Source organism: Myotis yumanensis, unplaced genomic scaffold, assembly GCF_028538775.1.
Source record: "Myotis yumanensis isolate MYYU_CA2020_CCGP unplaced genomic scaffold, mMyoYum1.0.hap1 SCAF_4, whole genome shotgun sequence".
Classification (NCBI taxonomy): Eukaryota; Metazoa; Chordata; class Mammalia; order Chiroptera; family Vespertilionidae; genus Myotis; species Myotis yumanensis.
The window spans coordinates 82261153-82326162 of NW_027223755.1; the positions used below are offsets into that span (position 1 = coordinate 82261153).

General features: G+C 48.3%; 1 protein-coding gene across 1 annotated transcript; it reads left to right on the forward strand.

The window, feature by feature from the left end:
- Positions 1–5309: 5309 nt before the first annotated feature.
- On the forward strand, positions 5310–32489 carry LIMK1 (LIM domain kinase 1). The gene is made up of 16 exons (XM_070412796.1): positions 5310–5561; positions 7357–7453; positions 14319–14457; positions 14802–14911; positions 16077–16283; positions 21544–21649; positions 21748–21914; positions 23035–23218; positions 24053–24139; positions 24488–24619; positions 25707–25766; positions 26014–26079; positions 28632–28788; positions 30630–30685; positions 30895–31052; positions 31150–32489. Exons 1-16 carry the CDS (start codon positions 5507–5509, stop codon positions 31310–31312), a joined length of 1944 nt encoding a protein of 647 aa, XP_070268897.1. The 5' UTR covers positions 5310–5506; the 3' UTR covers positions 31313–32489.
- The last annotated feature ends 32521 nt before the right edge of the window (positions 32490–65010 follow it).

The window sequence follows — 65010 nt, forward strand, 5'->3', positions numbered from 1 at the left end:
ATCAATAACAATACAAGAATAAAGTCTGTGTTTTGCATACTCACAACTGTAAATCTACTTTTGCCCACCTCTGTATTTGATAAAGGGTTAATATTCAGAATATACAAAGAACTATAACTCAATAACAATAAGTCAAACAGCCCGGTTAAAAAATGGGCAAATGCCTGGCCAGTGTGGCTCAGTGGTTGGCATCAACCTATGATCCAGGAGGTAACAGTTTGATTCCCAGTCAGGGTACATGCCTGGGTTGCACATGCCTGGGCTTGATCCCAGGAAGGGGGCATGCAGGAGGCAGCCGATCAATGTTTTCTCTCTCATCATTGATGTTTTTATCTCTCTCCCTCTCCCTTCTTCTCTGAAATCAATAAAAATATATATTTTTAAATGGGCAAAGGGCCTCGCTGTGGTGGCTCAGTGGTTGAGCGTCAACCTACGAACCAGGAAGTCACAGTTCGATTCCCCGTCAGGGGTATGCCAAGGTTGCAGGCTCGATGCCCGATCACGCAAGAGGCAGCCAATCAATGATTCTCTCTCATCATCGATGTCTCTCTCTCTCTCTCTCTCTCTCTCTCCCTCTCCCTTCCTCTCTGAAATCAATAAAGACTTTTTTTTTTAATGGGCAAAGGACCTGAATAAACATTTCTCCAAAGATGATATACAAATGACCAACAAACATGAAAAGATGCCTACTAACATCACTAGTCAGTAGAGAAATGCAAATTAAAACCACAAAGCACTAATTGACATCTCAAAAAAATAGCCTAAATATTGCAGAGGAAAATTAAAACTTATCAGATATATCTATGGAATCTCTACAGGTCAAGATAAAAAAAAATGAAAAGAAGTTTTCTGAAATGACAACCTCTCTCCATTAAACCTTCCCCTCTGTTAAACATCCTTATTTACTTTTCCTCTCATAAAAGACTTATGAATTAATTAATCTATTTACTATTTTTTCTGATGTGAATATTTAAATTACATCATATTCCCAAATGTACATTGTGATTATATGAGACTAAAAATTCTGAACCAGCCTCTCAAAAAAATACCCACAATGAAATATCACTTCACATCAATTAGAGTGGCTACTATCAAAAAAGCAAAAGATAATTGTTGACAGGGATGTAGAGAAATTGGAACTCTTGTGTACAGTTGGTAGGGATGTAAAATGGTGAAGCCACTATGCAAAATGGTGTAGTGATTCCTCAAAAAATTAAAAATAGAACTATCATATGATCCAGCACTCCTACCTCTGGGTATATAACCAAAAGAATTGAAAGCAAGCCCTAGCTGGTATGGCTATGTGGATAGAGCGTTGGCTTGCAGACTGAAGGGTCCCAGGTTCAATTCCGGTCAAGGGCACATGCCTGGGTTTCGGGCTCAATCCCCAGTAGGCTGCAGGAAGCAGCCGATCAATGATTCTCTCTCATCATTGATGTTTCTATCTCTCTTTCCCTCTCCCTTCCTCTCTGAAATCACTAAGAATATATTTTTTAAAAAAGAATTGAAAGCAAGATCTCTAAGAAATATTGCATGTCCATGTTCATAACAGCATTATTCACAATAGCCAAGAAGTGGAAGCAACCTAAATGTCTACAGATGAATGAATAAACAAAATGTGATACACTGGAATATTATTCAGCCTTAAAAGGGAAGGAATTGTTACATGCCAAAACCTGGATGAACCTAGAGGATATTATACTAAGTGAAATAAGCTAGTCACGAGACAAATATTGTGTGATTCCCTTAATATGTGGTATCTAAAATAGCCAAATTCATAGAAACAGACAGTAGAATGGTGGTTACCATGGGTGAGGGGAGGGAGTTTTTATTTAATGTGTATTGGGTTTTAGATTGGCAAGATAAAAAAGTTTTGGAGATCTCTTTCACAACAGTGTGAATATACTTAACACTATTGAAATGTACACTTAAAAATGGTTAAAATAGTACATTTATATTATGTGATCTTTATCACAATTAAAAAAAAAAAAAGCTGGAAGAGGAAAAGAACTGATTTTCTGCTGGAGCCCCTGGAAGGATTGTGGCCCTTGACTTTGGCCCAGGAAAACTGATTTGAGACTTCTGGCCTCCAAACATGTGAGAAAATTAATTTCTGTTGCTTTAAGTTTTCAAGTTTGTGGTCATTTCTTATGGTAGCCACAGGAAACTAATACATTGAATAAATTATCAACTCTAATGTCAAGTGAATCCATGCTATGAAGATTAAAAGACAGGGAAGGAGACAAAGGATGACAAAGAATGTTAAGCTACTTGGGATGGTTGAGGACACCTGACCTCAGGCCAAAAGCCCTGTGGTAAGTACATACCTAGGAAGTCACAACAGCGGAGAGGTGCACCTTGGTTAACAAAAATGAGGAAGAATCGAGAAAAATAAGGGCAAAGAAGGAGCCAGGTGCTATGTCCCATAAGGGTCCAAGTAAGGGCTTTGGATTTAAAAGCAAGGAAATGTCAGGTTTTCATCCATTTGTTCAGAGGCTCTGAAGGGTAGCAGGGGGGACAGACTTGGGGCTGTTACACTGAAAGTCCAGCTAGAGCAGAGACAAGGGGGAGAACTGGTAGGTTTCTGGATATATTTTGTACAGAGAGCCAATAAGATTTGCTGATGGATCAGACGCAAGGAGTAGGGAGAGGGAACGAGTAAAGTCAAGGGCACTGCAAGTTTTGGCCTGCGCCACTCTAGATGACGGTGGTGGCATTTACTGAGATAAGAAACACCTGGGGAGGAGCAGGCCCAGACACAAATTAAGAGCTCTGGCCTGGATGCATTAAGTTGATAGGCGCATTTGCCACGCAAGTAAAGATGCCAAGTAGACATTTGGGTCCTTGTGTCTGCAGTTCAAGGAGGGAGTGAGGGAGTCACTGAGCCATGTGTCTGGGTGAGGAGGAGGCAGACTGGGTCGGACAGCATGGGTCCCATGATGCCAGCTCTCTTTTCCTCCCTAGGCTAGGACAACTCAGGCTCTGGATTCTGGCCTGGGGAACAGTCTTGGGCTCATCCTGTGACAGTGTCCTCAGGGAGCCTCTCACTTATCACCAGTTTGTGTTCAGCCAGGCACCAGTTTGCACAAATCCTAATCACTGATCTGGAGTAATACAACCTTTCCCACAGGACTCTTAACCCCTTGTCTAGAGAATTTTTATTGTGAATCCCATCAATAAAATATTATTTAGCAAATATATGTATTTGCCACTTGGATTGCAAATGGGCACTTAAAACTAACACACTGAAGCCAGAGCTCTTAATTTGCACCCAAATTAAGATCTGTACCCTATCACACACATGTACACATATTCACTTATAAATTATATACACACTTGACTATACAAATAATAAAATATGTTCACATGTCAATGCAAAAAGAGTTTAAGAAGAGTGTTCTAAAGATGAGATGAACAATTTTTGAATTATTATCTTTGTTAAAAGTACAAAATTCCTTTTTGCTTTCAGTTTTTAAAAGGCAATACATTGTATGAGCAATGTGACCGAATGTGTCAGATCTGATGAGCCGGTTACTGGTTTCACCAGGTAATGTTGCTGACAAGGAGCTCCAACCAGGGATGGAAATGCCAGCTCTATTTTGTCAGTCTTCTTGCAGTATTAGCATTGTTGTCTATCTCTGCTTTCTTTTCAGCAATCTTTTTCAGACACAAGTCCATTCTGTGTGGGTTAGTTTTGTTAAAACTAGGCAGTATCATTCAGCTAACCGGGACAGGCCCATCGCCTCTCCAGGTCCGCTCTGAGCACTCCCTTCACCCTGCACGGTGGCCCTCTCCTAAGCCCCTCCACCTGGGGAAGTGACTGCTGCCACCCCCACCCCCTCCTACACCCCCTAGAGCAGCGGTTCTCAACCTGTGGGTCGAGACCCCTTTGAGGGTCGATCGACCCTTTCACAGGGGTCGCCTAAGACCATCGGAAAACACATATATAATTACATATTGTTTTTGTGATTAATCACTATGCTTTAATTGTGTTCAATTTGTAACAATGAAATTGGGGGTCACCACGACATGAGGAACTGTATTAAAGGGTCGCGGCATTAGGAAGGTTGAGAACCACTGCCCTAGAGGGTGCCTGTCTCATTGGTCTCCCTTAACTCTGCCTGATCCATTGTAAAACCTCCTTTATTAAACTCTGCTCAATAACCCCCACTGAGTGCTCCTGTTTCCTGCCGGGACCTCATCTGAGATATGCCCTATAGACAAGCAAAAACATTGCACAGCCTCTGAGGGCCTCCATGTCTCCTTGGGACACTTTCCTATAAGTGCTCTGGGACCATCTGACCAGAAGGCAGCGAGGGCACTAGTGTCTGTCTACATATTCAGTGTTTTTAAAGCCCAGCTTCTTTATTATTAGAAATCAAGATGTGAATATCCCCCAAGGTAATTGTTTTGCACTAAGGGTGAGTGCCTGGCCTTACAGGACACTGGCCAGGGCCCTGGCAAGAGAAGTCTAGCAAATGTGATGGCTGAAGCCAGTCTGGGCACCGCTGCCGTTACCCACTTGGCACGTGGCTCCACCTCTCTGCTCATAGCTTCCTGGGCAATAGGATAAAGGGGGAGGGTGGGCCTAGGGGGAGATGGGGTCGCTCCTCCCCAGGGGACATTCTAGGATTCTCCACTTCTAGGCAGGGTGCTACACCTTTCCAGTGCTGAACTGGGCACCTGTGCTTTGGGAACCAACCAATTCCTCTGGCCCCTTCACTCAGCCAAAACCCTATTCCTCTGTTCCCCCTCCTGAACCCTGGGCCTGGCGGCGCCAGCCTCAAGTCTCCAGCTCTGCAAAGAGCAAAGCCCTGAGCACATCTGTCACGGTCTGGCAGAAGGTCACCCCGCCCCCAGGTCCTGCTCCCTGAGCTCCCAGCCTAGCTGGTGAGGGCCTGAGCCTTGGGCCATCGCCTAACCTCCCCAAGGCGGCCACCGCGGTCCTCGAGGTCCACAAAGTCTCCTCCAGCTCACGTCCCAGTTCTTGGCCTCCATCCAGCTGCCTTGGGCCAGAAGGGGGTTCCTGCCGGGAAACTGAGGCCCCTTCTCGGGGCTAAACTCGCCTCGGCTGCCCAGTCTAAGCCCCGGTTCTCGGTTTACGCCTCTCCGCCCCAGGGCGCTGGGCGGGGAGAGGTCTCTCGGAAAAGATGAATGAAGGGGCGGAGGAGCTGGTGGGGGCGGGGCGCCGCGAGGGCGCGGGGCGGGGCGGGGCCGCGCAGGGCAATTCGGCCTCGCCCCGCCCGGCCCCGCCCCGCCTCCTGCCGCAGCTCGGAGGCCCCGCCCCGGCCCGCCCCTCCGCTCCATCCCCAGGCCGCCGTGGCGCGGAGCCGGTGCCGGAGCCGGTGTCCGAGAGGCGGCCGCGGCGCCGCAAGCCGGAGCCCACCCCGGCCGGGCGCGCTCTCTCCGCCTCCGCCTCCCGGGCCGGCGGCGGCTGCGGGCCAGCTCGCGGGGCCCGGGTCGCCCCCAGCCCCAGCGCCGCCGGGCCCCGCCTCCCGCCGAGTGCATGAGGTTGACGCTACTTTGTTGCACCTGGAGGGAAGAACGTATGGGAGAGGAAGGTGCGCGGGGTGCGGGCCGGGCCGGGCGCCCACCTGGGGCCGGGGGGGGTGGAGGCGCCTTCTGCAGGGAGCCGGGGGCTCGGGAGGGAGCCGGGGGCTCGGGAGGGGGCCGGGCCGGGCCGCTGCGGAGGCCGGGTCTGCCGCGAGGCCGCGCCCCTGCCTCCTTGGGGATGAGCTCGACCTTCCGAAGCGCGCAGGCCCCTCCCTGACACGCTCCCCCCGGGTCTACCCTCTTCCGCCCGGGGTGGGCTGCCCTCGCGTGGGGGGAGCCCCTCCTGCCTTTCTTCCCGCCTTCCCCTGCCCCCCGACCGACGACCACCCGGCAGGAGGCTCAGGCACTGCCCCCCACCCCCAGCCCGGCCGCCAGCCGCGTGCTCTGCCCACCCGGGGCCTGCCCCCGCACCCCCGCACCCGGTCTCTAACCCCGGCTGGGAAGAAAGCGGTTCTAGGGAAGCCGCAGCCCTGGGTCCGAGTTGCTGTCTGGCGCCTGCTTGGCTCCGTGACCTTGAGCCAGGCGCTCGCCGTTGGGCCTCAGTTTCCCCGTCTGTACAGGTGGGGGCCGCATAGTTGCGGGGGTTTGGGGCCGAATGGGCAGAGTCCCGATGAACCCCCAGGGAGCCCTTGGCAGTTTGTTGAGCGCCCACACTCCCTCGTATTGGCCGGGAGGATGACTAATCCCAGCCTCCACTTCAGCCCCTTCCCCTTACTGGGGCTCAAGACTTGGGACTCCACCGCAGTTAGGGTAGGAAGACCAGGCTCCCCCAAGACTCCCCCAGCCCAGAGCAGGGTCGGGTCTCCTTCCCAGGGTTTCCTCAGCTGCACCATCACATAGGCCCACCTGGTCCTGACTAGGCAGACCCTCCAGCCCTGCGGTCCACCTGGCTGCCCGCCAGGCCCCTGAAGGCCCACTTGGAGCAAGGGCCCACCTCACCATCGCCCTTCTGCCCCTGCCATGGGCCCCTGGGTCCTCGTGGAGGCGCAGGCTGTGGCCTGGGAGCCTGCTGTGTGACCCAGCAAGCCTTCACCTCTCCAGGCCTCAGTCTCCCCATCCGTACAATGAGGAAGGGCAGGCCTGGGGGACCTTCCAGGGCCCACCCCAGTTCTAACCATGCCAGGCTCCAAGGATGACTAAGCATGCGTAGTGGCTGGCTTGTGGAGGTGCCAGGCTCCCTGGAGCAGGTGTCTGGGAGTGCCCAGCCCTGCAGTCCCAGCCTCTGGTCAGGCCAGGACATAGCCAAAGCTCATTTGGGGCTGGCCCCTCTGGGCTTCCTGCCCTTCCCCTCCCAGAGGTTTCAATCCAGGATGCACCAGTCTAGTCCTAGCTAATCCCTACCTGGGCTTGAAGGGTCTTCTTAATTCCTTTTTCTGGGCAGGCAGGGGAGAAAAGGAGTTGTGACAAGAATGTCACCCGCTGCCTTATTTCTAAACCCTGCGGCTTTCTTACTCCCCATTTACCTTGAGTTGAAGAATGCTGTTGCTGGCGAGTGGACATCTGATCCTCTTCAGTTTACAGTCAGTTTATAGACAGGGACATTGAGATCTAGAGAGTCTTGGTGATTTCGCCAAGGTCTCAGCAGGACTCTCAAACCTGCCTCCTTTCTACTTCGGCACAGTGACTGCCCAGCCTGGGTGCCGTGTGTGTGTGTGTGTGTGTGTGTGTGTGTGTGTGTGTGTGTCTGTGTGTGCGCGCATGAAGATTTGTGCAGGTGCATGTGGGGTCGACGGGGCAGGCTTGTCCTGCACCAAACGGGGCCTCCACTAAGAATGGTTCCTGGCTCCCTTACCACCCCTGCAGGAAGCGAGTTGCCCGTGTGTGCAAGCTGCGGCCAGAGGATCTATGATGGCCAGTACCTCCAGGCCCTGAACACTGACTGGCACGCAGATTGCTTCAGGTAAGGTGGGCTGGCCAGGGGTGGGGTGCCCTAAGCAAGACCTGCCAAAGACAAGTGGCTAGGCAAGCATTCTGGGAGAGCTGTCTACTCCCCCTGGTGCTGTCTCTTGACTTCCAGCAAGTCTTTGGCCTCAGTTTCCCCATCTGTTAAATAGTCTAGAGATCCCTAAAGGCCTCTCTGTTTTGTCATTCTTGACCTCTCAGGAGAGGAGAGGAGAAACCTGTCTTTACACCAGTATTACCAAGCTCTGCAGCAACCTAGGCAGTGAGACGGGGAAAGCAGTGCACCCATGCCTTCTGGGTGCGCATGCTCCAGGGGAGGAAGGGAGACAAACCCAGCCGTGGGGAAAGTTGGGCCTCCTTCACCGGGCCAAAGGCTGGTTGTGAAGATGCATAGCCCAGACACTAACTCCCATGTGTTGGAGACAGGGGCCAGGACTGTGGCTGGGCACATGGGCAACCCAATAGTACCATAATTAGAAGCGGGATCGGGCATAGCCTTAGAGTTGGCTCTAGAGCCAGAGTTGGGGTCTCAAAGGATGTGAGGTTTCCCACATGGGGAGGAATTCCAGGCAGGAAGGAATTCCAGGCAGAGGACCCAACAGGTGCAAAGGGTGGAATGGTGACAGGGCCTGGCTCAGTGAGAGAACAGCCAATCAGGTGGAAATGCATTGCGAAGGAGGGAAAGGGAAGTTGGGAAGCCCTGCTAGGGTCAGAGTATCGACCACCAGCTGATGGAGTTTATTTTAGTCAGTGGGAACCTCTGACAAAGTTTTTTTTTTTTCCTTTTTAAGAATAATGTCTAACATTTTCTATAGGTTAGTAAGGGCCAGGCACTGGTGTAAGAACAGTTAGATAATGCATTGTCCTCCATTAATTGAGACACAGAGGGGTTCATTCTTTTGACCAAAGTCCACAGCCAGTGAGTGAAATGAATACCCACCACCCACACCGCTGGCTAGTGAGGCCAGAAGAGAGGCAGGCACCATGCCTGTTCCCAGGCAGGTGTTCAGAAGGAGGTCTCCAGGGCAGCAAGGGATTCTCAGCAGGGCAGAGGAAACCACAGGCACTGGGACAGGGAGGTGGGACGGCGTGGGCAGCTGAGGGATCGGGAACAGCTCGTTTGGTTGGCATAGACTGAGTGGAGGGATGCAGTGAGGAGGCAGACTTGTGATTGATTTGTGAAGGGCCCTGAGCACCAAGATACGCACCTTCTGAGGGTCATAGGGAGCCAGCAGGGGGATGCAGAACGCAGAAAGCAAGGGAGGGCCGTGGGCAGAATGCTATTGAAAAGTGCCATCCCAGTGCAGATGGCAACTTGGCAGAGAATGGACCGTCACAGTAGTTCAGGGGTCTTAAGGCCTGATTTAAGACAGTGACTAGGAGTGGAGAGAATTGGAGATAGAGAAGGGACAGTGTATGGCAAGTTTCAGTCATATTAGCCACCACTTACTGAGCACTCTTTTAATGTCATTTCATTAAACCTTCGACATAAGGTTTGAGTGAAGTACCATTATTTGCCCAGCCTGTATGTGAGAAATGGAGGCTCAGAAAAATCAAGTAACTCACTGAAAAGTTGCAACAGCTAGAGCTGGGACTTGAACCTATGTCTGTCTCATTCCAAGTCACTGCAGAGTTGAAGAGGTGAGGGGCCTTGGGTTGGGGCTGGGGGCTGGTGAATGGCAGGCGCTGAATTTAAAGTGGTCTGGTTTTTACCCTGGTGCTGGGGAGGGGAGTGGTCTCTTGGCTCTGGTGGAGTCAGGGGCTGGGTTAGTGACGAGTCGTGCCCTGTCCCTGTTGAATTAGAGGTGTGGTGGACTATCCAGGGTGGCAGTACCCTGCCCAGAGCTGGCTGAGGTGGTCTGAGGCCAGTCAAAGGTGAGAGAGCCAGAGAGAACAGCTACTTAGGTCTGGCACTGAGATGGCCGGGGACGGAGGGTGGGGGTGGTTAAGATGGGGCCAAGAGCCGAACCGGTTTGGCTCAGTGGATAGAGCGTCAGCCTGCGGACTCAAGGGTCCCGGGTTCGATTCCGGTCAAGGGCATGTACCCTGGTTGCGGGCACATCCCCAGTGGGGGGCGTGCAGGAGGCAGCTGATCGATCTCTCTCATCAATGTTTCTAACTCTCTATCCCTCTCCCTTCTTCTCTGTAAAAAATCAATAAAATATATTTAAAAAAAAAAAAAAAAGATGGGGCCAAGAGAAACCAGGGGAAGAACTTCAGGGGCCTCTATACCTCTGGTGGGGAGGGAGATGGAGCTTTGGGAGACATGGGGAAGGGCCATGAGTACAGCTGTGGAAGCCACAGGAGTAGAGGAGTGGCACGGAACCTAGCCTAGAGAATGCATGGAACCTAGCTTTAAAGGGCCCCGGCCCTGCATAAGCAGGAGAGGGGTGAGGCCCCTGGTGAGGGCAGTAGGAAGGAGGCATGTTTGGGCTGTCCCTGGCATGACAGGCACAGAGAAGGCTCCCACAGTGGGGAGAGCCCGTAGGTAGTGAGAGCCACAGGTTCCATAGTGTGGCTTGCATGAGTGTTCTGACCCTGTGGTGTGGTTCTCCCGACAGCCCCTAAAACTGGTGATGCCAACAGTGCCCACATCCCATGACAGTTGGAAAGCAGTTCAGACAGGAGTCACTGCTTGCCTGGCCCCCATGGCTAATAGGCAGCCAATCTGGCTCTCAGTGGGATTCCCAAGGCTCTGATTCTATTTGGTTTCTCTCTGGAAGCTTCTCAGTGCCATGAGCTCTGAGACCTTGCCGTGGGAGAGTTCCTGTGGGCACACAGGATGCCCTCTGGCATTAATACTGGGGGGTCATTGTCACCCCAGGTCCCCCCTTTCTCTGTTCCAGGCACCCCACCCCTTGTGAGCCCCACCTTCTGGAAGGTTATAGCCAAGCCTGGAGTGGTCCAGGCTTCCCTTTGGCCCAGCTGCTGCCTTTAGGAGGTCCCTTCCCAGCAGCCTGCGCTCATGAGCCGTGGGGCTGCTGTAGCTCTGGTAACGTCCCCCCGGAGGCTGGGTGAGGAGGGTGAGCATGCAGCTGGCACTGCGGTCGGAGCCGGAGCCAGAATGCAGCCTCCCCCTCTTTGGGGGACCTTTCAGGCAAGGAGCACAGATTGTCCGTGAAAGTCGACCTCTGTTCTCTTGGGGGCAGCACCGGAAGAAGCAGCTACTTTGAGCTTATCCCTGTCCCCAGAGAGCCCCAAGCCCTCACTGCCTTTAAGTGGAGGCCAAAGAGCATGGAGGATGCCTTTCTCGGTGTGTTGGGCTGTGGGCAGAGGGACCGCCACAGCCACCCTGCCTGCACTAGAGTGCCGGCAGAAGGCCCTTCCACTGCTTCCTGTTGCGGGCTCAGACCAAGTCCTCCGGCACCCACATTGCCGCATTCTCCTCCCATGCTGGTGGCCACGCTGGCCCCACCCTCTGCAGCCTCCAATCCTGAGTGCCTGGAGTAGGATGGGGAAGCGGCTGATCGGCCCACCCTGCCTGTGCACTCCCGTAGGCCTCCAGAGCCCCTGGAGCTGTGGGGAGCTGCAAAGGATGCTGACCTCAGCCCCGAGAAGAAGGCACTTCTTTAGAGGGGCCAAGTAAGTGGAAGCTCCTTCCCCGCCTGCCCCATACCTCAGGCAGGTCCCTGGTGTAAGGTCTGGGGCTGGAGGCAACTGTGGGACAACCCGACCTGGGTCCAGGCTGTGGGGCAGGAGAACTGAAACTCCTGGTCACTGTTGGCCGCCTTGAGGGGAAGCAGGCCGCTGCTGAAGTGTCTGGCCTTTCTGGTATAGTCTCTCCATGAGGCTGGTCCTCCAGCTGCCCTTCCTTCACCTCTGGTGTCTGGGGATGTGGCCCTGGGTAGAGTGTACTCAGGGGAGGGATGGACCTGTCATTGCAGAGGTTGCCACTGCCTCTCAGCCCAGCCTACTCATGCCCTCCCCAGTGGCTACCCTGTTCGGGGCAGACAGACAGCTGTCCTCTAGGGCTTCCTCTTTCTGGCCCCGGGCCATCTCTGTACACCCTTAGTACCTGGCACTCCTCTCTTGACATCCTTTGTGGGAGCAGAGGCATATGTAGGGCACCCCTAAGAGCCAGGCCTGCCTGCCCCACCTGCCTCCTCTGGCTCCTGGCTGGATGTGGACCTGAGGGTGAAGCGATGGACAGGGTTAGGGGCTCCTGAGTACCTTCCTTGAGCAAAGGTCCACTGAGGCCACAAGTGCCAGCCACCCAGCTGCTGCGTGAGCCTGGGCTAGATCCCCTTTCTGAGATGGAGGGCCCCTGTCCCCTGTCTGAGATAAGAGGCCAGCTGGGGTGCCCTGGAGCAGTTCTGAGGATGCTGGGGGTGGAAACTGCTCCAGATGGAGTGCACAGAGCAGGTCTCTCTCTGGTGGGAACCACTTACGTTCCCTTTGGGGCCCAGTGTTTGTGGATGCCTCGCCGGGGACCTCAGCGCCCCTGCCGGTTAATGGTGGGCCAACAAAGGCTGGCTGTGCAGCCTGGGGTAGGGGGGCACCTAACCAGGCCTCTGAGCAGGTTTCACGGAAGTGGTGACCAGGTTGCGAATACCCTTACAGAGCCCTTGGATGTCAGCGAGGCCGTAGTGTGGTCCGGTCTTCCAGGGCTGCTACGTAGGAGTTTGTGAAGGAGTAGGAGTTTGCAGGAGGGAGAAGAGCTCCTGACCAACCCACCCACCCGAAGTCAGGCAGCCCCCACTTCCTGAATCCTGGCAGCCTGGGCGTGAGGGGGAGACTCCTGTGGTGACACTCGTGTTACATCGTGATGTGCCTGCTCCGTGGCAGGGTGAAGTGAATCACCGATCAGCGCAGAGCGTGGGGGGCCTCCCCACGGTCATGGTGCAGTGTCTGCACCACCTCTTTGCAGAACCCGCTTCTCCAGCACCTCCCCCCCACCCCTTCCGCCTCCCCCTCCACCCCTTCCGCAGTGAGATGCCCGCCCCCTGCGGGGCCCACGGCAGGAAGGGGGGGGTGCGGATGACGTCATGGCTCTAGTCCAGATGCTGCTTCCGCTGCCTCCTCTCATGTCCCAGGGAGGTCTCCCGAGTCCCTCCCTCCCCACTCCTCTCTTAGGGAAATGGCTTCAGACCCCCATTCTGGGCGCATCTCACTCCCCACCCTGTTTCTGAATCCAGGCATTTTGTGCCTTCCCTGCCCTGACCTCTCCCCACCAATCACCCCTCCCTCGGGCTCCCGGACAATGGAGAACTGGCTGGATCCCTTAAAGGGACAGTGTCCCACCAGCACTCTCGGCTGCTGCCCTCTCCCTCTTCACCCCCAGTTCCCTAGTTAAGGAGCAGTTGATGAAAGCAGACTATGTAGAGAGGAGGGTTCCCTGGGGACGGGGCTGTCTCACTTAGGACCCAGTCTTTCCTGCCCCCTCTCTCCTGAATTGTTTCCCTGCTGAGCCATAAGCTCAGAGCCTGGTCCTTCAGTACCTGTGTGACCTTGGCCCATCACCCAGAGAGGCAAACAGCCGGACTGGATGGATTCTCTGCATGTGTGTCCCCTGGCCCCTGGGATCCGGGTCAGTCTTTTGAAAACATGCCCCTGAGGGCTCACTGGGATCCACATTTCTGCATTTGCTCCTCCTGATTTAGCTGGACTGTGGGTCCCTACTCCACTGGCACAGACACTTGGGTGGCAAGCAGTTTAGCTCCAGGCCTGTGGGATGACACCAAGAAGCTAGTCCATCATTCCTCCCCATCTGTTCTTCAGGAGCCCCACCAGCCTGGCTTCCCTAGTAGCCTCTGGTGATGGGGCAGGGGGTTGTGGCCCTGATGATCCTCCATACACCAGGACTGCTCTTCTGAAGGGAGGTGTGGGGCCTAGGGCTCTGGTTGAGGTGGAGGGAGGGACGATGCTGCGCTGCCCCTTAATTCCCCTTGTGACTGGCAGCACCTGTAGGCCTGACGGGTCTAGAAACCAGCAGATCCTCTGTCTAAACCAGGGGTCCTCAAACTACGGCCCGTGGGCCACATGCAAATACAAATATTGTATTTGTTCCCGTTTTGTTTTTTTACTTCAAAATAAGATATGTGCAGTGTGCATAGGAATTTGTTCATAGTTGTTTTTTTTTAAACTATAGTCCGGCCCTCCAATGGTCTGAGGGACAGTGAACTGGCCCCCTGTTTAAAAAGTTTGAGGACCCCTGGAAACTGATCCTGCCTGGTCTCTGCTGAGCTGAACTCCTGCCTCATACCTTAGTGGAACCCGGAGTAGCTTTGTGTGACTAGCAGTTCCGATGCTCTGAAGCTCATCTGCCTTCTTTAAAATGAGAATGCTCATGCCTGCCTCATGGTGGCCTGTGAGGATTAAGTAAATTTAACCAAGACAGTGGGAAGGTGCTAGCTTAGTAGGTCTTCACAGCTCCACCAGGTCACTCTTATGTACGACAGTTGGCTCAAGCTGCCTCGGCATTGCTTGGGTGGGGGCAGAGGAGAGGGAGAGGAAGCGTCTAGAGGAGTGGGCCCATGGTTTGTTAGGATCCCCAACTCAGTCCTGGGCTCCCTGCTTCCATTACGCCCTCCATGACCAAGAGCTAGTCGCTTGCCCTCTCTGGGCCATCGTTCTTACATGACAAGGGAAGGTGCTCCGATGAGCAGCACTGTAGCCAGGTACTTGGGGTGCAGAACTGCTCTGGGTGGCTGTGCAGGCTGTGCACTGCACAGAGACTTCTGGCCATGGGGGCTGAATCCATCCCTGACTCCACTTGGTAAGCCCTGTGCTCCAGTGCAGGCTGTCGCTGCCCAGAGGGCACACCTTTTTGCAATTCTCACAAAGGTGCCTATAGACTATGACCAGACCCAGCTGTGGGAGAGGGTGGGTGTGGTCAGGCTAAGCCCGGCTCCTCCTCCGTCCAGGTGTTGTGAATGCAGCGCGCCCCTCTCACACCAGTACTATGAGAAGGATGGGCAGCTCTTCTGCAAGAAAGACTATTGGGCCCGCTATGGCGAATCTTGCCACGGATGCTCGGAACACATCACCAAGGGGCTGGTCATGGTGAGCACCCCCTGCCCCACTCGCATATCTCACCTGCTCTGTATGTGTGTGTCCGTCTGTGTCCTCACAGGTTTCCCTGCTCGAGATCTCTCTCCCATCATCTCTCTCGCTCTTCTTTTCACTGGTTCTCTAATTCCCCCCATGCCTTCTTAGCCTGTTTGTCTGTGTGTATCCCTCAGCCCCCACCTTTACTAGTAGAGCCCACTCTGTCCAGGAGCTCAGCAGCTGGCCAACCAGACCCTCAAGGTTTGTTTGGGGTTGCCCTTCTAAGAGAAGGTCGAGGGGAGGAGATATGAGAGCTGAAGGGGTTACTAAGTTGGGTTGTCCCCCCATCCCCCTTCCAGGTGGCGGGGGAGCTGAAGTACCACCCCGAGTGCTTCATCTGCCTCACGTGTGGGACCTTCATTGGTGACGGGGACACCTACACGCTGGTGGAACACTCCAAGCTGTACTGGTGAGTGCCCTGGCCCCTGTCCAAGTCTGCTGTGCCCACCTGTAACACAGGTCTCCCATACCAGGGCCCTTTCCCTACCCATGTGGGGCAGTGTTAATAAATGTGCTTTGTAGGAGTGACTGGGAAATATGACATGAGAGTCACACTGAGAAAGCCTCAGATTTCTTATTGTTGTATTACTGACACCGACCACTGACCCTCCAAGTTTAGGGCCCAGTCCTCACATAACAAGACCACCTTCACTTCAGACAAGTTGAGGGGTCCCTAGGCCACTCCCACTTCAGACCAGCTGGTTACAGATCAGGAATTCCCACAACCCCCTCAGGTTTGATAATTCACTAAATGACTCACAGAACTCAGGAAAGTTGTATAATTAGGATTCACTTTTTTATAAAGGATACAAATCAGAACCAGCCAGATGAAGTAACGCAAAGGGGAAGGCCCAAGTGGGTCCAGAAAGCAAAGGTTCTATGCATTCCCCGCAATGGGAGCAGGATGTGTGACCCCCACTCCCCACCGCAGCATCACCAGAGTTTTTACTGAGGTTTCATTATGTAGGCAGAATGGATAGAATCATTGGACACGTGCTTGAACTCAGTCTCCAGACCCCCTCCCCTTCTCGGAGGTTGAACTGGGTCAAAGCACCAACCTTCTAATCACAAGGCTGGTCTTTTTGGCGACTAGCCCCCATCCTGAATCATCTTGTTAACATAAACTCGGGTGTGGTCTGAGGGGCTCAGGAAAAACAAAGACTCTTATTCCAAGGCTTTAGAGTCTCTCCCAGAAACCAGGGACAAAGACCAGAGAAATTTTTTATTACGTAACACTGATAAAACTGGATTCAAGGGCAGCATGGCTTGATCCCAAATGGACATTTAATGACTTACTCCTGAACTGGACTTAACCCCAGGCCTCTTTCTGGTCAGCTTATACCGCGACAAGCGAGTAGGCAAAGCCAGAATGACTGAGCAGCAAAGAGGGGCACAGGCAGGGCTGCGCATGCTCAGTTTCTGCTCCCAGTCCCATCAGGCAGCTAAGATCCTCCTCCTCCCATGGGAAGCAGTCAGGGTGGTGGAACTGGGACTTGGGGGTGGGGAGATGCTGATGGTCACTGATGCTCTTTTCTTCCCACTCTTTGGGTCCCCACTGCCTGTGACTCTTGCAGCGGGCACTGCTACTACCAGACTGTGGTGACCCCCGTCATCGAGCAGATCCTGCCCGACTCCCCCGGCTCTCACCTGCCCCACACCGTCACCCTCGTCTCCATCCCAGCCACAGCTCATGGCAAACGTGGCCTCTCAGTCTCCATCGACCCACCTCATGGCCCGCCAGGTTGTGGCACGGAGCACTCCCACACCGTCCGCGTCCAAGGGTGAGTGGCTGGCCTGCTGAGGCTGCAGGTGGTGTGGCTATAGCCATGGATGCCTTAGATGGGGAGCCAACTCTGGGACTGGGGGCTCTGAGAACAGCAGCACGTAGGCCCATATAGAGCCCAGCTCTGACAGCCTGGTATACCAGATGCCTCGTTCCTCTAAAAACCACTACACAGCCCTAGCTGGTTTGGCTCAGTGGCTAGAGCAGGGGTAGGCAAACTTTTTGACTCGAGGGCCACAATGGGTTCCTAAACTGGACCGGAGGGCCAGAACAAAAGCATGGATGGAGTGTTTGTGTGAACTAATATAAATTCAAAGTAAACATCATTACATAAAAGGGTACGGTCTTTTTTTTTTTAGTTTTTCATTTCAAACGGGCCGGATCCGGCCCTCGGGCTGTAGTTTGCCCACGGCTGGGCTAGAGTGTCGGCCTGTGGACTGAAGGGTCCCAGGCTCAGTTCTGGTCAAGGGCACATGCCCGGGTTGTGGGCTCGATCCCCAGTGAGGGGCGTGCAGGATGCAGCCGATCAATGATACACTGTCATCATTGATGTTTCTATCTCTCCCTCTCCCTTTCTCTCTGCAATCAATAAAAATATATTTTAAAAAATAAGTAAGTAATAATTTCTTATTGGATCTACATCTGATCCAATAAGAAAGAAAAGTAACCAGGTCAAGAATAAGTGAAGGAGGGAGCCCAGGGATATCAGCAGAATACTAAAGGTAGCCATGCCTTGAGGGAAAAATCTAAATTGGGTGAACTTAAGCTTCAATTTTCTTTATTCTTTTTTAAAAAAAATATGTTGTTATTGATTTTAGAGAGAGAGGAGGGGAGAGAGATAGAGAGATAGAAACATCTATGAGAGAGATACATTGATCGGCTGCCTCCTGCACACCCCAAACTAGGGATCGAGCCTGCAACCTGATCAGGTATGTGCCCTGATCAGGAATTGAACCAGGGACCTCTTGGTTCATGGGTTGATGCTCAAACACTGAGCAGCACCAACCGGGCCTTAAGCTTTAATTTTCAAGTCCTTTCATGGCTGGGTCTCTCAAAGCCTTGACCTGCTAAGGAAGCTAATCTAATAATAAAACTGCTCCCTCCCCCATTAAACTCTGAATCCCAAAAGGGGTCTCAAGGTGAGGATGAATGAAAAATAAACCACACTTTCCATCAGCTCAACCCCCACCCCCCACCCCCCACTCTAAGAACTGTAAAATAAACTGATTTGAACCTGAATGGAAGGGGAGAGGGAATCTAAGAATTTATACACTTGGGATTACAAACCAAATTCATATGTCTGGGTGGTTCAGAAAGCCTAAGACAAAATTGTAAAAGTTTAAAATGCTTCTTCCCAGCTGATAGTGTTCCCAAGCCTTTTACAGAATCAGATGCAGATTCTTTCTGAAGAAACCCACTTCCAGGCTTCATTGAATTTACTTAGATAAGTGTCTCAAGGATGATGAGCAATTCAGTCAAAATTCACTGAACATATACTAGTATATAAGAAAGCAAGGCATTGTGAGCAAGAGTCAGCAGAAACAACAGGAAGCAGAACCAGACCTATAAAACCTTCTGATATTGGAATGATCAGAAACAGTATAAAATAATTACGCTCAATATGTTTCCATAAAAAAGAGATGCCTGAAAAATTAGTAAAGAGTAATAAATTTGTAAAGGAAACAAATATTACCTCTAGAAATGAAATATATAATTATTAAAACAAAAATATTAATTCCAGCATTTAACAATAGAGTACTGTTTAAAACAGAAGAGAGAACACAAAAAGATACACAAAAAGATGAAAACTGGGTAAGAGAGGTTAAGACATATGGAGGACAGTGAGGGGATCGGATCATCCATTTGGCATCCCAGAAGAAGGGAGAACTAATGGGAGAGAGGCACTATTTGAAGATGTAATGGCTGAGAACTTCGTAGAACTGATAAAAGACGCCAATCCACAGACTCATGTCCAGTAAATCCCAAACAGCAAAGTAAAAATAAATCCACCCATGGATCACCCCATCTAGTGAAATTAATACCCTAAAGGCAAAAGAAAAGACTTTCAAAGTGGCCATAGAAAACAGAGAAATTACCTTCAAAAAAGTTCAGTTGGACTGACAGCTGATTTTTCAATAGAAAACATGTAAGCCAGAAATCAGTGAAATGATATGTTTAATGCCCTGAGCAAAAAATAACCATCAACCTAGAATTCTATATTTGAAATATCCTTAAGAATGAGGGTGAAATAGACATGGTAGGGCAGGCAAAACCAAGATTTGGTACTAGCAGATCATCCCTAAAGAAAAACCTAAAGGATGTAGACAAGGTCTGAGATGCCAGAAGGAATAAAGATTAGGGAGCCAGCTCACAGACAGCTCACTGTCTGTGACGTTCAGCAGCTCCCTGTCCTCTATGGGGGTCTTTGAACAATGAGGCAGTTGGACACTTGGGAGCCTTCTAAGATTTCTCTGAGGAGTTCATTGACTCCTTGAGAAGTAGTTTTAAATGTCTCCCATCTCCCCACATCTAGACATGAGAACCAAGTGCCAGCTTCCATTGGATTCAGTGAACTTTCTCACACACCTGCTGGGTACCAGGCGCCATGCCTAAGAAGTGAAGGTAGTACTGGGGAAGGAGGATGCTGGCAGGCTTGCCTTTCCATCTCCACCCCCACCTTGAGCGTCAGCCAGGCCAGCAGCTGCCTTACATACACAAGTAAGCAGACAGACTGGTGAGAGAGATGGGGAAACTCCCAGACCAGCTGGTCCCTGACAACCAGGCAGAATTTTAGAAATGGAGAGCCAATGGCACCTCCCCCCTGTCTCCCTTCCTGGCTGAGCATTCTTTCCAGACAACATCTGCTTTCCAATTTCTGCAGAGCCACCCCTTCTCAGAAGCTCCCAGCTTGCCCAAAGGCTGCTGACCAGATTTACTTGTTTTAAGCGAGTCTTAGTTGACCATTTTTCATTTTGTTTATAGCAGCATTTTAAGCAAAGTTTATCTCTGACCCAGTCCCCTGCTGCCTTAACAGGAGACTGAAGGAAGGGAGAAGAGAAGTCTAAGGAATATATTTTTCAGGCTCTATCCATGAGAAGCTTATATTAATGAAAATGTATTCATTGGGGTTTTTTTTTTTCAACTTTTTATCTTGACATTTACAAATTTACATAAAATTGCTAAAATAATAAGTATATTGAACACCTCTACAACCTTCACCTAGATCAGTGATGGCGAACCTTTTGAGCTCGGCGGGTCAGCATTTTGAAAAACCCTAACTTAACTCTGGTGCCGTGTCACATATAGAAATTTTTTGGTATTTGCAACCATAGTATAAAAAATATTTGTATTTTTGATATTTATTTTATATATTTAAATGCCATTTAACAAAGAAAAATCAACCAAAAAAATGAGCTCGCGTGTCATAGATTCGCCATCACTGACCTAGATTCATCAATTTTAATTTTTTGCCACATTTGGGGTGTATGTGTGTGTCTCCCTCAACATTTATGTATGTGTAGACATGTATACTGATTTATGTTTATATATACACATATATATACATATTGTTATTTACTAAATCATTTGAGAGTAAGTTACAGAGATCATTGACCCTTCCTCCCTGCCAAAAAACTCCGACATTCTCCTAAAAATAAGGTTATTCTCTTACATAATTATCAATTGTATCTTGTATGTAATCATGCCATTTAGGAAGTTTAATATTGATACGGTACTTTTGTCCAGGATGCAATCCATGTTCAGATGTTGCCGGGTGTCTCAGTACCGTTCTCTGTAACAGTTTCCCCAATGCAGGACCTAGTCCGTGATCATGCATTTCACTGAGCCCTCATGTCTCTTCAGTCTCTTAATTTGGGACAGTTCCTCAGCTTTTCATTGTCCTCCATGACGTTTATGAAGAGTGCAGGTCAGTTGTTAAGTGGGATGTCCCTCCATTGGGTTTGACTGATGTCTCCTCTTTATTAGATTTCGGTTATGCATTTTGGCCTGATAAGTGCTGCTGTGTCCTTCTCTGTGCATCGTACACAGGATGCCCTTTATTGGGGATGTCAGCTTTGATAATCCTCTCTGCTGTAAAGGATTTTTCCCCCCTTGTAATGTAATCAATAAGTCATTTATGAGATTTGACTCTGTAAATATCCTGTTCCCAAGAACCTTTCACCGAGTGGTGCTGGCATCTGTAGGTGATTCTTATCTGTATTAATTATTACCATGATGGCTACAAAATGGTGATTCCCTAACTGTTCTCCCTTCTGCATTTATTGCCTGGCTTTCCAATATAAAGAAAAGCTCCAGGTGTAAATATGCTCTTGATAATGAAATTTTTTTATGAATCTCTTTTCCTTAAAGCAGTGGTTCTCAACCTTGGCTGCACATTAGAATCACCTGGGAATCTTTTTAAAATCCTGATTTCTGGGCCTCATCCTCCAGAAATTCTGTTTCTTTGTTATGGGGTGGGGCCACAACATCAGTAACAAAGAAACAGAAGTTCCGGAGGATGAGGCCCAGAAATCAGGATTTTAAAAAGATTCCCAGGTGATTCTAATGCGCAGCCAAGGTTGAGAACCACTGCCTTAAAGTCTTCAGTCTCCTCTCTATCCTAACCCCTACCCTTCCCCATCTTAGGGCAGTGGTAAAGTGAGCATTCCTTAAAAAGCTTTTATGAAGACAAAAAGAAAACCAGACAATACCAAAGAGTTAAAAGAAGCGATTAAATTTGGCCATTCCATGAGTTAGCTTATGGCCAACTAATCGAGGGCGTCATCCCATCTCCACTCTGCAGTCATGGCTCAGGGCAGGCCTCGAGCTCCTTCCTGCTGATTCCGGAGGAAGGGGAGCCTTCACCTCATCTTGCAGGGCAGGTTCGGGAGTCAGGTAGGGAGCCAGTGAGTCCAGACCCTTTAACCCTCATGGCATTCGTCTGCCCCAAGGTACCAGGAAGTTTGGAGGATTGGTCTGTCCTCTGTGGCAGAGACAACACTCTGTTGAACGGCAGCCCCTGAGCATCTGGTGTGGGGCAGCAAATAGCTAGGGGAGTGCCACCTTTCTCCAGCTTCACACAGCGGGGGACATCAGTAATTAATTACAGAATTCTCACCAAACCAGAACTCAGAGTTCTGGACCATTGCCATCTACTGATCACACAAGTTAGAACCAAACCACCTTGGTTTCCTCTCAGGGCTCTAGGGGACAGGCGGGCGGGCAGGAGTCTGACCACTGCTCTTGCTCTGTGCCCACAGCGTGGACCCAGGCTGCATGAGCCCAGATGTGAAGAACTCCATCCATGTTGGAGACCGGATCCTGGAGATCAATGGCACACCCATTCGGAACGTGCCCCTGGATGAGGTAGGAGTCCTGAGTCTGGTAAGCGGGATTGGAGGTGGTGCCTTCATGCCCGCCCCCACCACCTGGGACTCACCTGTCCACACACCTGCTCTCCCCAGATTGATCTGCTGATCCAGGAAACCAGCCGCCTGCTCCAGCTGACTCTTGAGCACGACCCCCACGACACGCTGGGCCATGTGGCGGGCCCTGAGCCCAGCCCCCTGGGCTCCCCAACTCACACTCCCAGTGGAGAGGCCGGCAGCTCTGCCCGGCAGAAACCTGTCCTGTAAGTCAGCCCTGTACCTTGTGTATCTGGGTACTTTCACTGATGCTGGGCCTCGAGATAGGACTTGATTCCCACTCTCCAGTCGCCCAGTCTGTGAGGGAGTCAGCCCTGCAGAAAAGCAGGCCAGCAGAAGGTGCTGGGGACTATGAGAGGAAGGACGGGTAGTGAGAAGTAGGAAAGTAGGTGGAAGCTTCTCCCCCAGCTGGGATTACCGAGCTTTCCAGGGTGGACCAGCGCCTTGGTTGCAAGGAGCAGCCCACATGTAACTCAGGATGATGGGATCTTTGGGGGTGGTCTGGGGTGGGGGGGAGGTTCCAAGCAGAAGCTAATTGCAGGGCTGCAGATGTGGCAGGGGTCCTTGGACCTTGTCCACCCACCACAGGGCCTCACTGAAGGGTGTGGCAACAAAGGGTTTCACAGAGACCACTCTGGTCCCCCATGTGGAAGGACACCCAAGACCAGCGGTAGCTAGAGGGCTGTTGAAGTAGTCCAGGTCGGGGTGCCCTGTACCCTCCTGCAGGGGGTTGGGGGACATGAGAAAGAAACCAGAAGCAGCCTGGTCCTCACTGCACTTCCTGTGGGCCTGCTCAGGACTCCTGATAAAGACTTAGGGAGGGGGCGGGGGGACAGCCTTACTCTTGAGAAATAGTGATGCTGAGGTTATGTATTTCCTCGCCACCTGTGTTTGTCTGGAGCTCATGCCGCCCTCTAGGGCCACCAATGTGGCAGGGCTATGGGCTACTTGGGAAGGTCGCCTGCTTCTGGCCCCCGGACCCAAATGCTAGAAGACAAAGTGTCTGACCCAGCGCCACCAAGCAGAGCAGCCCAAGGACAAACGTTCCTACCAAGGGCACCTGAACAATAGTGGGCCTCAAACAGGAAGGCCAAATAGGATGGGACACCAGTGCTGGCATCAGGATGGGGGGATAGTCTTGTGACCACCTCAGGAGAGCTGCCCTGTGCTACCCTCTCAGAACGGATGATGATGCATAGACTGACATAGATGGGAGCATGACAGGCAAGAGGAAGGGGGCAGGCCGAGGCCTAGCCTCCCCCAGGGGGCCTCAGCCAGGTGTCCACCTGCCCCCTGGTGGCACTGGCCATGTGTGTGTGCCCCCAGGAGGAGCTACAGCATCGACAGATCTCCGGGTGCCGGCTCACTGGGCTCCCCTGCCTCCCAGTGCAGGGACCTGGGGCGCTCCGAGTCCCTTCGCGTGGTTTGCCGGCCACACCGCATCTTCCGGCCGTCGGACCTCATCCACGGGGAGGTGTTGGGCAAGGGCTGCTTCGGCCAGGCCATCAAGGTACAGGGCATGCCGGGCACGGACAGGCTAAGAGTGGGAGCAGGGCGGCAGGCGGGTGCAACCTATCAGTCCTTCCTCCTCCCCCCAGTGTCTCCAGGAAGCCACATGGAAGGGGCTTCCAGACTCCCGAGCCAGTCTCCTCCACCTGGGCCTCCTTGAGCTAGTGAGGGGAAGGGTGCCTACTCCAGAGAGACCCAGAACTTTAGGAGGCGGTTGTTGGGAGGTGGCAGCTGGGAAGGCAGCCCAGCCACACCCTGAAGGCCTCAGACTGGGCTTGATGCCAACCCACTCGGGCTCGGGACTGCTTTCCGCCTCACACTCTCCCCAGCAGAGACGTGAGTCCTTCCCTGGCTCTCATGTCACGGGCTATGACTAGGCTAGAGGATTCAGGATTATACAAAAGGTGCTGGTCAGGTTGCCCACATGCCCTTGGCCAGACAGGCCCTGGCCCCCAGCCCTTATCCCTGGTCTGATTGCCAGGGGAGGAGTCCCTGGCAAAGCCATCATTCCACCTCTGGGAGATAGCCCAGCAGAGCAGACAGCTGGCCTCTGGGTCAGGTGGTCCTGGACCCAAGCCCAGCCACCTCCTTCCCTGCCAACTGGGTGACCTTGAGCCTTGCTAGGAAACCTCCCTGAGCCTCCGTTTCCACATCTGTAACGGTATTGAGTTCTGCCACCCTTGAGGGCCAGGACATCACATGAAATGTCCGTGAAGATCTTGATGCCGACTGTTTATCTCCCTGACAGTCCTGGGGTAGGGAGGGGGCCTCGGCAAGTTGGGCTTAGAGCAGAGCTTCTGTCTGTCTGTCTCCATGCCTCGGTGTCCCCACACAGGTGACACACCGGGAGACAGGTGAGGTGATGGTGATGAAGGAGCTGATCCGGTTCGACGAGGAGACGCAGAGGACATTTCTCAAGGAGGTCAGTGAGTGGAACTGCCACCCTCTCTTCACCAGACTTCCGGTACATGCTGGGGCCCCCCACCTTTCCACCATTGGGAGGGGTGGCAGAGGGTCCCAAGAGGATGACACTCAAGTCAGACGACAAAAGTAGAAACAGTATCTGCCAGGAGGGCAAGAAAGGCAGGGCCACCCTGGGGGTCGGGGAGCAGCTCCAACAAGGAGCACAGTAGTGGCAGTGGGTGTGGTAAGAGCCCCATGGGGCAGGGAGGGTCCCCTGTCTTTGGCATTGTCTGTGGCCTTGGTGGGACAGGAGGGAGAAGGAGATGTGTGCACAGCCCCAGGCACAGCCTGTTTGTTCCCCCGCCAGGTGAAGGTCATGCGATGCCTGGAGCATCCCAATGTGCTCAAGTTCATCGGGGTGCTCTACAAGGACAAGAGGCTCAACTTCATCACCGAGTACATCAAGGGGGGCACACTCCGGGGCATCATCAAGAGCATGGTGAGTGCTGGGCTGCCCCGCGCAAGGCACCTCCCCTCTGGGCCTGACCCCCCTTCGGTGGGGTGGGCCTCTGGTCTCAAAAGACCCTCCAAACCCCGATTCGGAATCCAGTAGGGTTGCTCTGACTCCATCTGAAACCGGGGAAAAGCTGAGGCTCAGAGAAGGGTGGCAGCTATGCTGAGGGCACACGGGCCGTTTTGAATTGGTCATCCTGCAGGGCCGCAGGCCAGCCCCAGCCCACCTGCCACAGGTCAGACACCTGAGAGGCCCCTCCCGTTACCTTTTCATGGGGACCTTTGTTTTGCTTCTGGTGAAAGCAAATCATTTGTACTGTTTGCCATGTTCCATAAAATTCAGAACTAAGGGCTTGGAAAAAATTGCAAAGCTACCTTTGGAAGCAAAGTGCTTGGAGTGTGAGGGCTACAGCGTCACCCTGAGACCTCGAGTTCCTGTCCCCTCCCGTGCCCGCCGCTGATTCCGCCCCCCTCGGCCGGATTACCTGGGGTTGCTGGAGTGTCACTTTGTGGACTCCTAACAGATACGACTTCTCAGAGGGGATTCTGTGGTCACGTACCACTGAGGCTTCCTAACTGCCCTGAGTGTTTAACTTGCTCTGATGTCCTCGCCCTCCCTCTGGAGGTCTCCAGGGGATGAGGTGAGAGAAGAAGTCATTTCCCCAAATGACGAGCCCAAGGCCCTGCTCTCCTGAGCGATGTGGCTGGCCCGCGGCAGGTGACCTCACCAGGCCCATCTTTGATGGTCCGTGAAAGTCGGTTCAGATTTTTTAAAAACTTGAAAGGATGGGATTTTGTAGGAAGTAAAAAGAGCTTTTTTCTCAGAGGTGGCGCATCAGGAACTGCAGAGGAATATCTCTCTCCTCCCCACCCCCACTTAGTGTTCGAAATCAGTTCTGCTAGAACATTGTTTTGAATTATACTCCCACACCCATTAGAAGGAACAGTGTGGGTGCAGAAGAGAGTGGGGTCATCAGCCCCTCCCAAACACTTGCCCCTCCTGCCTCTCTCTCACCCCTCTGTCCCCCACTGCGGCCCTGTTGGCCCTTTCTGGCCATGGTCTCCGCCCCCAGGACAGCCAGTACCCGTGGAGTCAGCGGGTGAGCTTTGCCAAGGACATTGCTTCGGGGATGGTGAGTAGGCTTTGGTTCTGACTATGGGGTGTGGGCTGGTGATCCAACCCCACTTATAAAAACATTCTCTCTGCTGATCTGAAATTCCACAAGGAAGCTTTGAGAGTGAGCAGAGAGGACCGAATGGAGAGTGGGGAGCACACCCTCAACCGGCCTGATGGGGCGGGATGGGAGGTGGGAGCCTCCGGGGCCAGGGCTGGGGTCCTTCAGCGCAGCCGCCTCCTGACCTGTGTGCCCCCTCCCCCAGGCCTACCTCCACTCCATGAACATCATCCACCGGGACCTCAACTCCCACAACTGCCTGGTCCGTGAGGTGAGCGGCCTGGGACTGGGAGGGAGGGGACAGCAGGGGCCCTGCCCACCAATCTCAGCCTCAGGCGGCCCTGGGTAGGTGTCCTGACTCCAGTTTAGCCCGGGGGGAAGCAGCTCAAGGCCAGGAGGCAAACAGACCCCACTGTGCCATTGACCTGCAGTGTGGCTCCAGCTCTGGGAGCCACTGACATTGCAGGTTGTAGGAGGGTCTGACAAGTCAACGAAGGAGAAATTGATGAGTAAACCGTAAAGGTCCAGGAGAGTGGCATTCACAGAGAACAGCCTCCAGCAGAGTGGCCAGGCCTACACCCGGCAGCTCTCATGGCTGTGGGTCTAGAGTGGGTCAGGGCATGTGGGCTGGGTCGTCAGGGCAGGCTTCCGAAAGAGGCTTTGAGGGGACATTCCTAAGCGGGGTAGTGATTACCGCTGTCTGCAGAAAACAGGAGGGAGTGACTGACTGCCCAACGGGAGAGGCCTCCTGGGCTGCCATAACCAAGTGCCACAGACTGGATGGCTCACAGTGACAGCAGTGTGCCCTCAGGGTTCAGGAAGACAAAAGTCCGAAGGAAAGGTGTTGCCATGGTTAGTGCTAAGGGAAGATCTGGCCCCTCCTCTCTCTTAGCTTCTGGTGGCTGCTGGCACTCCTTGGCGTTCCTTGGCTGTAGCTACCTCACTCCATTCTCTGCCTCCATCTTCACGTGGTCTTCTTCCCTCTGTTATCTGTGTCTTCTTATAAGGACCAGTCATTGGATTTTGGCCCACCCTAATCCATTGTAACCTCACGCTAACTAAGTGTGGCTGCAAAGACCCTACTTCCACGTTGGTTCACGTTGAGGTTTCGGGTGGACATGAACTTGCTGGGGACATGAGTCATCACACTACAGGCGGGATGAGAGCCTGTCTCAGAAGAGGAGGTTCTGCAAACAGGCGTCTGTCCAGTGAATTCAGGACAGGAAGAGTGTCTGATGGTGGCCGCGGGACATGCAGAGACCCCGCAGTATGACACCCAGGAAGCCATGAGTTGCTCACTGTCGAGTGGGGGTCTCAGCCCCTGGGAATGTTCAGGCAACACAGGGATTTTCTAGGCTGTGGGGAACAGTGGGCAGTGAGCTCAGGGAGGTTGGTGAGGCTAGATCCACTCCATGGACCTTCCAGGGAGCCGGCTTAGGCTGCCCCTTCTGGCAGTGGGTGTCACTGCTAGGTCCAGCCAGTGTGCTGGGCACAGTGAGAACAGGGTGACCTGTCTCAGCCTCAATCCCACAGCACAGCCCATCCTTTGAGAATCTGATGAGAGCTGTGAGCCTCCTGTCCCCAGAATCTATCTATGCACAACCAAACTCTGTCTACAATTCGGGGCCTCTGAGAATCGGTGGTGGTCCTTACTGGTTTCCCTAGAGCTGTTCCCAAGGCAGGATCTGCAGAACCCTGTACCATTGGATCCTGCGAGACTTCCCAAAAGTGCACAGTCCTGAGGGCCCCCCCCCCCCAATCAGGCCTTCTGAAAGGGATGGGGCAGGAACCAGTACTTGAACAATCCTAATGGACCCTGGCTTTCAAGAACCACTGCCCAGGAGTATGAGGAACCCAGGTCAAGACCCCTCAACTAACTTTCCACCTGGTGTTACACCTGAGGAGATGGAGCCCTGAGAGGGACTGCGTCCCCTGAGGCCTCACCAAGGTGGGCCCAGGACGCACTTCATCCCCTCGCCCATACGCCATCTCCGTCGAGTTTTCTCCAGGCGACTGCTCACATTTGTGTTGCCCCCGAAGGCAGCACAGAGTCCTCCCCTTCAGAATAAGCCTGGCTCCAACTCACCTGCCTGGGGCCCTGCCCCTCAGCCTCTCTGTGCCCATTCCTCAGTGACCACCCAGCAGTGGCCAATCCTGGACCTGGCAAATAGGTTCCAGAATTCCAGGGCCCAGACACCAAGCCTGAGGCTGGGCCTTGGGGCGCTCGGAGGATCTCCCCAGCCCCCTGACTTGGCCCTGTGCCCTAGGGTTCCCTGCCTGTCCCCCATCGCTCAGGAGATTCCAGCCCTGATTTTACCATCTTGGGTGAACACAGCAGTCAGCATCTCAACTCTGCCAGGGTCCAGGCTGGGCCCTGGGAGGGGCGCCTACAAACCCTAAAACAGTCGAGTCAGGGGCTCCGGAGCCCTGGGTTCGAATCCAGTCCTATCATTGACCAGCTGGGTGGCCTTAAGCAATTTTCTTAACCTCTCTGGGCCTCAGTCACCTCATCTGCAAGGTAACATGTATCAGATTGTTGGAGAATTAAGAGATAAATAACTAGGGGAGTGGGGCCACCCTGGTATTTTCTGAAGCTTTGGGCAGCCCCGTTTGCAAAGAGCAGAGAGGTTTGGGGAAGGAAGGCGGTCCCTACCCTTCACCTGAGCCCCTCTGAGCAATGGGGTTACAGCCCACCGGCAGCCCACCGGTGTCAGAGGTATGTTCTCTGGCTGGCTGTGGATTGGTGTGGGGTCCTGGCTAGGAGCAGGTAGCTGGTGGTGGCAGGACCATGCTCAGTGTGGCCCTGCTTCCTCATCACCCCAGAACAAGAACGTGGTGGTGGCTGACTTTGGGTTGGCGCGGCTCATGGTGGATGAGAAGACTCAGCCTGAAGACCTGCGAAGCCTCAAGAAGCCAGACCGGAAAAAGCGCTACACAGTGGTAGGCAACCCCTACTGGATGGCGCCCGAGATGATCAATGGTGAGTGGGCGGCCCCACCTGTCTCATCTCCCTGGGACCCTGGGGTCCCAGGCAGAGCTGCAGCCACCCAAGCCCTGGCCTCCTCGGCCACTCCGCTTCCTCTCTGGGTCCTTTTCCCATTGCTGGTGTAACAAATTACCACACACTTAAAAAAATACAAGTTTTTGTGTAGTTCTGGAGGTCAGGAGTCCAATAACTTAAGTCTCACTGGGCTTAAGTTGGTGTCAGTAGGGCTGGTTTCTTGAAGGCTCTAGGGGAGAACCTGTTCCTTCCTCTTTCCAGCTCCTGGAAGCCTCTCATTCCTCAGGTGGTGGCCCCTTCTTCCATCAAGGCCAGTAGCCTGGCATCTTCTCTTTCCCTGACTCTGATTCCCCTCCCTCTCATAAGGACCTTTGTGACTACATAGAGTTCATCCCAATAATCCAAAATCTCCTCCTCCCTGCCCCCCCACCCCCACCTCAAGATCCTTAATCACTTCTGCACAGTCCCATATAAGGCAGTGAATTCACAAGTTCAGGGCTCAGGCCATGGACATCTTTGAGGGCCGTCATTCCGCCTAGGACAGGCCTTCTCTCCCACTCCCTTCCTTTTTTAATCAGGCCTGTCACACTGTGGTCCTGTGTATGCCTAGACCAGTGATGGCGAACCTATGACACGCGTGTCAGAGGTGACACGCAAACTCATTTTTTTGGTTGATTTTTCTTTGTTAAATGGCATTTAAATATATAAAATAAATATCAAAAATATAAATCTTTGTTTTACTATGGTTGCAAATATCAAAAAATTTCTAGATGTGACACGGCAGAGTTAAGTTAGGGTTTTTCAAAATGCTGACACGCCGAGCTCAAAAGGTTCGCCACCACTGGCCTAGACCATGGATTGTAAAGCCCCTCCACAGGCAGGTGGCATGCAAACACAGGGTCAGGACAGGCAGACTGGGAGTCATCTCACCGGCTCTGACCGAAGTTAACATAGCCCCCCACATAACTTCACCTGTAAAGTAGGCTAACAGTCCCTATCTTTAAGGGGTGGTGTGAGGATTAGATAAGGTTATAAACTAGGTAGCATTCAGTAAATGAGTGGCTATATTGATTGTTTTTAGCATCATGAGGTAGATGGCATTCTTCCCATTTTACAGATGAGGAAACTGAAGCTTTGAGAGTTCTGAAGGTGCTGTAACAAATTACCACAAACTGGGTGACTTAAAACAAAAGAAGTTTATTCTCTTCTATAAGGTCCTGGAAGCTGGAAGTCTGAAATCAGTGGAGCTGTGCTCCCTGCAGAGACTGTAGGGGAGAGTTCATTCCTTGCTGCTTCAGGCAACTGTCTTGGTGTTTCCAGGCTTTAGGCCACATCATTCCAATCTCTGCTCCCACCTTCCCATGGCCACTGCCTCCTCTTCTGTGAGTCTTCTCTTCTCTCTTATAAGGTATAAGATGGTATTTAGGGCTTGATGGTATTTAGGGCTTGCCTGGATAATCCGGGATTATCTCCTCTCAAGAACCTTAATCATATCTTCAAAGACCCTGTTTTCAACAAAGTAGCATTCACAGGTTCCAGGGGTTTGGCATGGTTATCTTTCAGGGCCACAATGAAGTCCATGACTTGTCTGGAATCATACAGCTTGTCAGGGACCAAGCTGGGCCTGGTACCCCTTCCCCAGGGCTCTTGTCCTCACCCCCCAAAAGTTTTCTCAGCCCTGGTAGGGTCAGGGGCAGAGCATCTTCCTTCTGGTCCTGACCTGCTGGCCAGGGCATCCACGTGGCTTGCCAGTCCCTGGCCCAGCCTCCCTGCCACTTGGATCCCTGCCTCGCCTGCTAATAGTCAGTTTCTTTGCCTAGGCCGAAGCTATGATGAGAAGGTGGATGTGTTTTCCTTTGGAATCGTCCTGTGCGAGGTAGGTCCAGGGGTGGGCAGCAGTTGGCATCAGGCCCGGTGGCTCCTCTCCACTCCCTACCATCCTAGGCTGCAGGTTAGGGAGGCTCCTGGGAACTGGGCTGCCCACAGCAATTTGCATCCAGGCCTAGGGTAACCTTCCTCAAACGCCTCCTGGGTGGTACCCAGCCCCAAGGGCCCCTGGGTAACTGCTGGCCCTGTGCTGGACAGATCATCGGGCGGGTGAACGCTGACCCCGACTACCTGCCTCGCACCATGGACTTTGGCCTCAATGTGCGAGGCTTCCTGGACCGCTATTGCCCCCCAAACTGCCCCCCGAGCTTCTTCCCCATTACCGTGCGCTGCTGTGATCTGGACCCTGAGAAAAGGTGAGTGGGGTAGGGCTCGGCCTGGGCAGCCTTGGGGTGGGCCAGTCCCCAGCAGAGCCAGAACCCACCATCCCTCTCCCCTGACCTGTCATCCCAGGCCCTCCTTCGTGAAGCTGGAGCAATGGTTGGAGACCCTCCGCATGCACTTGGCCGGCCACCTGCCACTAAGCTCACAGCTGGAGCAGCTGGACAGGGGCTTCTGGGAGACCTACCGGCGTGGTGAAAGTGGACTGCCTGCCCACCCCGAGGTCCCTGACTGAGCCCAGCCCACCCAGCAGCCCCTGTCCCCACTCCGGAAAATCCACCCTGCACCAGATTCCTCTGCAGGAGGCAGCCGGGTGTGGAGCCCTCGGCAAAAGTGGGCACCCAGACCCCTCCCCATCACTAGGCCCTGACTTGCCTCCTACCCTGTGGACTGTGGCCCCTGCGCTGTCTCTGCCCCCCAGCCGCAGAGCTGGCCTGGCTGCATACACACCATCACCTCACCCTGCCTTACCTCTGTCTCGGTGGGGTTACCCCCTCTTGCTTCTCCTGCATGAGCTTGAGGGTCCATGTGAATTGTGCCCCATCCCACACCCTACCGCCCTGCCCATCCTGCACACGCTCCACCTGTCTGCAGCTCCTCCAAGGCCTTGCTGGAGGTCAACTTCAGACCATGCCCTGTCACGGCTGAGTACATAGGAGGGGGTGTGTCAAGGGAGCAGTGTTCCCAGGAGCCATAAGGGAGTCTGGGGCCTATCACCACCACCCCCCAGGGGTGTCTAGGTAGTAGCAGGTATTGAGATAACTATCCAAACCCCCAAAGCAAAGAGACGTCTGCTCCGGTAGAGGGCATCCCTGTTGGTGGGGCAGCAGCCCTTCCTGCTTTGGGTCTTTTTGTTTCTTTATTAAAGCCACTTTAGTGAGAAGCAGGTACTAGGCCTCAGGGTAAAGGGAGGGCCCTGGCAGAGTTGCTGGGAGGAGCAGCAGAGGAACGTTGGGCAGAGCGGACGAGGCAGGTGTCCACCAGCATCCCAGCCCCCTGGAGTTCATCTCAGCGCCCTCCTGGACCTCTCCCTGAGGCTCCCTACAGTAGCTGGAGCAGCCCTTGCCTCTCCCTGTGCCCCTCTGTCCTCTGGGTTCTTTCTGTGTAATCTATTTTTTAAGAAGAGTTTGTATTATTTTTTCATACGGCTGCAGCAGCAGCTGCTGGGGGCTTGGGGTTTTATTTTATGGGCTGGTGGGGGGGGCCATTTTATCACTTTGCCTCAGTTGAGCATCTAGGAAGTATTAAAACTGTGAAGCCTTCTCAGTGCACTTTGAACCTGGAAAATAATCTAAACAGACCCACGGGACTGACTCAGGGAGGTGGGACAGTCACCTCCATCCAGGAAAAACCATGTCCAAGGAACAAAACCCAGACTCAGAACAATAAACTCAATTCTGTGCTCCCCCCCACCCCCCAGATCCTGCGTCGCAATGTTTGTCTGGGCCCTGAGGAAATAGGATGAGGACAGAGCTTTGTGATTAGAAGCCTGGTGGGAAGACGAGGATGGAAGCAGAGTGAAGGGTGGAGGGTGCAGAGGGCTGGAGCAGAGGTGGTGGCCAGCCGGACAAGTGAAGACTTTCCCAAGGCTGGGTTTGGGAGGGGGAAGAGCAGATACTAGGGAATGTATTGCTCTCATTTCTTCCTAAAACTTAAAGGGTTCAATCAGGAAAACAGAAACCACACTAGTTATTTCAAATATAGGGCCTTTAATCTAGAGAATTGTTCACACAGCTGTTGAAACAGTGGCATTTTAAGGAAGGAGGAAGTGACTAGTTATCCGATGTTGTACAACAAAATCACCCCTTAAACATTGTGGCTTAAAATAACTGATCACTCATGGCTCACAATTTTTGTCAAGAATTTGGCAGCAGCAATTGGGGGGTGGGGGGGCATCTGTAATACTTCTAACAACAATGATTTAAGTAAAGGATTTGGGAGTGGTGTGGGTGAGTGGTTCTGGTTCGGGGTTTCTCCTGAGGTTGGGTGGGTGGTTCTGGTCTGGGGTCTGCCCTGAGGTTGCCGTGAGATACTGCCTGGGGCTCCAATCTTTTGAGGAAGTGGCTGGAACTGGAGGATCCACTCCCAAAAACCCTTTTATGTGGTTCACTCACATGGCTGAGAGTTGGCTCTGGCTGTTGAGGCCTTGGGCTCTTGTCCACAGGGCTCCCTGAGTGTCCTCATGGCATCCTCTAGGGCAGTGATGGCGAACCTATGACACGCGTGTCAGAGGTGACACGCAAACTCATTTTTTTGGTTGATTTTTCTTTGTTAAATGGCATTTAAATATATAAAATAAATATCAAAAATATAAATCTTTGTTTTACTATGGTTGCAAATATCAAAAAATTTCTATATGTGACACGGCACCAGAGTTAAGTTAGGGTTTTTCAAAATGCTGACACGCAGAGCTCAAAAGGTTCGCCATCACTGCTCTAGGGTGAACATCCCGAGAGAGCAAGGTGGAAGTTCCACTGCCTTTTATGACCTGGGCTCAGAACTCACACAGCATCATTGGTCACACTGGCCAACCCCAATTCAACGTGGGAGGGGTCCACACAGGGTCACTAATACCAAGACCAGAAGGGATCACTGGGGGTCATCTTGGAAGCTGGCCAGAAACCTGCAGGGAGTGGCCCCATGAGGCCAGTGCTCAGATGTTGACGTGCACTGGGGAAGGGTTGGATTCTAAGGAGCTGGTGCTGGAACTTATAAGAAGGTAGGTGCCAAAATGGTCAGTGCTGGAGCTAAATGCCTGTTCCTGATGACTAGTGTGGAGAGCAGAAGCAAGTCCCTTCCCTTTCACTTTCTAGTCTCCCTCAGCTGGCCCCTACTAGCAGGCTGACCTTAACAGGAAGGCAGCTGGCAAGGGAGTCTGGGAAATGTAGTTTTCAGGAGTCCAGCATCACAGAACACAAAATGGAGTGGCTTTGGGGCTGAGACACAATAAGTAACCAGCACGGCCCACCCCGTGTGGCTACTCATCACCGATACCCACCTTTCTACCATATTCAATTTCCATCCACCTCTAACAAGTTCATGCTGCCACCTAACACTGAAGTATCCTTCGTACACAGATGCATCATTCTCTTCCTAGAAGGGACAACAAAGTTCTATAGTCATCATTGTTCATTCCAGTCGACATTCCACTTGAATATTCCGTAACTGAAAAGACTTAAATAGTAAGGCTCATCATCAATACTTTTACATCAAACAGTAGAGGGAAGGAAAAATTAGTTGATAGACACATAACAAGCAAAGAAGGAAATATACAGAGCTGCTATAGTCTTCACTGCTGCAACTGATTATGATGTCATAACTGATTTTGTAACACGTAAAAGATATAATTCACATACAAGTCACCTACTTAAAATGTAAAATTCAATAGTTTCTAATGTATTCAGAGTTGCATAAACATCACAATTTTTTAAAAATATGTTCTAATTGATTTTTAGAGGAAGGGAGAGGGATAGAGAAGTAGAAACATTGATCGGCTGCCTCCTGCATGCCACCTAGAAAGATAAACAGAGGCCGAATAAGCACGTGAAAAGATGCTTCACATCACTAGTCATTAGGGACATGCAAATTAAAACCATTATGACATTCAACTCACACCTATTAGAATAGCTAACATTTTTAAACTGTAATACCAAGTGTCCGTGAGTAATGAAGCAACTGGAGCTCTCTGTACTGGTATCAAGGAATGCCAGGTGATAGAGTCACTGAGTAATCAGTAATTCCTACAAAGTCAAACACACTTACCATATACTTACCCTATAATTTACCATGTAACCTTGCTATCCCACTCCTAGGTATTTTCCCTGGAGAAATTAAAACTTATGTTTACATACACACACACAAAATTCTCTTAAACCCTGTAAGTGGATGGATGTTCCTAAAGGGTATAATTGCCAAAATCTGGAAACAACCCAAATATCCTTCAACAAGTGAAAAAAATAAACTGCAGTAAATCCATACGGAAACTATTAAATAAGAAAAAGGGCCCTGGCCTGTTTGGCTCAGTCATTAGAGTGTCGGCCCGAGGGCTGAAGGGTCTTGGGTTCAATTCTTGTCAAGGGCAGGTACCTCATTTGCAGCCTCCAGCCCTGGTCAGGGCACATGTGGGAAGCAACCAATCGATGTCTCTCTCTCACATCTATGTATGGATGTTTCTCTCTCTCTGTCTCTCTCCCTCCCTGCCACTGTCTCTAAAAAAATAAATGGAGCCGAAACCGGTTTGGCTCAGTGGATAGAGCGTCGGCCTGCGGACTGAGGGGTCCCAGGTTCGATTCCAGTCAGGGGCATGTACCTGGGTTGCGGGCACATCCCCAGTGGGAGATGTGCAGGAGGCAGCTGATCGATGTTTCTCCCTCATCGATGTTTCTGGCTCTCTATCTCTCTCCCTTCCTCTCTGTAAAAAATCAATAAAAAATAAAAAAATAATAAAAATAAATAAATAAATGGAAAAAACATCCTCAGGTGAGGTTTAACAAAAAATTTGATTAAATAATAAAAAAAGGAGTGAACCATTGATACATGCAATAATGTGCATAAATCTCAAAAGCACTCTGCTGAGTGAGAGAAGTCAATATCAAAATGTTACATACAAAAAAGAAAGAAAAGAAAAGCAGAAAAACATGTTACATACGGTAATTTCCTTTATATGACATTCTAGAAAAGGCAAGACTATAGAGCTGGAGAACAGATCAATATGGCCAGGAATTAGGGGTTGGGGAAGGATTTGACTACAATGGGGCAACATGAGGGAGTTTTTTTAGGGTGATAGAACTGTTCTGTATCCTAATTATGGTAGTTACTAAATGAGTCTATAAATGTGCTAAAACACATAGAATTGTAAGCAGAAAAAGAAATCTATTTTACTCTTTGTAAATTTTTAAATATATTTTTAAAATCTAACCAAAGTACCTCACACCTGTCAGAATGGCTATCATCAATAAATCAACAAACAACAAATGTTGGTGAGGTTGTGGAGAAAAGGGAACCCTCGTGCAGTGCTGGTGGGAATGCAGATTGGTGCAGCCACCGTGGAAAACAGTATGAAGTTACCTCAAAAAGTTAAAAATGGAAGTGCCTTATGACCCAGCAATTCCACTTCTGGGAATTTATCCAAAGAAACCTTAAACCCCAAACACTACTAGTAATTTGAAAGAATATAGGCACCTCTATGTTCATTGCAGTTATTTACAATAGCCAAGATTTGGAAGCAGCCCAAGTGTCCATCAGTAGACGAGTGGATAAAAAGGCTCTGGCACATTTACACAATGAAATACTACTCTGCCATAAAAAGGAAGAAATTTTTACCCTTTGCGACAGCATGGATGGATCTGGAGAATTTTATGCTAAGTGAAATAAGCCAGTCAGAGAAAGCCCAGTACCACATGGTTTTACTCATATGTGGAATTTAATGAACAAACTGAACTACCAAGCAAAATAGAGACAAACTCATAGATAGAGAGCAGGCAGACAGCTCTAGGATTTGGGGGTAAAGGCGGGAAGGGGGAAGGAGGGGAGGGTTAGGGGAGTGGAGAGACTGAGCAAAAAAAAAAAAGAATTAATGGACACAGACAACAGTGTGTGATTGCAGGGGTGGAGGGGGATGGGTGAAGGTGGTAGAGGGCATAGAGGGGATAAAAGGTGATGAGAAAAAAATAATAAATTTTAAAAAGGAAAAAAGAACTCACGGACATGGACACCAGTTTGGTGATTATGGGCAGGGGATGGAGGTGACAGAGGCCATAGATGGATTAAGCGGTGGTGGAAAAAATAAAATTAGTATTTTTTTGTTAATCCTCACCTGAAGATATTTTTTCCATTGATTTTTAGAGAAAGTGAAAGGGAGGGGGAGAGACAGAGAGAGAGAAGCATCGATATGAGACACATCAATTGGTTGCCTCCCCCACACACCCTGACTGGGATCAGGGATCAAGCCTGCAACAGAGATGCGTGCCTTTGTCCGGAATCAAATCTGGGACCCTTCAGTCCGCCGGCCAAGGCTCTAACCACTGAGCAACCAGCTAGGGCAAAATAAAATTAATTTTTTTAAAAGACACGAATGGATAAAGCTAGCACAAAACTATATTTTAATGTGTATTATACATCAAGTGACCAAATGATATTATACACCAAACTCTTTTTTCAATGAAAAAAAAATCTAGCCAAAGCAGACAACAGTCAAATAATTTGTAATATATAAAGTACTTCTATCAAAAAGGAAAAGAGATAATCAGATTGGATTTAAAAAACATCTATTCTGTTTACGAGAAACCAAGTTGGAACATAATGATATAGATAGGTTAAAAGTAAAAGGATGGCCCGGCCAGTGTGGCTCAGTGAACCAGGAGGTCACCGTTCTGGTCACGGTTCCATTCCCAGTCAGGGCACATGCCCGGGTTTCAGCCTCCATCCCCAGTAGGGGGCATGCAGGAGGCAGCAGATCAGTGATGTTTCTCTCTCATCAATGTTTCTATCTACCCCTCTCCCCTCCTCTCTAAAAAATCAATAAAAACATGTTCTTTTTAAATTAAAAGGGTGGAAAATGATAAAGCACACAAACTATTTTTTTTAACTGGACTGGCTACATTTAGATTAGATTAGCTTAATATCAAAGTAAACTTCAGAATAAAGATGGAATCACATAATGAAAAAAAGAGTCCACTAACCAAAAAGACATGACTCTCTGAAATATGTATGCATCTAAAAACATTGTTTTGATACACATGAAGTAAAAACTGCTAGAACTGAAAGAAGCAGACACCAACTTTACAGCCACGTGAAGTCGTACCTTCGCAGTGGATCCTTCAGCTTTCAGCTGACAGCAGCCCAAGCCCATACGAGAGACCCTGAGCCAGAACTATCCAGATAAGCCACTCCTGAATTCCAGGCCCTCAGAAACGGAGAGACAAGCCACTAGATTCTAGTAGGCGTTGTTGCGCAGCAATGGTTAGCTGATACGGCCACCACAGAACCTCTCTGGTTCTTTGACCATGACCTGCGCTGAGAATTTCAAGCCCCAGTCTAATCCTCTTCTTTCTGTAACTCTGTAGTGCCCTCAGAAATAGCCAGCCCAACCCACCGCTCCTCAAGTTTTCCTTAGCCGCTGTTTTCCCCTGGCATTGGATTCAATAGGCAATTCATCTCAAGAAACCTCGAGTGGCAATTAAATGACTTGAGATGTCTCTTTATGCCAGGGGATACTAGAAACCCATCTACATTGGCAAGGTGCTCAGCGCTGAGTTCAAGGTCAAAGACATGACCAAATAAATTTCACAATCTCTCCCATCTATGAAGGTCGATTTATCTTGCCAGCTATGTTTCTTCTGACAACAGGAAGCACTAAAAGGGACTTCGGAAGATGGACAAAGGGGGGAAAGGACTTCCTTCCACCTTTCCAGGGATTGTCTTCAGCAGCAGCAAGCATTTGGCTTCTGCCCCCGACTACCTGCAGCACACATGGCCCATAGCTCTCTCTTCAGAGAAGTGAGCACCAGTCACAACACCCTCCTCCTGCTTCCTCAGTCGTCTGGCACCACCCAAGGGTACCCTGGCCTCAGGGTTCCTTCCGGTTCTGAGCATCATGAAGCCACACCAGCCTGGCACAAGTTTCCTTTTAGAAAAAATGCTTTATGGTCACAATTACTTCAAGATATAATTACATTCCAATAAACTGACATGTCATGATTTAGCAATTAAACAAGGGTGATTTTTGACACATGGCCCCCTGCAGCCCGCCCCCGCCCCCGACTTTTTTATGTTACATGGCAATTTTATGTTACACAAATGTAAAATGCTAAAAGATGTGGGGGGGGGGGGGGGAACTAAACAATTGTTGCTCTGTTTAAGTTTAGAGTGCAGCAAAATGTAGGTAATAGTTTTCAGTTAAAATTATCAGACTATAATATAGCATTCTAAGTCATAAAGACTTGGAAATACAAATCTAAAGAAGGTAATTCCTTTGCCAAATGACAAAATTTTGGCAAATTAATACAGTACCTTGTAACACAATAAAACTATGTTGAATTTGTTGGAATCATATATCACTTTAATGATAATTTCACAGCAAAAATACCATTTAAGTGCAAATCAAATTACTGCCTTTTTGCCAGAGTTTATAGCAGAGCCAGTTGTTTTTACAAATTAATAGGGGATTTAAAATTATATAATTTCCTTCTTTTAAAGTGCATCCTTCTTGCAAACTGAGGAGTTAACACAGCAGGGCAATTGTGTATATAGAAAATATGCTGTTTCCTTCTGTGGTTGGCTCCAAACCACTCATGAAAAGCTTTAAAATTCTAGTTTAAGAAGCTCAAACATGCCAATAACAAATTAATTTTTTTCAAATATTGGTGAGTCTTCCATAAATAGAGAAACCCTCAGTAATAGATAACCAGATATATAGTTCTTTTTGGTGAACCAAAATGGCCTATTCCAATTCAAATAACCATCAGTGTATTCTTCCTGTTTTGCTGTACTGGCTAGTACCACCCATACAATGTTGAACAGAAGTGGTGATATGGGGCAAGCTTTTCTTTTTTCCTCATTTTATTATTTATATATTTTTATTTTGTTGGCCATTGTGCCAAATCTCCTGAAGGGTTTACATGTACTTTCTTGTTCTAGTCATTAAATGAATCTCAAGATGCTGAGTATATAAATGTTGAGAAATCAGAACATATGCATACATTCATAAGAAGATAAATATCACCCCCACCCACTACCCAGAAATGACCACCAGTATATTTGTATATTGCCTTGTATAACAGCATTTTTATGTAGTATTTTCCCCATTCACTAAAAGCTGTACACAAACATTTGAGAGAGTTTCATCTTATTCTGCATTAACAGGATCATTTTGTATAGATTTTTGGATGAAAGAAGGGTTCTGTGGAAAGTCACCTCTCAGTGTGATCTGATCCTAAATTCCTAACTGGGCAGGTCATGGTGGGTGGTCACACCCAGGCATAAAATTTTTCTGTAGTGAAAGGTTTATCTTTGCCTTAAGCAATCCCTGTCCATTGTTTCTGTGCCTTTTCCCCCTATTTTTAAAGGGGTGCTTTCAGCCCCCCCAGTGTAGCTCAGTGGTTGAGCATCGACCTATGATTCCTGGTCAGGGCACATGCCCGGGTTGCAGGTTTGATCCCCAGTAGGGGGCGTGCAGGAGGCAGCTGGTCAATGAATCTCTCTCATTATTGATGTTTCTCTCTCCCTTCCTCTCTGAAATCAATAAAAAAATATTTGAAAAAAAATTTGGGGGCACTGGTAATTAACTCAATCTCCAGTTCCTATCTCCACCAGAGTTCAAACTGTGGAGGCTAAAACTGCTTACTCCCATAATTATTATACACTCTATTTCTTACCTTTTGGTAGTGACCATTCAACCTTTAACCGCATACTTGACTTAGCAAAGTATAAAATTAACCTCCCTACCCTTCCAGGCTGAGGCAGGCAAGCTTAGGACTTTCCTGGGTACACACATTATCTCTAGTCTATCCTTTCACTGAGAGTGTGGCTTTAAAAAAAAATGGAAAAGAAATTGATGAGAGAGAGAGAGAGAGAGAGAGAGAGAAACATCGATTTGTTGTTCCACTTATTTATGCATTCACTAGTTACTTCTTGTATGTGCCTGACCAGGGGATTGAACCTGCAAACTTGGATATCTGGATGATGCTCCAACTGAGCTATGTGGCAGGGCTGTCTGTGTATTTCATACACATACACACACACACACACACACACACACACACACCCTGTATTATCCTATATTTTTTTCCTGGCAAACCTAGTGCAGAGCCTCATCTCCTGTCACTCCTGGTTATTGACTCTCATTGACACCTAAGGGAAGACACATTATCAACTCACTGGCTGTCATCTACAATGTTTTCTCCCCTATTTCTTTCTGGACTCCTGAGATTTCCCTTTCTTTCATGGGAGCTCGGCTATGCATTTAAAATAAAATTTTTAAATTTTATCACACATTGCAAAGAGTTTTAATAGGAGAATGTTCTGGTTATTGTAGCCTGCCAAATCAGAAACATATGGGAAGATTTTTCAGAGTATGTTTCAAAGCCCCTCTTCCCCTGCCAACATTCTGATACAGTCCCCTAAGGAGTACGCAAAATCTGGATGGAGCTGGGCCAGAAATGGGGTGGAGGTGGGGATCATTCCTATGTAATATGAAAAACAACAAGAGTATCTATTGTGCAGGTCTGATAGATGATCAAACTAGACAGTACCTGACACAATCCAACACATAGTAACTGCCCAACAAAGGTCCCTTTTTCCTTACCCTGAAATGAGGAAGAATGGGGCAGGGGCAGGTGCAGGCTAGGAGGGATCAAGGCGGGCATCTGTAATACTTTCAACAATAAAGATTAAATAACAAACAAACAAACAAATAAAGGTGGTGAGGAAGAGGCGCTCACCACCACTCCACAGGTTTGGCAGGCTCAGGTCAGACTGATTCCAGGGCATGGACAACCTGCATTCCAGCCTTGGTCCAGGTCTCTGATGACCTTGATGGAGATCAAGTGGAAAGCATGTGGGTTGGCCTAGATTCCATTCTGTGGATTTGGACCCACAGTCCTTAATGAGGGGGCCAGTCAAATTGGAGGACAGGCCCTAGAGGGTGTGTCAGGATTTTGTATGGCCCCACTTATTCATCTGTTTAGGGCAGTGGTTCTCAACCTTCCTAATGCCGCGACCCTTTAATACAGTTCCTCATGTTGTGGTGACCCCCAACCATAAAATTATTTTCGTTGCTACTTCATAACTGTAATTTTGCTACTGTTATGAATCATAATGTAAATATCTGATATGCAGGATGTATTTAGGCGACCCCTGTGAAAGGGTCGTTCGACCCCCAAAGGGGTTGTGACCCACAGGTTGAGAACCGCTGGTTGAGGGCATGGCACAGAGCTGTAAAGGATCAGGAGTACATTGAGTCAGCACCAAGGATGGTCTCTTTTGCCCCATAAAGTCTTTCCTTTCCTTCTCCATCCCCTCCCCTCTCTTCCATTCTGTCCTCAGCCCTTTCCTGCCTCTGACCCTCTCCAGAGCTCCTCCTCCAGCACAGATGCCTACCCAGCTCATCCTCTCTCCAGGTCTCCAGCCTGTCGCAGGAGGCCCCAAAGGCCCTTCAAAGGCCACGTCCCCAGACAGACACACTCCTTTCCCCCACACTCTGTCCTCTGTGACTCCATCGCCAGAATGTCACCCTGGACTCCACCCTCCCCTCTTCAGCTTAGTCACCAAGTCTCCTGGATGGAGTCCACCTCTGGGTATCTCTGCAATCAGGCCTCTACCAATCAGTCTCTTCACCGTCACCTGAGGTCAGCCACCAGCACTGCCATCTGGATTATCACAGCCCCTAACTTGCCTCCAGCCTCTAGCCTGGGAATGGTGGTCCCCAAGCCTGATCAGGGCCTCAGATCTGCTTTGTCTGCCTCCCACAGGCGGTTTGCTTTGCTTTTGTTTTTAAATGGGCCAACACTATAAACTAGAAAATTTCACATTTTAAAAAAAGAACTGTGGCTGCATTTGAGAAATTTGCTGGGCTCACACACAGTTCACCCCTTTGGAGGGTATATGAGCTGTCCCCAAGTGGCAGCTGGTCCCTTCAGAGGGGACTCCCAGTCTGCCTTGCCTCTAAAGGCTCTTGAGATCAAGGCTCCAGTTCATCATCCTCACCACTCCCAACTAAAATACCACAGTTGCCTGGCTGGCGTGGCTCAGTGGTTGTGCGTTGACCCATGAACTAAGAAGTCACAGTTCAATTCCAGGTCAGGGCACATGCCCGGGTTGCAGGCTCAATACCCAGTGTGGGCGTGCAGGAGGCAGCCAATCTATGACTTTCTTTTCTCTCTCTCTCTCTCTCTCTCTCTCTCTCGTCTCTGTCTCTCTTCATTTCTGAAATAATAAAAATGTATATTTTTAAAAATACCTAAGTTGATCCTGCCATTTAGCAGCTTGTTTAAGTCCCACAGAAGAAATCAGGCTCTTTAGCCTGGCATTCAAGGCCCTTCCCCATCCCATCCACGCCACCTCTCTAGCCTCACCCCAGTGCTTTTGCTCCCCTGGAGCACCACAGCTTACTGCCTCACAGGGCTCACATTCCCCACATGAATTCTGTTTTCCCAAACCTTTCTTACATATAAATTGGGCTTTTGATCCTCCTTCGTTTACATAAGAATAGTTGCAGTTATATACACAAAAGTGTGTACACTAATGTCCATGTAAGCATCATCCAAACCTGTAGATAATTTTTTTTTAAAAATGAAGGGTCCTGGGTTCGACTCCAGTCAAGGGCACAGCCCGGGTTGCAGGCTTGATCCCAATAGGGGGCATGCAGGAGGCAGCCAATCAATGATTCTCTCTCATCATTGATGTTTCTCTCCTTCTCCCTTCCTCTCTGAAATTAATAAAAATATATATTTTTAAAATGACTTGAATTTGGGTCTTAAAAGGTCATAGAGCTTTAAAAAAAGAAAATTAACAACACTAATTCCCAGTATTACCCAATATCTAATCCATAGTTTCCCCAATTGTCTCAGAAAAGTATTTTATAGCCGTTTTGTTGTTTTATGGGTCACATCAGGATCCAATCAAGGCTGAGAGCAACCTTGCCTGCTGTGTCACTGCCCCCACCCATCCTTTGTCCCTTACTTTTTTTTTTTAATATATTTTATTGATTTTTTACAGAGAGGAAGGGAGAGGGATAGAGAGCCAGAAACACCGATCAGCCGCCTCCTGCACACTCCCCACTGGGGATGTGCCCACAACCAAGGCACAAGCCCCTGACCGAATCGAACCTGAGACCCTTGAGTCCGCAGGCCGATGCTCTATCCACTGAGCCAAACCGGTTCTGGCTGTCCCTTACTTTTTTATGCAACCAGGCCAATTGTCTCATATAAAGTCCCACCTTCTGGATTTATCACATTTCTTTGAGTTGTTTAACTTGCTCCTCTATCCCAAGCATGTCAAACTCGCCACATGCAGCCACAGTGAATATTTTTGTGGCCCAGCCAATATAACGGTATGTAAGAAACATTTTAATAAAAATTTCATAACTTAATTTTTATACTATCCTGTTATACATAATATCTATATATATAAAAGGCTAATATGCAAAGTGTCCCCTCGGGAGTTCGACTGACCGAGAGTTTGATCACTCACTATGACATGCGCTGACCACTAGGGGGCAGCGCAGAATGTAGAAAGGCCCAGGCCGGCAGCCGGGGAAGGGAGGCTCTGGCCAGCAACCGGCAACCACTAGGGACCCTACCCATGCACGCCTAAGTGACTGAATGATCGAACGACCCGTCAACCGGTCGCTATGATGCACACTGACCACCAGGGGGCAGATGCTCAATGCAGGAGCTGCCCCCTGGTGGTCAGTGCGCTCCCACAGCCAACCTCCCACGGTCCCTCCCCCAGCCGGCTGGCCCCGATAGCCCCAATCGGGACTGTGCGACACAGCTCCAATTGGCCCTGATCACTGGCGAGGCCAAGGAACCCCACCCGTGCATGAATTCGTGAACCTAGCCTCTAGTTATTAATAATGAACTACAACGTTCACTAATGACTTATTACTATAATCGTGTTGCATTCATTTCCCTTTTGTGCCTTACGCACAGGCGCACCATTTCTCTCAACTAATACTAGCAGCGAATATTTTAGCAGCCGATTGCCACATCATTAGTCTTGTACTGACTTGTTTGGTATGCGCAACAGGAAATATTTTGCTTTCGGAGAACAAGAAAAATAGGTTTATTTGCATTACGCTTATTAATTTGTGCAGTTATTCAGTGTCTGGTAAGTACATGTTCAAGAAAAAATGTTAATCTTTATTAAAATGTTCTATTATTTTATGTTAACGATTACTCACTTATTTCAGCCCTTTGTGTTCAGCATATCTCTATCGAAATAAACCTACGTTTCTATGAAAATTGAAGCTTTTGTCTTTTTGCAGCCCACATAAACTTAAACCTTGTTTATTTGGCCCATTAGCCTTTGAGTTTGACATGCTTGCTCTATCCCCTATATTTCCTATAACTGGGAATGTGGTAGGCAGTTAGAGAGACATGAGCAGAACAAGGACAATGGGCCAGATACAGAAGGTGACCAGGGCAGAAAGTCCTGGGTGCCTAGCAAAGGACAACTGTAGGGTAGGACCTCACCTCCCAGGGTGACCTTTCCTCCCCTAGCATATCACTGGTCATGTGGTTTGGACCCCTGACCTTTCCTTCCCAAGAGATAACATCTAGGCCTCAGTTGTATTTCAGCTCCAGGGCCAGAAAAGCAGCAAAACCAGACAAGCAACCCCATGGCTGACGTCAAGACCAACTGCCTTGACTAATGACTCCCTACCCTGGCACCGCCAATCAATCAGTGGAGACCTAGACCTGAAAGGACACACCTGGAAAGCTGCTGAATATTCTAATAAGATCATCCCCTAGGACCTCCCCTAAAACCTCCACCTATAACCCTTAGTATGGAGGACCCAGAGCCTCTCCCTCCCCAACCCGCAGGCATGTTATTACCTTCCTACTCCCAAGCTCCAAGGGCCCTTCCTTTACTTCTATAACTTGTTTCCTAAACCCATTTTTTCTAGTAATTACATTTTCTACCTCTGTGATTTTATTGATTTTGGGGGGCGGGGGAGGGGGGAGAGAGGAAGGGAGAGGGATACATGGACATGTGCCCTGACCAGGAATCAAAACAACTTCTTAGTTCATGGGTCGATGCTCAACCACTGAGCCACACTGCCAGGCTGCCTCTGTGATTTTATAAATAAACTAGTGGCCCGGTGCATGAAATTCATGCGGGGGGGGGTGCGGGTGGGGGCGGGAAACCTCCCTCAGCCCGGCCTGCACCCTCTCCAATCTGGAACCCTTCGGGGGATGTCCGACTGCCCATTTAGGCCCAATCCCACAGGCAGTCAGATATCCCTCTCGCAATCCGGGACCGCTGGCTCCTAACCGCTCACCTGCCTGCCTGCCTGATTGCCCCTAACCACTCTGCCTGCTGGCCTACTCACCCCCAAGTGCCCCCCCACCGCTGGCCTGATCACCCCCAACTGCCCTTACTCTGCTGGTCTGCTCACCCCCAACTGCCCCCCCTGCTGGCCTCCTCACCCCCAACTGCCCCCCCCCAGGCCTGCTTGCCCCCAACTGACCGCCCCCTGCTGGCCTAATCACCCCCAACTGCCCTCCCCTCCTGGCCTGATCTCCTCTAACCACCTCTTCCTCAGCCCCACCACCATGGCTTTGTCCAGAAGGATGTCCGGAAGGTCTCCCCGTCTAATTAGCATATTACCCTTTTATTAGTGTAGATCAGTGATGGCAAACCTTTTGAGCTCGGCGTGTCAGCATTTTGAAAAACCCTAACTTAACTCTGGTGCCATGTCACATATAGAAATTTTTTGATATTTGCAACCATAGTAAAACAAAGATTTATATTTTTGATATTTATTTTATATATTTAAATGCCATTTAACAAAGAAAAATCAACCAAAAAAATGAGTTCACGTGTCACCTCTGACAGGCGTGTCATAGGTTAGCCATCACTGGTGTAGATGCTCTCTTATAAATTTGGGTCTTGGCTCTGAATTCTTTCTTAGCCAGAACCCAAGTACCAAGGTTGCTGAACCCAGGTCCAGTGTGACCCCACTGGCCTAACACCTGGTAGTGTTCCCATGGCCTTCAACAGGAAGAGAAGTTCAAGGCTTGACTCAGGTTAAACATTTTGACAAGAATAGCTCAAGGGTGGTGCATTGTACATAGGGGGAAGGAGTTTGAATTAGTCTCCATGTTTAGACTGATTATCTGGAACTGACTGGTGGACAATACAGGGAAAAAGCAAAAGCTGTGTGTAGAGATCAGAGCTGCAGAATGTGGCCTGGGCTTCCTTGTGAGATGGTGAGCTCCTCGTCGCTGGGGATGTCCCAACAGTGGCTGGGGGACCATCAAGTAAACTCATGAAGAGTCTCTTGCATCGGTTAGAGCGTCACACTCCCCTCACCCAGCTGGATACTTTGAGTGTTTTGGGTTGTCACAATGACTGCAAACGTTAATAGACAGTGGACACGGCCCTGCAGCATGTGGGACAGTCCCATGAAAAGAACTGAGAACTTCTGGGTGAGAGGCTTGGTTAGAAAATGGCTTTCATCAATGAAAATATTTTTCAAACAACAGCGTCACAGACCCAGAATACAGAATAGAATCAGTGTTTAAAGACAGGGTGGCTCCCACCATGGCCCCACTCCAGAACCCTAAGGCACCAAAGAACACCTGTGAAACCACTAAGCTCGGTGGCCTGGGATCCAGATGCTTCTAAAATTCTGTCTCTATCACAGGAGTGGGACATCCATGCCAGTCCCCACAGCCACCATCACTCAGGCTCTGGGTTCCTGCAGGCAAATGCTGACTTCTCAGGCTCAGGCTCAGGGACAGCAGTGCTCACCTGCTCTTACAAGGACTGCAGGAAGCATGGCCCAGCCAGTGCCTTATGGCAGGGGCTCCATGTTCGTTAAAGCCAAATCCAAATTTCATTTATTCTCTTAAATTAGAAATACATCCACATGGTAGAAAATTCAAAAGGTGCAAATGATTTTTGCAGCTGCCCCCAGCAGTTGGAGGTATATGCTTTCCCAGGTCCTGCACACACTTGTTTTATTGTGTGTGTTTTTGTTAATCTTCACCCAAGGATATTTTTCCATTGATTTTTAGGGAGAGTGGAAGAGAGAGGGAAAGACAGAGAGAAACATTGATGGGTTGCCTCCTGCACGAGCCCTGACCAGGGCCAGGGCCCGAGGAGCCTGCAATGAAGGTACGTGCCCTGCCCTTGACCAGAATCGAACAAACCCAGGACCCTTTGGTCTGCAGGCCGGTGCTCTATCCACTGAGCCAAACTGGCTAGGGCACACACTTCTTTAAAAAATATATATTTTATTGATTTTTTACAGAGAGGAAGGGAGAGGGATAGAGAGAAACATCAATGAGAAAGAAACATTGATCAGCTGCCTCCTGCACACCCCCTACTGGGGATGTGCCCGCAACCAAGGTACATGCCCTTGACCGGAATCGAACCTGGGACCCTTGAGTCCGTCGGCTGACGCTCTATCCACTGAGCCAAACCGGTTAGGGCTCACTTGTTTTTAATGGTTACATACTCCTGTTCCTTGTTCTTTCCACCTCATAACCACAGAGATCACTTCATTCCGGTACATGAAAAGTTTCTCATTCCTTATTGTTGACACCATTACAAATGTCCCCATTTCCCCTCCTTCGCCCACCTCCCCCCAGCCCTCTCATTCTTTTTTTTTTTTTTTTTTTTTGTAGTTTTTTAAAATATGTTTATTGATTTCAGAGAGGAAGGGAGAGGGAGAGATAGAAACATCAATGATGAGAGATACTCATTGATATGCACACCCCACACTGGGGATCAGGACGGCAACCCCAGGCATGTGCCCTGACCGGGAATTAAACCATGAGCTCCTGGTTCATAGGTCAACACTCAATCACTGAGCAATGCTGGCCAGGCTTTGTAATCCTTTTTTAACGTGTACTACAGATACATTAAAATTAATGTATAAGGAAAACAAGGAATTCGCACAAAGTGAACGCATTCATGTGACCAGCACCCAGATTAAGGTACAGAAGAATCCAGCCCTCCAACTCCAGCATCATGCTACCTCAAAGTAACCACTATCCTGACTTCTAACATTAGAGTTTAGTTTTGCCTGCTTTTGTATATTTACTTTATAAATAGACTCAGAGTATGTTCTCTTTTGTGTTTGGCTTCTTTTATTCAACATTGTGTCTGTGAAATTCATCCACACTGTGTGTAGTTGCCCTGATTCATTCTCACTTCTGTGAGCTACTCCCTCGAAGGAATACATGACAATTTATTTATCCATTCTACTGTTGATGAGCATCTGGGTGGGTTCTGAGGTTTAGTTGTAACCAATAGTACTTCTGTGAACATTCTAGTACATGTCTTTTGATGAACAAAATTCTGTTAGGTATTTCTGATAAATAGGTACTTGTGAGTAGACGCCTCATTCATTTTTGGGGGTACACAGTAAACTGCTGTATGGATGAACCATAATTTATAGATATTTAAATCACTTCCACCTTTTCTGCTGAAATAATCTTGTACATATATCATTTCTCATGAGTAGGAATATGTTGAAAGTGGAATTGCTGTGTTTTAGGGTTCTGTATAAGATTTGTTCCGTTACTAAAATAAAATCTAAAACTATTCTTCAAACTAACCTTTCTCCCAGTGTTTCTCAGTACAGGCACTCTTAGCATTTTAGGCAATCTTTACTCTGTGAATTGGTCCAAAGAATCAGATTCATTACATGTCAATTTCACTCCCTAGTGGTTGAGAGAATTAAAAAAGAAATAAAAGTCCCCACACATTTCCCATTGGGAAGAGTATTACTTCCCCTATTGGGGACTACTGTTATAACCAACTCAAGAGTTGCCTCATCAGAATTCTTGACCTCTGTTGAAATATCTCCAATGAGGGAGAGATTTCACTGCCTCAGGCGGCAGCCCCGCCAATTTCAGGCAGCTTTGATCACTGTCCAGTTGGTTCTCCTCCTACATCTTGCAGCTATTATACAAGTTCAATTCGCTCAACATGTGGATGGTAAACCTAACCCCTCTTCAGCTTCAGCTTTCTCTTCTGGCTAAAAATCCCCACGTTTTCCTCATTTTACATATAGGACATGGTTTCCAGACCTTTCAACATACTGGGAAGGAGCATCATTTTATTTACCTAATTCTACAGCTGTCGTGCTCAGAGCTGATAATGCCACCTCGCCAGTCCAGGAGCATTCCTTTTACTTTATTTAGTCTATATGAGTTGAGCTCTTGTGGCCACTTGTGATAGAAACCAACTCAAACTGGCTGAAGAAAAACAAAGCAAAACCAAAATCAAATCCAGTGACTCCCAAAGCAGTCCAGCTCAGCAACCCCAGCAAGCCAGGGTTTGCCTCCCTGCAAATGTGCATCAGTCCAGGGAAGGCTACTGATTCACCTGCTGGGTTATGTGCGCACTACTTGGACCAATCACCGTCCCCAGGAAGGTACTATGATTGCCCAAGCCTGGATCCTATGTCCTGGCGTGAGAGATGGGTGAATGCATGAGAAACAGCAATGCTGGCAAGATGAAAATCAGTGGGTGTCTATCACGTTACCTTTAAGATGAATGGCATTTGCTTTTTGGAAACCAGAGTTCACTGCATCTCAGAGTGAGATGACTTTACAGGCAACTACAAATTCCACTACAGCACAAGTTAAAGCCAGGTCTCACTTGTCCTGAAATAGTGCTACTAGCTTTTTCAAACTCCATTTATTCAGCAAACATGTTGCACCCCCATTTGCCAGGCTTCAGTAGGTAGATGGGACAGAAATGAACACCACGCTGCCCTTGGACTAGAGGACCCACAGCACAGTGGGGAGGCAGGCATGCCAATAGACAGTGTTGCAAAATCAATGCTGTGAGCAACGCTCTGGAGGAGGTGGCACTTGCAATAAGCAGAGAGAAGGAGTAGGTGTTTGCCTGTTGGACATGAGGGAGCAGTGAGGACAGAGAAGGAAAGAACATTCGAGGAAAAGTATGTGCAAGTGCACAGATGTGGACAAGGACTTGGAGTGTCTCGAACCACTGGAAGTGCAGCACCATGGGAGGATGCATGTGGCAGAGGGGCTGGGGGTGAGGCTAGTAGGATAGGCAGGACCAAGCGTGGTGATACCTGCAGCCCTAGAGCCACCAAGCTCCCTAGCTTTTACAGAACAGCCATCATTCTAGCACCTGTTCCACAGTCTCTTGCCTCCCCCTCCCATGAAGGTAGGTCTCCAAAACCTATCAAAGGAAGCGCCTTGCCACTGGTATTCCTGAGAAGGTGGGAACATCCCAGCCTGAACATTGCACTGTCAACAATATAAGAAATGTCCAAACCTGCAGAGAATTGTTATGAGTTTCAGTCAAACTGAGATATAAGCCTCAGTTTGAGCACATGCAAGACCCCAAATGCTCCTTAAGGGTGGTCTCAAAAAAAAAAAAAAAAGGATTACTCTGGTATTTCAAGGGTGTGTTAACTTAGATGCACAAGAACAATAAACAGGGCTGGCTTAAAAACCTTTTTCTAAAGAAGTGAGAAACCTGAGGCAGTGACTACTACCATGACCTGCCCAGTTAGGAATTTATGATCACATCGCCCTGTGAGGTTGCTTTCAGTTAGATTTGTTACAGCACCCCTTTTTCGTCCACAGCACTGACTGTGTCCTGTTGTCCAGGACTGTATCAGGAGCAATGGCTGATGTTTATGCATAAGAACCTGCCCAGGAACAAATTCCAGCTCCTACCCTCGGTGCCCTCTGGAAAGTGGCAGGTGAGTTTCTTATTGCACTGTCATCCATCCTTCTGTCGTGGGTTCACACGTTTTTTGTGTTTTGTGGGGTATTTTTTAGTATTATTTGTATTGATTTCAGAGAGGAAGGGAGAGGGAGAGACAGACAGAAACATAAATGATGAGAGAGAATCATTGATCGGCTGCCTCCTGCATGTCCCCTACTGGGGATCGAGAGGGCAACCCGGGCATGTGCCCCTGACTAGAATCGAACCTGGGACCCTTCAGTCCGCAGGCTAACGCTCTATCCACTGAGCCAAACCAGCTAGGGTGGGAATTCATAAGTTTGAGTTTAGGGCCAGACCCTGCTTACAGCACCATGATATTCCCTCACTATCCCAGACCCGTGTCCTCAGATGGCTGCGGTTTTGGTTTGCCCCAGCATCAAATCCTTCCTTAGCTGGCCCTGCAGCCTGCAGTGAATGAACAAGATTATCCCTGCCCTCCAGGCACTGTCTGGCAGGTCAAAAGAAACCACATGGACCCTGAGGAAGGGTGTTTCATAGCAGTTGCCCTTGGGAAGAACTGGGTGGCCTGGGGGAGACAAACTTTTCACCATATACTCATGGATGAATTTTGAATCTTGTACATTGTGCACATAAAGCTTCCTTGTAAAAACAAATTATATATGTGTGTCTATGTATACATATATGTATAAATATGGATTTGAATATGTATGTTAGAGTATTTTAAGAATATAGACGTTGAGCTTTCTAGGGGAGACAACATTTGAGATTGATTTTGAAAGAGAATTAAAATGTACCAATTAGGAAAGTGGGTAGGGGTAGGGGCAAGAGAGAGGGTTTGTTAGGAAGCGGGTACAGCACAGGCAAAGGACTGCAGGCTTGGGAAAGCAGGATTCGTGGAGAATCATGAGATGCGTGAGGCTGTAACTGAGGTAACTGAGGCAAACCATGGGGCTGCAGCCCCTTGGTTAGGAGCACCCCTGCTGGAGGGGCGCTCCAGGAAGAGTCTCAGGATCAGGAAAGGGCTGAGGACACAGAGGAGGACAAGGAAACGGTGAAAAGCCAAGGTTAAAAGGCGAAGAGGCTATGGCTCAGTCCTGACTCTCAATCAGTGTCCCTGATCCTTCACAACTCTGTGCCACGCCCCAAGCAGATGAACAGGTGGGGCCTAATACACAATCCTGACACACACCCCTATGGCTGTCCTCCAGGTTGACTGGCCCCCTCATCAAGGACCGTGGGTCCAAATCCACAGAATGGAATCTAGGCCAACCCACATGCTTCCCACTTGACCTCCATCAAGGTCATCAGAGGCCTGGACCAAGGCTGGAATGCAGGTTGTCCATGCCCTGGAATCAGTCTGACCTGAGCCTGCCAAGGCTGTGGGGCCAAGGTCAGCTCCTCCTTCCTCTCTAAGGCTGCAATGTCCAATATGGGGACCACTAGCTACAGATAGTTATTGAAATTTCAATGTCAATTAATTAAAATGAAATAAAATGTGAAAATCAGTTCCACCTTAGCTACCTTCCAAGTATTAAATAGTTCAGGTATTTCTGACCTTGCAAATTTAAAAACCTAAAATTTTTCTCATCACACTCTTTAAAATGGCCAATGAAACAGAACAGAACTTGTTTAAAACGCCCGGCTGAGTTCCCATGAAAGAAAGAGAAATAAGGTGCCAGAAACAAGAGGGGACTGACCCCTGCAGATGACAGCTAATGAGCTCACCCTGCGTCTGCCCTGGGGAGAAGATGGGGTGAGCAGCAAGGGCTTGTGCTTAAAGTTCATGGAGGGACAGGAGACAGCCTTGGGGTGCACCTAAGGTCAGAGTGGACTTGAGATCTCTGCATAAAGCTGGGCTCTTGAAAAGCTACACTCTCAGCAAAAGGGCAAACTTGAGAAAACGTGCCCATCGATAAGGCAATAAGCAAGCTAGTCTGTTTCACCTGAGAATCCAAAACTCCCAACCCAGCATGGCATGGTTTGGGATGTCAATTTACTGGACAGAGACTGTGGGAAAACTCCCCAGCCAATACACGGGGGCCCAGTCCAGTGATGCTCTGAGAGCATGAACAGAAGGGGAAAGCCCTGAAGCCATGCTCCCAGGATCCAAGGCTGCAACAGATGCTACGGGAGGTAAAAAATTATTAAGCCCTGGCTGGTGTGACTCGGTTGGGCATTGTGCGGTGTCCTGAAAGGTTGCTGGTTCGATTCCTGGTCAGGGCACATGCCCGGGGTTGTGGGCTTGACCCTTGGTAGGGGGCATGCAGGAGGCAGCCAATCAATGTTTCGCTCACACATTAATGTTTCTCTCTTTCCCTCTCCCTTCCTCTCTCTCTAAAAATCAACTTTTAAAATTCTTAAAAAATTAATAATAATACTAACTAAGAATCAGCGACCCTAAGGTAAGAAATATCAAAATGTCAATATCCCTGGGGGCACTAGGATTGAAACTGGGAAGACACAACAAATGGAAGAGCTCCAGAATACACAACAACCTGAAAGAGAACTCAAAAATGTCTTAAAAATGATTTAAAAGACTGTTTGCCTTTGGAGGGAAGGAGAGACTGGAAGTGAGTATTAGGGAGGTTTCCAGGGACACTGGAATGTTCTGTGTCCTGACCCAGGTGCTGGTTACAAAAGTTTGTTCAGTTTTTGAAAGTTGGGTGAGATGTACACCTATAATTTGTACACTTTTCAGGATGTATGTTGTAATTCAGTAGAATGATTTAAGAAATGATTGAAGGAAAAAATATTTGGATCAGAACTCTATAGAATAAGACTTTAAAAGGGCATGTTTGTAGAAGAAACAAAGAGAACTTTTAAAAATTAAAGATGGCCCTACCCAGTTTGGCTCAGTGGATAGAGCCTGTGGACTGAAGGGTCTTGGGTTTGATTCCAGTCAAGGGCACATGCCCAGGTTGTGGGCTCAATCCCCAGTAGGGGGTGTGCAGAGGCAGCTGATCAATTATTCTCTCTCATCATGGATGTTTCTATCTCCTTTCCCTCTCCCTTCCTCTCTGAAATCAATAAAAATATTTTTTTTAAAAAAAGGAAATGAGTTACATATCAGGTAAAATGTACTTGAAATGAAAATTAATGAACTAAGACATATCTGAGGAACACATTATCTGTTCCCAGAAAGCACAAAAAGCTAAAATGATGAAAAATACAGAAGTTAGGAGACATAGAAGAGAGAATAACAAAATCTGACATGTCTAAAAGGATTCTATAAAGAGAAGAAAAGAATGGGGAAAGACAATATTTAAAGAGGTAATAATTAATAAATTTCCAGAAATGACAAAATACATAAGAAGCACAAACCCTCCCATGCTTAGAAACAGTTTACATTTAGAACCATCATAGGGAAAACGCAGAATAAAGGCAAAAGGCAAAAATGTTTAAATCTATTAGGGGGGAAAATGCTGATTATTTGACAATAAAATTGGCAATAGACAGAAACCATAGCAATAACAAAAGACAAAAAAGACAATGGAATAACATAATCTTATTCTTTGGGAAAATAATTCTCAACTGTGAAATCTATACCCAGCTTAATCATCCTTCAATAATGAAAAGTAAAAATTTTTTTCAGACAAGACAGAGAATTTATCTCTCATAAAACCTTTCTAAAAGACTTGTAAAGTATGTACTCTGGGAAGAAAGAACTGGAATTCAGAATGAAATGGTAGGTTGTAAGATGTGTAGACAGCAAAGACATTAGTACATATGTATGTGGATAAATATAATAAGCATAGACTTTTAAAAAATATTTTTATTGATTTTTAGAGAGAGAGAAAGGGAGAGGGAGGGGGAGAGAGAGAATCATTGATGTGAGAGCTGCACATTGATCAGCTACCTCCTGAACACCGTTCACTGTGGTGAACCCACAGCCGGGCATGTGCCCTGATGGGAAATCAAACTGTGACCTCCTGGTTCATAGGTCAATGCTCAACCACTGAGTCACACCAGCCTGGCAACAAATATCTATTCTTTAGAGATAAAAGGGGTTGAATGTAAGTCAATAGAGGGTGGTAAGGGCCTTGGAGGCCATCATGGCTTGACTCTATGAAGAAATGAAGGCCTAGGGCAGTGATGGCGAACCTTTTGAGCTCGGCGTGTCAGCATTTTGAAAAACCCTAACTTAACTCTGGTACCGTGTCACATAGAAATTTTTTGATATTTGCAACCATAGTAAAACAAAGATTTATATTTTTGATATTTATTTTATATATTTAAATGCCATTTAACAAAGAAAAATCAACCAAAAAAATGAGTTCGCATGTCACCTCTGACATGCGTGTCATAGGTTCGCCATCATTGGCCTAGGGTGACCAGATCTTCCCAATTTTGGAAGATGAACAAGAAATCAAGACATTTATATGAATTATTTTCCAATTCTTTGAAAGACTAAAAGGGTGTGCTCTTCTGTAGGAGGGTCAGACTCGGTTTGTGTCCTCCCTCTGCCTGCCAACCCCGGTTGGTGACTTCTGCCCAGGCCACAGGAAGGTATAGATTTGAACAGGAGCTCTAGGGAAGACAGACCGGATCAGTCACCCTGAAAGCAGCCTACCTTCTGCCCAGTGAACAACTCCACTCTTCTGCCTCCAGCCCTCACAATGCCAGGGCTGTTCCACCACACAGGCTCCACAGCCAGGGTCCTCTGAGCCAAGAAACTCCTGGCTTTGGCCCTGAGCATCCCTTCCTTCTTTTCCCAATCATGTTCCCTTTGAGACCCAGTACCTTGGGAAGCCAGATCTCAGAGGGAACCCCCCAAAAGGCTGAAATCTCCCTGTTCTGAAGGAGACAACTGTCCAGTGGGGAAGGCAAATAATGTAAAATGACTCCCTGCCACAATGCTGCCTGGCTGTGAGATAACAATGTGGGCATTTCAGCAGGGAGGGTGAGGGTTCACACTTGGGAGAGACAAAGAAATTTTCATATCCTATACTAGAGGACCGGTACATGAAATTCGTGCACTTGGGGGGTCCCTCAGCCCGGCCTGCACCCTCTCGCAGTCCGGGAGCCCGGGAAGCGGGCCTAAGCCATCAGTTGGACATCCTTAGTGATGCCACGGAGGCAGGAAAGGCTCCCACTACTGCCACTGTGCTCACCAGCCATGAGCCCAGCTTCTGGCTGAGGGGCACTTCTGGCAACGCTCCTGCGTTGAGCGTCTGTCCCCTGGTGGTCAGTGCACGTCATAGCAATGGGTTGTTCTGCCGTTTGGTCGATTTGCATGTAAGCCTGCTCAACCGCTCGCTATGATGTGCACTGACCACCAGGAGGCAGATAGTCAACTGGTCAACCAGTTGCTATGACGTGCACTGACCACCGGTGAGCAGATGCTCTGACCGGGTAGGTTAGCTTGCTGCTGGGGTCTGGCTGATTGGGACTGAGCGAGACTGGCTGGACACGCCCTGGAGCCCTCCGCGATTCCTCCCCAGCTGGCCAACCCTCCGCATCCCTCCCTGGCCCTGATCATGCACTGGTGGGGTCCCTCGGCCTGGCCTGCACCCTCTTGCAATCCGGGACCCCTCAGGGAGTGTCGGAGAGCCAGTTTCGGCCTGATCCCCCAGGCCAGGCCAATTTGTGCACTGGTGCACAAATTCATGCACCGGGCCTCTAGTATGTAATAATAATACATGTGAAAATACATTTCAACGAAGTTTTCCTTTTAAAAACGAATATATTTTTATTCATTTCAAAGAGGAAAGGAGAGGGTGAGAGAGATAGAAACATCAATGATGAGAGAAAATTACAGATCGGCTGCCTCCTGCATGCTCCCCACTGAGCCACACCAGCTGGGCTATGTGAAAATATTCATAACTTTATTGTCATGTCTGGCATTATGCTAAGACCATTCTATGATTTGATCTCACTTAATACTGATAACTTCATGAGGTAGAACATGACAATGTGGACAATATTGATATTTCTGTATTTATTTCACAAAATTTATTTCTAAAAAGTGTTTAGGATGTATAAATTAAATATGCATTGTATTTCAAATATATTTTAACAAAATGTCAAATAAAAACTTATATTTATAGCCGAAACCGGTTTGGCTCAGTGGATGGAGCATCAGCCTGCGGACTGAGGGGTCCCAGGTTCGATTCCGGTCAAGGGCATGTACCTGGGTTGCGGGCACATCCCCAGTGGGAGATGTGCAGGAGGCAGCTGATCGATGTCTCTCTCCCATCGATGTTTCTAACTATCTATCTCTCTCCCTTCCTCTCTGTAAAAAATCAATAAAATATATTTTTTAAAAAAGTTAAAAACTTATATTTATAAAAAATATTAATGGTTAGTAGAGTAAAAAGATAAAAATAAAGTCAGTTGGTTGAAATCTTCCCATGCACCAAAAGGTCATTGGTTTGATTCCCAGTCAGGGCACATGACCAGTTGCAGACTTGATCCCCACTCCCAGTGGAGGGTGTGCAGGAGGCAGCAGATTGATGTTTCTCTCTCTCTCTCCCTCTCCCTTCCTCTCTCTCTAAAAAGAAATGAATAGAAACTTTTTTTAAAAATAATAACTGCCCCAGCTGGCATGGCTTAGCAGTTGAGCATCAACCTATGAATCAGGAGGTCAGGGTTCAATTCCCTGTCAGAGCACATGCCCGGGTTGCGGGCTCAATCCCAGTGTGGGGCATGCAGAAAGCAGCCGATCAATGATTCTCTCGCATCATTGATAGTTTCTCTCTCTCCCTGTCCTTTCCTCTCTGAAATCAATGAAAATGTATTTTTTTAAAGTAATCTGAACACTACCATTTAATGAAGAACATTAAATGGTGAAAAATTTAAATTGAAATGTTTTTCACTTTTAAAAAGGGTCATCTCAAAAATATTAAGCAGATGAAACCAGACAGATATTACAAGAAAACTGCAAATCAATATCTCTTATGATTTTAGATGCAAAAATCCTCAACAATAGACCAGCAAATCAAACCCAGCATGACCAAATGGTATTTATACCAAGAATACAAGGTTGGTTTAACATCCAAAAATTAGTTAATGTAATGTACCACATTTTTTTTGAGGTTTAAGGACAAACCTCAAAAAAAAAAAAAAGCATTTGACAAAATTCAACACTCCTTCATGATAAATCACTCAAAGAACTAGTCAATAACTGATAAAAGTTATCTATGAACAACCTCCAGCTAACATCATACTTAATGGTGAAAGACTGGAAATTTTCCTCTGAAGATAGAAACAAGGCAAAGATATTTGCTCTCACCACTTCTGTTCAACACTGTAATTTTCCCCAGAGCAATTAGGCAAGAAAAGGAAATAAAAATGAATCTAGATTGCAAGGAAGAAGTAAAACGATCTCTATTTGCAGATGACATGATCTTGTGTACAGAAAACCATAAGGAATCCATTTAAAAGCTATTAGAATAAACAAGTTCAGCAAGATTGCAGTATACAAGATCAATACAGGAAAGTCAATTGTATTTTATACATTAGCAATGAGCAAACTGAAAAAGAAGTTAAGAAAACAATTCCATTTTACAATAACAGCCCCAAAATTCCTTAGAAATAAATTTAACAAAAGAAATGCAAAACTCATACTCTGAAAACTATAAAACATTGGTGAAAGAAATTAATGATAATGTAAGTAAATGGAAAGACATCTCATACTCCAAAATAGGAAGACTTAAAATTGCAAAGTTGGCAATACTTCTCAAATCAATCTACAGATTCACGCAATGCTTATTAAAATCCTAGCTGACTTTTCTCAAGAGATTGACAAACTGTTCCTAAAATTCATATGGAAAATCAAGGGACCCCAAATAGCCAAAACAATCTTGGGGGGGGGGGGGGAAATTGAAGAATTCACACTTTCTGATTCAAAACTTACTGCAAAGCCACAGTAATCAAGAGTTAGTGCTGGCATAAGGCTAGACTTATAGACCAATGGAATAGAACTGAGTTCAGAAATAGACTCTCACATTTCCAGTCAACTGATTTTCAACAAGGGTGCCAACACAATTATATGGGGAAATCAAAGTTTTCAACAAATGGTGCTGCAACTGGATATCCACATGTGAATGAAGCTGGAGCCCTATGTCACATATATACAAAACTGAACTCAAAATGGATTAAAGATTGCCTTGGCTGGTGTGGCTCATTGGTTGAGTGTTGTCCTGTGCACTGAAAGGTTGCCAGTTTGATTCCCAGTCAGCGCACAAAGCCCAGGGGGTGGGTTCAGTCCCTGGTCAGGGTGTGTGAGGGAGGCAACCTATCGATCTCTCTCTCTCACATTGATGTTGCTCTCTCTCTCCATCTCCCTTCCTCTCTAAGATCAATAAAAATGATTTTTAAAAATGGATCAGAGACCTAAATATAAGAACTGAAACTATAAAACTCTTGGGAGAAAACAGACATAAATCTTTGTGATCCTGGATTAGGCAAAGGTTTCTTAGATATGACATTTAAAGCATAAGCAACTAAGGGGGGGGGGGGGAGAAAATGAAACATCATTAAAATTAAAATTTTTTCCTTCAAATGGCACCATAAAGTGAAAAAAAAAACACAGAATAGGAGAAAAAATTTGCAAATCATAGATCTGATAAGAGTCTTCTATCTAGAATATATAAAGAACTCTTACAACTCAACTCAACAATAAGACAACCTAATTTAAAAATGGGCAAAGGGGCCTCGCTGGTTTGGCTCAGTAGATGGTGCGCCAGCCTCCGAACTGAAGGGTCCCAGGTTCGATTCCAGTCAAGGGCACATGCCCAGGTTGTGGGCTCGATCCTTAGCGTGGGGTGTGCAGGAGGCAGCTGATCAATGATTCTCTCTCATCATTGATGTTTCTATCTCTCTCTCCCTCTCCCTTCCTCTCTGAAATCAATAAAAATATATTTAAAAAAACAAAGGTTGTGGGTTCATTTCCCAATCAGGGCATATATCTGGGTTGCAGGTTTAATCCCGCTGGGGCGAGTGTGGGAGGCAACCAATGGATGCTTCTCTCTCACATCCTTTTTCTCTCTCTCACCCTCTTCCTCTCTCTCTCTAAAACCAGTAAACATCAGGATTAAAAAGGGAGGAAAAAAAGGAATGAAGTACTGATACATGCTTCAGCATGGATGAACCTTGAAAATATTATGCTAAGTGAAAGAAGCCAGTCACAAAAGTCCACAATTGTATGATTCTATTCATATGGAATGTCCAAAATACTGAAAGGTCCCAGGTTCGGTTCCGGTCAAGGGCATGTACCTGGGTTGTGGGCACATCCCCAGTGGGAGATGTGCAGGAGGCAGCTGATCGATGTTTCTCTCTCATCGATGTTTCTAACTATCTATCTCTCTCCCTTCCTCTCTGTAAAAAATCAATAAAATATATTTTTAAAAAAAATAGGCAAATCTACAAAGGTAGAAAGTAGATTAGTTAGTCCCTAGTTCTGGGGGAGGATGTGGGGATTAGGGAATCAAGGCTAAGGGGAACAGGATTTCTTTTGGGTAACAAAAATGATTCTAAAATTGATTGCGTTGATGTTTGTACAACTCTGTGGATATACTACAAACACCCGAATTGTACATTTTTAAGTTTTTATTTATTGATTCGTGAGAGGAGAGAGAGAGAGAGAGAGAGAGAACATCAATTTATTGCTTCAATTATTTATGTATTCCTTGGTGGATTCTTGTATGTGCCCGGATTGGTGATCGAACCTGAAACCTTGGTGTATCGGATGATGCTCTAACCAACTGAATTACCAGGCCAGGGCTGAATGGGACATTTTAAATGGCTGAATTCTGTGGTATGCAAATTATATCTCATTAAAACTGAAATATAATACCAATAAAGCACATGAATTATTGAGTCACGATGTCTTTTTAACCAAAGAGCTCCAGTGGCTACAGAAGCTCTTTGCAATGCTACCCAGGTGAGAACTGGGAGGAGATGGGATGATGAAGAAAGGGTTTTCATCTGACTCCAAATATTTCACTGGTTCAGGTGAGACAAGTGCTGAAAAAAGAGCCACCCAGCAGAAAAGAGAAAATTGGGGGCTGTTGCTATTTCAAATAGAGCAGCTAGGGAAGGCTTTTTTGAACAGAAGCTAGCGGTGGTCGGCAAACTGCGGCTCGCGAGCCACATGCGGCTCTTTGGCCCCTTGAGTGTGGCTCTTCCGAAGCCTTAGGAGTACCCTAATTAAGTTAATAACAATGTACCTACCTATATAGTTTAAGTTTAAAAAATTTGGCTCTCAAAAGAAATTTCAATCGTTGAACTGTTGATATTTGGCTCTGCTGACTAATGAGTTTGCTGACCACTGGAAGGTGGGTGTCGTGCAGTTGTCAGAACACAAGTAAAAGCAAAGGCTTAAAGTGGGAAGGTGATTGGGAGTTGAGTGATGGGAGAGAAGGGTGGAGGGAGTGATGGGAGGAGGGGCTAGGAGCAGGAGTAGACACATGCAAGCCTTTTAGGCCATAGTGAGGGCTTTGGCTCCTTCCTACTCAGAAAAGTGAGAGGGTTGAGCAGAGCAATGACATGCCCTGATTTTGGGTAGAAGACACATGACTATGTGGGGTGAACACACAATACAGTGTACGATGATGTGTTTGTGCCCCTGAAACCTGTTTAATCTTGTTAAGCAGTGTCACCCCAATTAATTCAATAAAAAGAAAAAAGAAAAGAAGAAACACTGACTGCTATGTGGAAAATAGACCAAAGGGGCAGAGTTGAAGCATCCTTCTTCGAATATTTCTTCTTATTTGATATATTTTTGAACAGGTTTTTTTGTTGTTGTTGTTATTTTGCAAAATCTGCATGTTTTTAATGCTAGTGAGCTATAGTTTTGGTTAGGAAAAAAGCATAGTCAGTACTTTTTTTACTCCTTTCTTTTCAGCATGTATAGATGGACATTACATGTGTCAATTTAATTTTTTTTCACACTCATATTCACGTGTTTGGAAAGTCTTTTTTTAAGTTTTTATTTATGCATTCAGTGGTTGCTTATTTTGTTTTGTTTTATCCTCAGGTGAGGATATTTTTCCATTGATTTTTAGAGAGAATGGAAAAGAGAGGGAGAGACAGAAACATCGATGTGAGAGAAACACATCGATTGGTTGCCTCCTTCCTGCACATACCCCAACCAGGGCCTGGGAGGAGACTGCAACGGAGGTACGTGCCTTTGACCAGAATTGAACCCAGGACCCTTCAGTCCCCAGGCTGACACTCTATCCACTGAGCCAAACCGGCTAGGGCTGTTGGTTGCTTCTTGTATGTGCCCTGACTGGGGATGGAACCTGCAACCTTGGTGTATTGGGACAACGCTCAACGCTCTAACCAACTGAGCTACAAGGCCACGGCCTGTTTGTAAGGTCTTTTTTTTTTTTTTTTTTTTAATATATTTTATTGATTTTTTACAGAGAGGAAGCGAGAGAGATAGAGAGTTAGAAACATCGATGAGAGAGAAACATCGATCAGCTGCCTCCTGCACATCTCCCACTGGTGATGTGCCCGAAACCCAGGTACATGCCCTCGACCGGAATCGAACCTGGGACCCTTCAGTCTGCAGGCCGACGCTCTATCCACTGAGCCAAACCGGTTTCGGCTGTTTGTAAGGTCTTTAACCTATAGTAACACTCATGCTTGTAACAGAAGTTTTGCAGTAGCTCAATGCAGATGCTTATTATGATTCACACAGGAGTGGACCTGTATAGTTTGTAGAGTATCAATGTTTCTTTGCGCGTAAATTGAATATTTAAGTTGCCGGAAGCTGGTCCATCCTTGCTGCTTGACACAGTCGCTGCAGGAGAGAAACATCTGCACGGCATGTGTTTCGAGGGACCTGGCGTATATAGCGTATTGTTCTTAGTGTGTTTGCTCTCCTTAGTGCCATGTGTTTTAACCAAGGTCACCTCTGTGAGAGAGGTTGTTTCCCCAGGTGGGGATTTTTCCCTGAGGTTAGGGAGGGGATACAACCCCTTAATTAAGTGCCAGGCGGGTAGTTAAGCTACATAATCTTTACTCCCTGGAATGGAGAAGAAACACCCTAACCTTTGGAATAGAAGTTGATAGGATTAAAACCAACTGGTATAAATACAGATGTAATAAGACAACAGAACACAGAACCTAGAGAGAGAACCTAGGGAGAGAACATGGCAAAAGATCCTGGACAGAACCTGGCTACAGAACTTGGCTGGAGAACCTAGACAGAACATGGCAGGAGAACCTAGATAGAACCTGGCTGGAGAACCTGGCTAAAGAACCTGGCGACCAAACCTGGCTGGAGAACCTGGAGAATCTGGAGAACCTATCGAGAGAACATGGACATACAACCTGGAGAGAGAACCTTGCTAGAGAACATGGCTATGCTGATGGACTGAACGCTGTCTCCGTGTCCTTCCTTCTTCGCCGACTCCGTCCACACCTTTGGGGACCCCTGGACCCGCTGGGATTGGACCCCAGCATTAAGTCACTGATTTTAATCTCAACGTAAAAATGACTCATATTTCAGATTATTTTAGATAAATTAACAGTATTATACCAACAAAACACCAACATTTCACAACTTAACAATAGCATGAATACTGAAAACTGGTATCCAACGACTATTATTCCTATTTAATAGACAAAGAAGTGACACATTAAACAACTTGCTTGAGGTCACACAGCTAGTAAGTGGCTTGGCCAGGATTTAAAATGCAGGCAATGTGAAATGCAACCCATAAGTTAACCACTACACTAAAGGCTTCTCAGCGAAAGCAGCATCTGAGTGGGGCCTTCAAGGAAGGTTCCTTACCCCACCCTCAGGGCTCAAGGGAACTGGTAAAGGCTGAGATATCCACTCTGGAAAAGGAGTTAGAGAACAAACTGGAATCAAGGCTTATGAGGACAAGCTCAGGAGAGATTAGATATCTAACTTTTCCATGGAGTCAGTCACCATATTTATGGAACTTTGCAGTGTTAGCCTCAATCCTCTGCATCCTGAGGGGAAGGTGAAGACCAATGAAAGGGAAAAGGGCCTATGGTCTAAAAGTCTGGCCCAAAAGATTGGCTTCAGGTGCTGGTGGGGTAGAAATGGGGAATGGGCCAGGAGGGAAGGGATGATCCATGGATTGTCTGGTGCTTAGACAACCTTGGCCACAGGTCTTCCTTGAAGCCTTCCCTCCTTTTACTTCATTAATGATAAATGACCTCCTTCTTCTCATGTAGAGCTCTGTGGGAGATGACACAGGGATCCCTCTCAACATGGTTCCTATCTTCCAGGATCTCACCTGGAGGTGACTTTGGCCTGGGACACTTTGAAATAAAAAATTAAAGTACATTCAGTAATAAATATTAAGGTTTCCATTTAGTCAAATGCATTTAAGCGCACTTGAAAAGTAAAGGGGTTATGGGAAAGCGATGTGGAGGGGCGGTCCAAATTTAAACTGTACAAGGAGAGAAGAAACCATTGTTCTCTGAGCCAGGTGCTAAGTTCAAAGCCCTGTGACTTTGGGCTAGGTGTTTCACAACTGTAACTTATATAAGAGATGTGGGAATTATATATGCAAAAAAAAAAACACCCATAATGCTGTCAGA

Coding starts and splice junctions, on each gene's coding strand:
- LIMK1 (XM_070412796.1), top strand. CDS start 5,507: ATGAGGTTGACGCTACTTTGTTGCACCTGGAGGGAAGAACGTATGGGA. Junction 14,458..14,801: donor TCACCAAGGGGCTGGTCATG/GTGAGCACCCCC, acceptor TCCCCCTTCCAG/GTGGCGGGGGAGCTGAAGTA. Junction 24,140..24,487: donor AGAGGACATTTCTCAAGGAG/GTCAGTGAGTGG, acceptor TTCCCCCGCCAG/GTGAAGGTCATGCGATGCCT.